The sequence below is a fragment of the Corvus kubaryi genome, unplaced genomic scaffold (genome assembly GCF_017639235.1).
Source record: "Corvus kubaryi isolate FWS band 111438036 unplaced genomic scaffold, C.kubaryi_AGA036_p1.0 37201, whole genome shotgun sequence".
Taxonomy (NCBI): domain Eukaryota; kingdom Metazoa; phylum Chordata; class Aves; order Passeriformes; family Corvidae; genus Corvus; species Corvus kubaryi.
In genome coordinates, this window is record NW_024581058.1 from 1,093,191 (window position 1) to 1,163,792 (window position 70,602).

At 45.9% G+C, this 70,602-nt stretch overlaps 3 protein-coding genes and 1 long non-coding RNA gene across 4 annotated transcripts; all 4 read left to right on the plus strand.

Moving 5' to 3' along the window:
- Positions 1-3,420: 3,420 nt before the first annotated feature.
- FGF3 (fibroblast growth factor 3) lies at positions 3,421-9,835 on the plus strand. The gene is given in 4 exon segments (XM_042022431.1): positions 3,421-4,047; positions 4,049-4,214; positions 6,125-6,228; positions 9,298-9,835. Coding segments are annotated over 4 exon segments (696 nt in total). The 5' UTR covers positions 3,421-3,954; the 3' UTR covers positions 9,631-9,835.
- Positions 9,836-12,328: 2,493 nt separating this feature from the next.
- Positions 12,329-15,119, plus strand: LOC121661851. Its single transcript, XR_006015107.1, has 2 exons — positions 12,329-14,409; positions 14,622-15,119. It is a non-coding gene; the product is annotated as an uncharacterized LOC121661851 (long non-coding RNA).
- Positions 15,120-35,739: 20,620 nt separating this feature from the next.
- FGF4 (fibroblast growth factor 4) lies at positions 35,740-41,539 on the plus strand. The gene is made up of 3 exons (XM_042022345.1): positions 35,740-36,404; positions 37,232-37,335; positions 39,029-41,539. The coding sequence occupies exons 1-3, from the start codon at positions 36,101-36,103 to the stop codon at positions 39,203-39,205; spliced, it is 585 nt and encodes a 194-aa protein (XP_041878279.1). The 5' UTR covers positions 35,740-36,100; the 3' UTR covers positions 39,206-41,539.
- A 23,730-nt stretch (positions 41,540-65,269) lies between these two features.
- Positions 65,270-70,384, plus strand: FGF19 (fibroblast growth factor 19). The gene is made up of 3 exons (XM_042022433.1): positions 65,270-65,501; positions 65,593-65,696; positions 68,586-70,384. Exons 1-3 carry the CDS (start codon positions 65,282-65,284, stop codon positions 68,916-68,918), a joined length of 657 nt encoding a protein of 218 aa, XP_041878367.1. The 5' UTR covers positions 65,270-65,281; the 3' UTR covers positions 68,919-70,384.
- Positions 70,385-70,602: the final 218 nt, after the last annotated feature.

Sequence of the window (70,602 nt, forward strand, 5' to 3'; positions counted from 1 at the left end):
TTTCCTCCCCGGAGCTTTCCTCCTCCACTGCCTCCATCCTGCTCCCTGGGAGCTACCAGTGTACCATACAATAAACAGCATTGCCTGCCCCTATAGAACAGGGTAACGCGATGCTGTGTGGTCTGGAAAGTCATTTAAACAAGATTATATCGTTCGCGGGGTGCAGAATAACCCCGCCAGGACAGCACAAAGAAAACAAAATATAGCCGAGTAAAACCGATTGGATTTTAGGGGCTCTTCCCGGTATCAGCAGGTGTGAGGGCACTGCAGCAGGGAGGAAAGCTCCGCTCGGGAGATGCCATTAGCACATCGCAAACAAACACCTCATCAGCACCGCGCCTGTTTGCTTTGGGACCTTCCCACGCTCCACAGCCGAGATGGAATGGATTTTTAATTGGAGAAGGAGAGCGATTTTTTTTTTCTTTTTTTCTTTTTTTTTTTTTTTCCTCCTGCTGGGGGCTCCACCCACCTCCTCGGTATTTATTGCTCTACAAATTGTAACTTCCTTCTCCTTCGAGTAACGGGCCGGTCGTAAATCAGCGCCGGGTGCGGAGTAACAGCACATCCTGATTCACAGCCCCATCGCTGCAAGACGGGTGTTTTGTAAAGTTTATTACAGGTTAAAGCTGGCGGGTGTTTCTTAGAGAGGCGCTTTCAAGGTTTTGCCTTTTTTTTTTTTTTCTTAATTAATGTTTATGCTTAGGTAATATTTAAATAAAAATTGTATCTCCATAAAGGTCTTAGACGACCATATCCGAATATATATATGTGGATGTATATGTGTATATATATATATATATATACATATATATATATCTTCTCGCAGGGTAATTAGCTCAGAATACGAGTGCTTCACGTGCTTACAAGGATAAAAACCTCTGTCTCAAACACTCGCTTTTACCCAGTGACTTCGCAAGAGATCCCTACCGCGTTCCACTTAAAATCACACATTTCGAGCGAATTAGTAGATCATTATCGGCCGTAATTCTAATTTAGTTACGTACGGTCTAGAGCCTCTTCTCCCCCTCTCCCCTCCCCACGTGAAGTGACAGACTCGAACCGCTCTCTGATGATTACTTTGGGGCTACAAGGAGCTCTGGGGCATAATTAAAAATATTTCCAGAAAGCCTCGGTAGACCACATCTGACGTCCCAGCCCCTGTAAGAATCAGACCACATCAAAGGGACCCTTTTTGTTTTCAAAAATGGTCACCAGACAAACTTAAAATATACAAGAGTGGGCTTATGTTTTATTGTAGAGATGTCTGAGTAGAGCGAAACGACTTCAGGGCTGCTCGCTATTCAGCGCCGCACGGAGCGAGACGAGGTAGTTACGGCCCTTTGATATTTCCGTGGAGGTCGGATTCATTTCGTTTGAAAGGGGGACCATTAATGATAGACCTGCAAGTGTTCCCCTCCCTAATAAGTAGAATCCACATCGCTTGGGAAGCCTGGCTGCGGCAGATGCCCAGGGCGGAAAGATTTGTGGCTGATGGCGCTAATTATGAGAATGCGATCAAGATGGAAACAATTTGAGCAAAAGTCATTAGAGTGTTACTCTCCCACCCACTGGTCTTTGGGGTTTATTACTGCGGGGGGGGAGGCTCGGGAGGAGGATCTTTCGGGATTGGTGTGGGGCTTTTTTCAGAGCGCTAATGAAAATGCCCTGCGAATGCCGAACCGGAAAATGTCAGCTGCACATGCACAGGGCGATGCACCAGGCTCCGGACAGAGCCGGGTCTTGCTCTAAAGAGATCGCTGTAATTACTGTCGGTAATTGTGTTTTATCCTCCCTTCAAGCGGTGCCGGTGAAAGCATCTTTCAGGAGACTCGTGGCACGTTAAGAGTTATTTTTCTGCTGCCGCCGTTGTCTCGTAGCTCGTCAGAGGTTACGAGTCCCCAGGAGACGATTTACGGAGCATCCCCGAGAGTAAGGTTTTCCAAAGAGGTTCTTCTTTTAGGAGGAACTGAAGGATTTGTCCCGCAAGCAACACCCCCCTCCCCTCACCCCACACACTCCAAAATTGGGGTCCGGCATGTTTAAGATGTTCATATTTTTACTTGCATAGAGTGCTTTAGCTGTTTTAATTTCCAATCAGTGCGCTGGAACCACTTGACTCCCTGACAGTGGCATTGTAGGAGAACAGCAATAAAGAATTAATTGTACAAACATTTATCATCCCCAGATCAAACTCTCCGTGTGAGGCTGGGGCTTAACTTGCGGAGAAGAAAAGGGGGAGGAAGGGTGGTAATGGCGGAGAGGGTGCTTGTGGGGTTTTTTATGTGTTTCCTTTTATTCCAGACGACTGTATAACGAAAAGCCTTTTAGCCTTGAAGAACTACTAAATATTAAGCACAGCTTAAAACGGGGAGTAGCTTTCGAGACAGTTTCGTCCTCCTGCCATTCCTTTTAGGAAAAGGTCGTACCCCTTCCCTTATTTTCCCGCTAGTAAAAGCTTCCCTTTTTAAAGAAGTCTTTAACGTGTAAGAAAATCCTCCTGCTCTACCTAGGAAGGTCTTTAAAAAAATTTATAGACCTCTTCATGTTCACCAGTTCCGGAAAAAAAAAATTATATTGATCAAGGTCAAACGCTCGAATTGTGACGTGACTCACTTCAAAGGTGTATTTGTGTGCCCTTCAAGCACATTAATACTAATTATCACTCAAACACTTCCCCAAAACTCCTACTGCCTGTTTCAGATGCAAATCTAATTAACGAGCTGCCTTTGAGGAGCACACAGGGACAGCGTAATTCACGGAGCTGTTGAACCTTTTGCCTTCTTTTATATTTATTTATAGGTAGCTCCATCCCCTTTTGAAAGCGTAGGCAGTGGTGTGAAGCGACAGGGTAGCGAGGGCAGATCCGCGCCAGCTAATAAGACTTTCCAGGCACCGGAGTTAAGGAAAAGGATTAGCTACGACTTCTTGCAAATGCACTCAGGGATGTATATCATAACACTTGCCGGGCCTTACTTTGTCTAAGTCAATTTGGGAATGATTAAATCGTGAAAGCTCTATCTAAATAACGCCTATTAGCTCTAAGCGCGAGCTGATTGATTTAGGAATAACTGTTTGCTCGCCTCGCCGGGGGCAGAGCGGGGGCTACGCACACGCTGAGCAAATCCCCAGTGCTAGCCACGGGGGTGTTTCTTCCCCCCCCCATCGCCTCCCGGGGAGCCGGGACCTTCACCCCCTCCCTCGCTCCTCTGCCTTTAACTCGCGCACTTCCCAAAGCCACCTCCCGAAGATGTTCGCTGGCAGCATCACCGCCGCCCCCCCCCCCCCCCCCCGGAGCCCGGGGGCTGCGGGGGGGGGGGGGCGGCGCGGGGGAGGGTCCGCGGCTGCTCCGCGCTGCCGGCCCCCGTGCGGGGGTGTGCGGGGTGCGCGGCGGCGGGAGGGAGAGAGAGAGAGAGAGAGAGAGAGATGCTGTGTAATTTTATCCACGCTGCACTCTGGGAGTTCACACGAGACTGATACCTTTTGCCTCCTCTGCTCTGTATCAATTGGTCGCAGATCAGGCTATTGTTGCAGGAAGCTGCTTTTATTTCTATGCTCCGTCGGTCAACTATTTTCCCCACAGTCTCCTTCCGAAATTCAGCGGCTCCCTCCCTCCTTCCCTCCCTCCCTCCTTCCTTGCCTCTCTGTCTCTCACACATGCCGTCTGTCTATCTGGAAACCCAAGGAGGAGGCTGATCACGGCAGCTCCGTGTAACACAAACAGCTGGGACTCTTCGGTGGCCTTTGCCGATGTCTATTGATTTAAGTAAATCTGAGACAGATAAAAGGGCCAGATCGAGGCTGATAAAATCTTGCCAATGCTGCACGGCTCGAAGCAGTGTGCGCTCGGCATCTCCGGAGTGCTGCTAGCAAGACGGCTTTAATGGGACCCCTGGTGCCACTCGCTGCGAGCCTCGCTCTCCCCAGCAGACTAAGCGCTGCGGCCATCATGCCACAATGGTTATAATTTGCATCTTGTTCCTGACTCTGTTGCAGGAGCCCTGGTCGCCAGGGCGGGCCGCGGCCGTGCCCGAGGCCGCCGGAGCCGCCCCGAGCGCCCCCCCGGCCGCGCCGGGATGCGGGGGGACGCGGCGGCGTCTACGAGCACCTCGGGGGAGCTCCCCGGCGCAGGAAGCTCTACTGTGCCACCAAGTACCACCTCCAGATCCACCCCAGCGGCAGGATCAACGGCACCCTGGAGAAGAACAGCGCCTTCAGTGAGTACCGGGCTCGCCTCGCCCCACACCGCGGCCCCGGGCCGGGCTGTGCGGGGACGGGGGTCCCTCGCCCGCACCAATCGCGCTCTGCTCCGGCGGGCAGCGAGTGCTGGACGGGGCGGACGGGGCGGTGGCGAAGCCGCTCCCGCCTCCGCTGCTGCCCCGGAGCCGGGGCCACCGCACGGCTGCTGAGGCTCCTCGGCAGGGACCGGGGGCGTCCCGCGGGGTCGGGGCATTGGCCCCCTGCCGTCGCCTCGGCGTCCCGAGAGCCGCCCCGCTGGCTCCGCCGGACGCGCAGCTCCCCTGCCCCGGGGGCTGGCAGCACCCCCGGCCCTCGAACCGGGCGGGGAACTCCCGAGCCGGCCCTGCAGGGTGCGGGGAGCGAGCCGACCGCCGGCGGAGGGTCGCGATCCCCCCGGGGCAGAAGGAGACCCCCAAGTTTCCCCCGACGGGGCCCGCGACCCTGCCCCGCGCAGCCCGCCCGAGCTGTCACTTGGCCGCGCCAGCCCTGCCCCAGCCCGGCCCGCTGGGCAGCCGGCGGCCAGCACCTCCCCGGGGCCCATCCCGGAGCCCTTGGGGGCTGCCCGCATCTCCCCCGTCCCGTCCCGTCCCAGCTTGGCTCCCGCGGGACGCTCGAGCCTCCACCGGCTAAATCACATCTGTCCCCTTTGACATGTGCCGGGGAGCGGCGGTAATTAAGATGAAAGCGGATATGTCGGGAGTGAGGGCGTTTGTGCGAGGGCGGAGGAGGCAGCAGAGCGGGGCTCAGCACCGGGGAGCCCCCGGCGCCCCCGCACCCAGCCCGGGCGCAGCCCGGCCTCCGCCCCGGCCCCGCCACCCCAGGATGCGTAAATCCCGCCTGGTGATGGCACACAGAGATAGGGAGACCTCAGGGATCTGTCTGAAGTCCATAAAGGAAAACCACTATTTCCTAGAGAAACCCCCCCTCGCCGTCCCAGCCCGGAGGAGGCATCCTTCAGCAGCGAACCGGTGCCTGATTCAAACCAGCTGTGCCAAAACCAGCCCAGCTCTCCCAGGCCAGCAATCCAGCTCTGCACAGGGAACAGCGCCCCGGCTCTGCCTTCAGGCTTTCCAAAAGGCAGCAGGGGGTTCGGGTGCCAGGGTCTCCTCTTGCTTCCAAGCACTCATAGAAAGTACAGAGCCATTAGGCCGTGGCTGGAGAGCTGAGAGCGGGGTTTGAGCGAGCCTGATGGAGAGCCATGCACGTACAGCAGCATCTTCCGAGCCATTGGTGCCTCCATCAGAGTCCTGGCACCTTTGGCTGGACATAAACTTTTGGGCAGCAGCCTTGCCTGGGACACTTCTCGTGCTGCAGGACCCCATCTTGGACGGCCCGAAAATCTCCTCCCTGTTAATTTGTCTCAGACAGTCATACAGTCCTGTCTGGAGGGCTGCACTGACCTCCTAGATGACAAGCCCCTTTCATGATTATGTACGTGGCTCTAAAACGCAGCGGCCTCGCTCTGTTTCACCCTCTGGAGACCTCAGCACGGGCTTTGTCCTGAAATGGGCGGCTTTGTGACTGGCTTCAATAAGTCAAGAGCTCTTGTGTTCCTAAGCATTAAAGAGGATTTAAACTTTTTTATACACATATAGGATTAAGTGAACCTCTAGTTCAGTGTCAGATCTTTTTCGTTTTTGAAAGAGTTCAATCTCAATCAGACATCTTGGGCTTTATTGTCCACCTTGTCTCGAACAATTCCTGCATCATCCTTGCTTTGTATTGTTAATAATAATAATAATAATAATAATAATTTCACATGATTGCTCTGATTTTTCTGTGAGCTAGTGGTAACTGTGAGATCACACTCCTCAGGTAAGCAGCCATGCAAATGTATCTCCAAAAAATGACACCTGAGCAATAACACATCTCCTAATTCTGTTTCTAGGCATTCTGGAAATAACTGCTGTGGACGTTGGAATCGTTGCCATCAAGGGCCTGTTCTCTGGCAGATACCTGGCCATGAACAAGAGGGGCAGGCTTTATGCATCAGTAAGTTTGGCTGAAGTCTGGCATGTGCCTGTCATTTCCTGTGGGGTGAACAGGTCTAGTGGGGAGCACTGGTTTCTTCCAAATCCACATTTCCAGAGAAGAGTGATGTTACAAGAGGTTTTTGCCTGGAATTTTTACAGGCAACCAATCGGTATGTTCTTAAAAGTGGGGAAAAGCCGTGTTCTTACTTTCGTACTACCTGGACAGCCACAGGTACGTGGAATGGCAGAATCGCCCATATTTTACGTGGATCTTGGATGCTGGCAGGCACATGTCAGATAAAGAATGTCCAGAAGTAAGTGAGCATTGATGCTACAGGAAAGCAACCTCCTGTTGGGAGTTCCTTTGCACAGAGCTTTTGGGCGGGCAGTGAAACAATTTACAGCTACTAAAAGGCAGGGCTATAGCAAAGAGAGCAAGAAGGAGAAGGTGCAGGAAGACAAAGGTGAAAATAAACACCTTATTTTACTCCTTTGACCTAATTTTTTGCCCTGATCTGCGAGATAAAATCTGGGGTGTACTGATGTAGGTGGGAGCCTTGCCTTTTCAGCCCAGACAGTATTTCCCCTGAGTGAATAAAATGCTTCAGCTTAGACTTCTTCACACTCAGGGACACACCAGGGCACGTTTGTCAGCGTGTACCATACACATTATCTCCCTACTTGAATTTCTCCCATTGTCCTTGATTACATCCCGGCAATCTTGCGATCTCTTACTGCACGGCAGCCAAAGTGGGCAGTTCCCCCGTGAATCCTGGGGCATGGAAGCAGGTTTGGAGAGGAGAAATCTGGCTGAGGTGAAATTTGCTCCCTCCTAGAAGTCATTAGATGTACCTCTGCTGATTTGAGCAGCCGGGCATACCCTTGAGCAATGTGATCTTCTCCCATGAGAACCCAGCCTAGGTGACACAATCAGCTCCGTGCCTCCCCAGCTTGACACATTTAACTCCACTTTTCAGGAGTGTTCTGGCAGTGTTTATGACCCAATTTCTCACGTGATGCTCCCTGATTAAGGAGCTTGTGTGTAAAGATGAGGGTTCTTTGCTGCTGCAGAGAACCAAACCAAAAACGATTTTGGCAAAGCGAAATACAGAGGAAGACTAGTGAAGGCATGGTAGCTCTGCTTGCCAAAATTAAGTCTGTCCACTTCTGTGCTTCTGGTTAATATTCTGATTGAAATGGGTATCTTTCTCAGTGGATCTCCTCCATCAGCTCAGAGCCAGCATCTGACCCAAAGAAATTATTTGGAAGGATGATTTTTTCAATTTCTTTCTTATTTTTCTCTCTTTCTTCTTCAAAATAGGTTTGGAGTTTATTCCTTCAGATTACTTAAAGTGAAATAAAATAAGACTAAACAAATTCGGAGCAAAAAGCTCCTCTCCTAAAGTGGAGGAAAGCCAGGAGCAGGATAGCTCTGAGACTCCTTTTCTCCTGGACTTCCCGTTCTGGTGTGAGGAGCATCAGGTCATCCTGAAGTTTGTTCATCTGTCTCGTGCCAAAGAATATCAGCCATGAAAGGTTTCTGTATAACTTGAAAAGATAATTTGTCCTCTCCAGCTGCAGCTTGAGAGAGGCTGTTTTACACCTGTGTTTCAGAGCTGGAGGGACAAGCCAGGGAAAGCTATTCCACTCCAGCTTTTTTCACAGGAGTGCAGAGGGGTGAGGGCTCAGCTCAGGAGGAACTTCCTGGCTTTGCTTGACTGGAGAAAACTGTCCAACAACTTCACTGATATCACTGGCCCAAGACCCTGTGCAAAGCCCCTGTTGCAAAAATCTGACTAATTCAGGGAGCATTTTATGAAATCGTACCGGAACAACTCCGTTATCCCTCGGTTCACCAATTTCCCCATGTCAACAAAATGGGTTTGTTGAGCCTGCAGGATTCCTTTGTGCCCTTAGCAGATCGTGATAATCCTCTAGATTTATCCTGTGTGATAAACCTCCCCCCCCAGCCAGAAGGGAGGCAGGCAGCAGGACGAATCCACCTACATCTGGTGGCTGCGTGGGCTCCAGCACCGCAGCATCTGAAAACCTTGTCCTTGCAAGGAAGGGCACTTCCGTTTCACAGCTGGGAAGCCGGGACATGTGGAGTCTTTTAAAATCTTGTTATACACCCATCAGCCTTTCTGGGGAGTGAACAGCATTAAAGATATGCTGTTAGTGGGGTCTGAGGGCTTTTCTGGCCCCAGCCTGGCTACCTGTGCCCTTTCCACCTCCTCCAGAGAACGAAAAATATAAAACCATGGTGGTAGTTCCCTTCTGCCTCTGGGCTTCACACGTGTTAGATCCTGAAATCTTAATCCCACAGGCAGAGCAAGGATGGGTTTGGGGCTGAGGAAAGGTGGACAGTGTGGGAGGTCCTTTGTGCTGGTTCTCCTGCTCCCAGGGAGCGGGGGACAGTTCCTTGTGCCAGGCTTTTGCAGAGCTGTCTCTCAGTCAAGGAGCAGGTGAAAAGGGGCAAATTTGGACAGATCATGTGAGATGTGAGCACCTGGGATGGGTGCACGTTCTGCCTTACGGTTTGTGATGAAGGAGCAGCCGGGCATTTTGGAGGAACACACTGGTAGGCAGAGCGTGCTTTCGCTTTGTTGTGCTGACAAAGAAGCTCCGTAAAGGTGCAGGTTACTGCTCAAATATCCATCATGGACTGGATGTAATAGACTACAAGTGTATCTAATACAGAATTGAAGAGACACATTTTACATTACGCTGTAGGATTCTGCCTTTTCTATAGATGGCAGAGGTTGATAGGCAGCAATTAAATCACCTGTCCAGTTCACAGGTGTGTTAAATTCATAAGCACCAAAAAAAATTACTGCTGAACAATCAACAGAGCTATTCACTCCTATTTACGCATCATTTTTTTGTTTTCAGTTTGGTTTTGGGGCCTCTTCCTGGGGTCTCTGATGCACAGAGTGTGCTCACACTGCTGCCAGGGAGCACCTTGTTCAGGCTCAGCGCTTCCCTCCTGCCTTTTGTAGCCCCAGCCCAAGGTTTTCTTCCCAAGTGTGCTGCTGTCCTTGTCCTAAAACTGCGTCTTGTTTCAGATTTTGTTGCGTTTCCTTTGCAGGAGAACTACAACTCTGAGTGTGAGTTCGTGGAGAGGATCCACGAGCTGGGTTACAACACCTACGCCTCCCGTCTGTACCGGACTGTCCCCAGCAGGGCCGGCACCAAGCGCAAAGCCAGCGCTGAGAGACTCTGGTACGTCTCAATCAATGGCAAGGGACGACCCAGGAGGGGCTTTAAGACCCGCAGGACACAGAAATCCTCTCTCTTTCTGCCCAGAGTGCTGGATAACAAAGACCATGAAATGGTCCGGCTGTTCCACACGAACGTGAAATACCGGGAGAGTCTCCTGAAGGCCCCGAGCAAGAACCAGCGCAGAAGGAGAGGACACTGACGGGGTGGGGGGAGCTCGTGTTGGGGATGGGAGGGACTGAGAGCCTTCAAGATGCTACTAAAAAAACTAACAGCTGTGATTGTACGAGAGGCATTAACACGGACAGGTTTTATACGCTGTGTACTAGAACCCAAAACCACATCGCTTGCTTTTAGCTGTTGTAGGACTGTTCCCTGTGGGGAAAGAGATGAGAGATAAGCTGAGGCACACTCAAAGGTAAATTAGCTGGGTGTAATAATTTTGTCAATGACTTTCACGTTTTCTTTTCTTAAAAAAAAAAAAAAAAAAAAAAAAGTATATTTTTTATTTCAAGTATTTTCATTCTAACTTGCCATAGGCTATTATCTCAGTGATGCTGCCCTCCCAGAGCACATGGATATTTTACACTTACCAGATTTATGTCCACAGAGAAGGTATAGCACTTTCATGGCTCTTCTGGCCATAAGAGGCTACATTCTTATTTTTACATAATGCAGGAGTTAGAAAACCGGTGTTTTGGTTTGTTTGTTTGTTTTTTAATTTACATATATTTATTTTTATTTTAAGACCAGCTGTTATCAATCGTACTTTTTCCAAGACTGTCCAAGAGAAGTAAGATTGTCAACTACTTCAAACACTTTAGTAGACCTACACATCACAAGATTATCCTTGATTTTGTGAAACTAAATCTCCGAGATGCCTGACGTTGTCATTTAAATAAATGAATGTTGGTAGAGTGGCATTGGCATTGGTCAGGCTTTGGCAGCATAAATCTGTTTACCAGCTGATGAATTCTCTCTTAGAATAGGGCTCAAAGGTGAGGTGAAAGAGAGTAGGCTCAGGCTGGATATTGGGAATGAATTGTTCCCTGTAAGGGTGAGGAGGCCCTGGCACAGGCTGCCCAGAGAAGCTGGGGCTGCCCCATCCCTGGGAGCATTCAAGGCCAGGCTGGATGGGGCTTGGAGCAACCCAGGGTAGTGGAAGGTGTCCCTGCCCACGGCAGGGGGTGGAATAGGATGAGCTTTAAGGTCCCTTCCAACCCAAACCATACCTGGTTTCTATTATTTTTCTGCTGTGATTCTGGAAGTTAACTTCTGCAAAGCTGAGGAGATTCCACACCACAGATTCAATTTTGAGCAAGGAGTTAAGCTTTAAACATTTCTCTTGGCATCCAGGAGATGACAGAGTAGTACAGAAACTGAGATGTTCTTGACAAGCACAAATAATGGTCATTTCAGTGAGGTTTGGCCTTGTGCTCTTCATTTCCCAGAATTAGGCCCTGATAGCGGAGAGCTGGAGCGAAGAAAGACTGCACTGAAAGAAATGCTCCATCTGAATTTAACAAAAGATCTGTAAGTTAAATCTGACATTACGTAGAAACAGACAAGTGTGAATCCCATTCCTGGTCATATTGAGGAGAAAAAAGGCCTTCTTGTGGGCTGCTGTTGAATGTGCTCATTTAAATGTGCTCATTTAAAACTAGATAGTGAAAAACCTTCCATTTGCTAGGAGGTGAAATCCATGAGGGGGAGGAGTAAGATGAGTCCACAGTATGAGGTGACCGAGCCTAGGTTTAGCACTGCTTATATCCCTATAAAGGTAAAACCAGAAAGGTGTTCTTTGTGCTCCATTCCTTCCACCCTTGCATCTTTTCTGCAATATTCTAACAAAGGAGGAAACTATGTTTGAATAAGAAAGTCAAAGTTCCTTGATCTCTGTTCCCCTTTATATTGAAATAATGTGAAAAGACCCTTGAAGGACATACATTAAATAATGGTGCACACAGAATAGACCTAGGTTTAAAGAAGAGTGCGGGAAACCACGACCCATGTTCCCAAATTTTCCTGCTTTTACAAAATAACCGAAAATAGTGCTGGGATCTTCACAGAGTTAATCAGGCAGTCTCATGTCAGGAGCCACTGTGCAAGGAGGAAACATGGAGAAGGAAAAAGAAACAGAAGAATTCAGATTTTCTGTTTGCTCGCTCTCCTGTGAGCCACACAAGGCCCAAAATGCTGCAGGATCCAGGGTGCCTTCTGAAAGTTGCTTGTATCAGGGCAGAAGATTAAGTTTTGCCTCCTGGGCATCAGGGGTGCTTTGGAGACACCTTGCTGGCTCTGCCAGCTCCCCTATCTCAATTCCCAGCTTCCCACCAGAGGCAGGAGCTGACTGGGCAGGAAAGGGGGATGCAGGGAGCCCTCCCAGCTCTCCAGCTCCAGGAACAAAATGCAAGGCAAGGAAAGATCACATACAGCTGAAGGTTAAAAGAGATGGTTTCCCTCATGTTTAATTTCTAAATAAATAAATGAAGAATATTTATTTTCGCCGCTTTCAGATCGACTTCGCCTCAAATTGTAACAAAACCAAGATCCATTCTCACTTTCTCTCCCCTAAAATTGCTGTTGTAAAGTTAATGGCTACTGGCTGCTTCAGGTATTTTTGATACAGTCCTGCTGGTCTACAGAAAACAAACTCCTGTTTCCCGTGACACAAAGATGCATCTTCACCCCTGCTCCAAGTCCATTTCCTACCAAACGTTTACTCTTCACTCCCAGCTTTGCTCAAGGGCAAGTGTTTGTGCTGGCTGTATCCCTTGCCTTGCTCTACCCCTGCTCTTAGCAAATTTTCCTCTCATTCTTTTCTCCCGCCTCTCTTTTCCAGATGGCCCAACTCCCTGCCCTAAAGGACCAGCAGGTAATTGCTGTGGGTGATACAGGAATATCACTAATTACAAAACACCTGCTTACTCCTGCCTTGGTTTTGAGCTGTGTTTCACTCCTGTAGGAATATTGTTTTAACCACTTTCCCATAGGAAACAGCAATGAAGTTAAGCTTAACTAATGAACTAATATCCTTATTTCAGTGTTAGTTTTCATCCCAACAAGGTCTAAAATACTAACACTGAAAAAGAAAGGAGAGGGGAGACAAAAGAAAAAAATAATTAACTGATTGGATACAATGGCATTTTAACTACTGTAGGTAAGTGATGATTTTCACATCAACCTAAAACAATTTCATCCACATTCTTAGAATTTTTCTTTGCTCAGCCTCATTGCAGCAACTCAAAGGAGATGGCTTTGGGATTTGTCTTTTTTTTTTTTTTTTCCTATCTTTTAAGAAACATTAATGTTCTTGTTGAAATGCTTTTCATTACAGACATTCATTGCTTAATATTCTTTGAGCAACCTTGAATTCCACAGTTCCCAGACACTGCCAGGCCAAAATCCTATTCAGGATAATGATCCCAGTTGTGTTCTATATCCTGTTTTATTTCTTTGGACCAGAACCAGAGGGGATACCTTACAAGAGGAAGGAGATTTGAGCTGTTTTCTCCTCAGGATTAAAACATCAAGATGTGTCTCCTCTTTCAAAAGGTTCTTGAGTGAATCTATACCTTTCCATTGTACAGGCTGTTACTGGGATTTTTTTCTTTTGTGTTTTTTTGAGGAAGATGGAAACTTTACCCCTTTGGGGGCTGCAGAGTTTCTGCAGACTTCACATACTCCAGAGCACAAAGCTATTGCTGTTCTCACCCTGGAGCCAGGAGAGGATGCTCACCAAAATTAACTGCCTTCTCCTGGGCTACCTCCTCTAGATGACCCTGCTTGAGGGCAGGGCTTGGGTGGGATGCCCTCCACAGCTCCCATCTCTCAGCCTGTCTGTGATTCAGTGATTAGCTGTACTTAATTCAAGCTGATTATTAGTTGCCTTTCAATGTTCAGATTCCTGCTGTGCATTTTGGAGTGCAGTTCCCTCTCCCAACCCCTCCGACGTCTCTCCATTCACAAACCACGCATGCTGTTCAGCTTGGGATCAGTAATTCTCCAGCCCACCCTAACAGTCTGGTGCACTAACCATCTGTTTTCTCCCTTAAAATCACTTACTGCACATTCAGTAGAGCTGCCCAGCTGCCAGGTATGAACAAGAATTGAGCAGCTGGGGTATGTACTTCCAAAAATTATCTTTTCAGCTTGCTCTTCTGCACCATCTCTTTCCCACACTCCACAAGGTACCTTTTCTTCATCTCCTTCACCCCCTCCCCACAGTAAAAGTCTTTCCATTGATGCCAATTCTAGCACCTTGTAGAACCATTTCCTCACAGTTTTGTACTTTTGAAAAACAATGTTCTGTAGAAATTGTACAAATAGTGCAAATATTTTGTTCCTTTCCCAGTCGTTGATACATTACTTGAACTGGGCTTGAATGTCATTGTCTTTTCATGAGGCAGGGGACAGTGAATTCAGGGGTTTTGGCAAAGTTTTCATTTACTTGCTTCCAGACAGAAGACACACAGCCTGGTCTGGGACTTCTTGATTTATGTCTGAAGCAGATCTTTCAGTTCCTTTAATCCTTGCTTTATCCCATCATAGCTCTGTTCAACAGCCTCATGTAAAATATCCCAGCCTCTGGTGATTGCGTTGGGACTTCTGTGGCTGCCTCTTGGTAAAAAGCAAGAGTTGTGCTTGAAACATGAATAGCTCCCCCATGTCGAATAACTAAGTCACAAAGCAGGAATTGTTTCCAAATTGACTCACACCTTTTTTCTCTCCACTTTGTAAGCATGGATGCTCTCTTTGAGCATCATTAATTTGCCATCCTGAGATTATATTCTGGTAGTTCTGTCATATTTCTGGCTCCCCGTTTCACCACTTTCTAGGGGTCTGATACTTGTTTCTACAAGGCCTTCTTCTGCTTCCTGTTTGCCTCAGCAAGAACAGCAGTGAGCTCCATTTGTATTTGGAAACTGCTTCACACTTACTCCCTCAGCATTCAGAAGAGGGCCTGCTGACGTTTCTCAAGGTAATCTTATTTAATTACAAAGAATGTACAAAATCTGTTTTTTTCAGTCACCACAAGCATGAAAACCATGCTGGAGGGGATGTTTTGTTCTTACTCTTTAACAGCACTAACCAGCCCCCAAACCCTCCCTGTTTCGAGTCCTTTTGTGAGCTCTTGGATTTCCTGCTTTACTTCCTGACATTTCCACTTTCTTCTCTGCTTTTCTCCCACAGATGCACAACCCTCTGGAAAACAATGGGCAAAGAAATCCCTTTGGCCACACGTGCCTTCCCTTTGGATGGCTGCATGGGCCTGGTGCTGGAATGGGGCTGGTGTTAGTTCAACTATTCAGTCGACAAGGCTTAAGTGTTTCTTATAATTGTCTGAATCGAGGATGTGGTTACACCCCCAGCTTTCAGAAGGTTTTCTCCCATCCAGAGCAGTCCAGGGTGAAAAAAAATCTCTACAACCAAGCTGTTACAACACTCTGATATTCACCATCAAATCTTTGATTCACAGCCTCATCTGTAGATATGAATTCAGAAGGACAGAGAAGTAAATATATTAAAGTTGTAGCCAGGCAGGGCAATATATGAGATATCAAAAAAATCTCTTTGAGTTGCATTGAAAACCTTCCCCCTGAGCACCCTGCCACCACTGAGCACTGATGTCCAAAATCTCCCTCAGACCTAAATGATAATCTCAGAAAATAAAGCTGTTAACAACAACAATGAAAGCTGTGAATCTTAGTGCTTATTTGCATCTGATATAAAGCACAAGATTCTTCACACTTATATGCCCATGTATCTCATAAAAATTTGGAATTTTCCTCCAAAAAAAATGTATAACATTAAAAATCAGGATTCCTTTTTCTGGCCTCAAAAGCTGAGGGAGAGCACTAAAAAAAAGAGAGCTTTGCAATGTACCTCTCCAAAAATGAATACAGACAAATTAAGCCAAACCTTTCTAAGTTTAGTCATAGAGGAATCACTGATTGCCATATTGATACAGCAAAGACATTTGCACCATTGGGCCCCAAACAAATGAGATTCCACTTATTTCTATGCCCCTGGAATTGAAAATGGTTCCATTTTAATTTCAATATTAATTACCAGTGACATGCTGAAGGCCTTGTAAAGAGAGGCATTCAGCTGGGACAGCTGTTTGTGCATTGTTGATGTGCAGAATTGTTGTCTAAGAACCAAAGGATACCAGCTTATTTCTCTGCCAAAAAGATTTTGACAGGAACTGTTGAGATCTGTCTAACCAAAACAATAATCTGTGCACAGAGGGACCTTATTGACAGCTCTTCTCCTTCTCCTTCTCCTTCTCCTTCTTGGAATGCAAAACGTTTTTATTGGTAATGAGTACAGCATCTTTCTGCTGGCTGCAAAAGAAGTACCTTTTAGCAGGAAAATACACCAACAAAGGAGCCTCTCCAGCCCAAACTATTCCATGATTCTCTGTGGAGAGGTAAGGCAGAGGGGAAAGATGCCAACCTGTCAAAAGCAGGGGACTGCAAAGGGTATCTCCTGATGAACGAGATCCTGGCAGATATTCCTGCATCTTCTGGAGCTTAACAAGTGGATGTGAAATGTCTTCAATCACCCCTTGGTTGCTTCTGGTCTCCTCTGCTGTACAGGTCTCCAGGGACTGAAGGATTATTGTTTCTGCTCTGCTCTGTTAATGACATTTCAAAAAATGATCATGGATAGGAACCCATAGCTGCTGCCAGAGGCGTTTTTCCAAGCTGAGTTCCTTGATTTGCCCACAGGAAAAGCTTAGCTGCAAGTGTGGAGATGAGAAACCTCCTTCATGGTTGTTTCTCGTGTTCTTCACTTGCTGGTAAACAGCCTAAGAAGGCACCTGGGATGGGAAATGGAAGTTCTCACTCACATCCGTGATGTGGAGACAGCCCTTAAAGACAAACTGACCCAGGGAAGGAAACATTGCCAGCTGCAAATGTCACTTTTTTATTGTGGCCATTGAAACGACAGCAAAAAGAAGTGACCAGCTTCTAAAATATGAACGAATAGGAGCCCAAAATACTTCATGAATAAAAGCAGACACATAAGTATCTAGGTATAAAAATTGCACTTGAGTTTGACTTATTTTCCTCCAATTTTAGGCCAAAATAATTTTTTTTTGTAAGCAGAAGGCCCCTTGCTTTTTGGGTGTGCTCAGAAAAGAGCACTGCCCATAAGGATGTTGTTGGAAAAGTTTATTTCAGCAGCATGAATTAGCAAAGCAGAGAGAAAAAGAGTGTTAAAATATGTATGAAACCCTAGGGAAATTTTGGAAACTTGTTCTCCTCTGAGAACTAATATAACAAAAGTGAATATCTTGGATAAGGTAGCAGTCCTTTAGTCCACATATCTGCCTCCTCTTCTATTAAAGATTTGCTCTCTTCCTGCTTTCCATAGGGAGAAAATTTATTGAACTGATTGATCTTTATTTCTTTTCGAAGCTATCTTAAACAGTCCTTTGAAGTTTGCAAGTTCAAATGTCTCCTGTTCCCTTTTGGAAGGTTTGAAGGATCTGGGAAGGTGAACAAGCAGATCTATAATTAAAGAGCAGTCGATGGTAACTGTCCTCCTTTGTGAGCATTCTCGGGCCACCTCCAAATATAGAGGCTTGAAGAGAACTGTCCCGTTTTAGTCCTGCAATAGTTTAGATGCCACCATTGCATAGCAGGAGGGAAGCCTTTCTGAAATCCAGGGAGCATCCCCTTTTTGGCCACAAAACATCAGGTTTTTTGTTCAAGGTCTTCACTTTACAGGTTAAAGAAAATATATCTTTTTTCCCCACAGTGTCAATCTTAAATGCTGTGGTGCCTTTATTGCTGAAATGTGTGGATGTGAAGAACAGTGAGGAGAACTGTGAGGAGAATTTAGAGACATCCTGGTGCTAATACAAATGTAAGAAGCACAGGACAGTGGGGGTAGCTGCAGAGCTCCTGGAGGACCCAGCCCCTGTAGGGTGTGCAGTTCTACTGGCTTGGAAATATCTCTGGCACCAGCTGTTTAATTTACAAAAGTTTGTCTTGAAAGAAAGAGAGAAAACTAGATCTGATAGCATCAAAATATCACAAGATTTCACACTATGAGTGGGATGCCTTTTGCATTCGGAAATATCCTTTTTCTTTCGTTTGGAAACATACTTCTGTTGGAAGTACTTCATGTAAGTTTGATTATTCTAAACAAAACTACATCATATGTGACAACCAGCCAATAGTTCTCCTTAAACCAATCCTTATCTTTGCAAATTACCCCTTGCATGAATTTTGGAGGCAGAAATGGGCTCATTCACCAAGTGTGACCAGAATTCAGTGCCTTTAGATGCTTCATTAAGAAAGAATTGACAGCAGGTCACGGCTCCACCTTCCTTTAGTGTTTCTACGAGGAAAAGCCACCCAAACGTTGTTTTATGGAGCCAGGAGCGAGCTCCTGTGAAAGAAGTCTCCTGAGAGAGTGTCCCTAGAGGATAGGTGACCCACACTGCTGGGCACAGCATAGCTGTGGTGTGATCCTGCGTGCCTGGTTTACGCTGCAGACATCGCAGGCTCACAGGCATGTGCTGCTCAGACCGTGAAACCAACCGACAATTATTCTTAAATCCTTAGACATTTTTTCGTGGCAACATGGGTCTAAAACTACAGCAGCAGAAACTGAGTTTATTTGTGTCCCACAGTCTGTCTGCTCCGAGTATCTGTTACCCGTATTCAGTATTGCATATGGAAAGAAAGCCCTCAGGATCAGATTAACCCTTTCTCTCCCTGGTTCTGAATGAAGAAGGAAGCAGTATTTCAAGTGTTTTACTGGAAATGTGTTCAAAAATAGCCATGAAAAACCAAGATTCTCTATTATCTTTCAGAGGGGGACCAGGATGGCAAAACAAAGCTCTTCAGAACTGAGTCAGAGAGGTCTAACAAGACCTTAGAGAGGTTAGACAAGAGATAAATCTTGGAGACAATCTAGGTCGTGTTCCATGTAAAGAACATGATGGTTAAGCAAAGGAAGAATTAATTCTTTTTTAGAAATTAGTGAAGTATTCGGTAAAAAAGCTATGGAGAGGCTGAAAGACACTTTGTGCCTCTCTTCCATGCAACACTGGTAAAACAGAATTGGAAAGGAGACGTGGACAGAGAAAAAAAGCAAGGAGAGATAAGAAAAATACTCTCACACCTTGAGCTGCTCTTGTGGTGCTGTTTCCTCCATGAGACTGATGGAGGAAAAAGAAGAAAAGAAGCAGGGACAGGTGGGGAAAAAACAGAGAGTCAGTTTAGAAAACTGCCTTGGAAAACCCTGCCAGGTGAAGGCCAGTGGGTTTTTATTCTGCACACACTTCCAGGACTAAAGCATTTTATCAAAATTCATCTTTTCACACCAATGGCATCATCCACTTGTCGGTGTGACACTTTGATTTCACTTATTTCGGAAACAGACTCGTACTTCCTATTCGCCCAGACCGTGGTGGCAAACAGGGATGTATTTAATGGATGGGAACCCGTGTTTTCAGCTTTGGGGGCACACGTGCTCTTGTCCTTGGAGACACCATGGGAGGGGAAGTTTATGTTATCCCAGATGGGATGAGGCTCTTGGAGCCCCTCACGGCAGCCTGGGCAGGAGCCCCAGGGCAGTCCTGCAGGTGCTGGAGGGAGCAGGAGCTGGCACAGATCTGCACAGGCTCCACGTGTGCTGGTGAGGAACCAAAATAAACCAAAATAAACCCAAATAAACCAAATGCTAAGCCAAGAAAAAAGGCTGCTCCCATCCCCGCTGGGTACCGTGAGTGTGCAGGAGCCGGGGCAGTAGAACCAGGATTACATTTCAGAAATTTGCTCAGCTCTACAACCCAACAGTTGTATTTCAATCTCAGTGGTAGTGCAAGGCAGCATTTTCAAATAATTCTGCATTTCAGAGGGGAGGTTTTCTTGCTCCTGCAAAGATACAAACCTGGCAACAGTTCCAGGACTACTGGGGCTCTGTGAGATTCTTTCTCCTTTTTGCTTCCAACTGCAAGCAAAGGTAGGTCTCTCCCTTCCTGAGTGATTTTTTGTGCAAATCTTTGCATAGCTTCAGTACAATTGAGAGAGGGGAAATGGTTTTGAGCCAAGTGAATTAATTGCAAATTGATTTAATGGGTTCAGCCACTGAATCTGAGTAACCAAGGTTTTGAATAACTGAGATGCTTTTCAGTGTAAGCAATAAATGCCAGGGATAGAACTGTATTATAGGCAACAGAGACTATGACTGAGCTTTGGATAATCAAGATTCTACTTTGTATCATGTATACTTTGGCAGCAGCTGATTCCTGTAGGAATAAGAAAGTAAGAACATGTGCAAACTGCAGCATGACACTACCCCTGTGACCTCGTCAACAACTTCAAGGTCATCATCAGAAAATCCTTCAGCTTTTTTTTTTTTTTTTTTTTTTTTTTTTTTTTTGCCTGGTTACACGTGGGTTGTTAAGATTTATTACAATCGTTGGGAGAGAACACCTGCTAAATGTCAAAAGATTCCTGGGAATCTTCAAGTGTTTTGCTAAGGCAAAACTGCACCTTTCACACAGCTTTTGCGAGTCCAGCCTGACGGAATACAGCCCCGCCTCCACCGATTCGGGGAATTTTGTGATTCTGATTCTGTGATTATTTGGTCATGCCCTAAAGCAGAAGCATAACCACGAGTGGTATTCAAATGTATTTGCTCTCCAGGCAAATTTACCACTGTCTAAAATGATCCATTTTTGTTTCCTGGGATTCCTGACACGTAACATACTCTGAGTAAGGACCAGATCCTTGACTGAAATCAGCTGGCATTGCTGCAACGGCTTTTGGTCAAGCTGAGCACTTAATCAGGTGCCTAAGCACTGTCTAAATGTATTGGGAAAAACTAAATTTGACTTGTGCAATTTATCCTAAACAAACATGGAGAAAGATCCTTAAGTTCAGGTTTCTAGAGGTTTTTACTGAAAGTCACCACGTGTCTCCTTTGGCCGCACAGCAGTGTTCCTCCCCTACATCACCATTTTATTTTCGGCTCAGCAATTCTCCTTTTTGTGTTGTTTTTTTTTCTTTCCCTGAGCGATGAAACTCTGTCTGCTTTTCAAGACTAATGCACGGCCCCTGAGTGAAGGCAAGGCTGTGATTCAAATCAAGGGTTCTGTTGACATTATAATCCTTAGGAGCACAGCTGGAGCATTTCATGAACGGTAGCAAAGACCCTCCATTGATTTACTGCCTTGGTATTCCATCAGGAGCCCATGTTCTGTGTTGTTGGCTGCAACACACAAAAAATAACTCGGCGAACTTCTAATTAAGGCATTTCGCTTCTTGCCCATCTCGTAAGAAAGGAGCTGTGCTATATGTGAGATGCTGCTGCTGGTTTTATGGATTCTCCCCTATTTTTGTAGCAGGAGGGCTTCAGGCCCTAAGAAGGTCCTGTGGGCTATACACAGGATAAACACCAAAGTTGCTCCCCGACCTTTCCAAGCAGCGTGAGAGCGCAGGAATTTTCATGCATCTCCCCCCAAGCTCTCTCCGAGCTCCTTTTCGTCCCAGTTTTACAAAAGCCTTTCCCAGCCTCACCATTCCTCAAGCAGAAAAATACCCATTGCAGCAAAACAGGGACCCACAGCTCTGCTTCTGGGCACGGAATAAACCCTTGCCTTCCTGCAGGGCTGGTCCCCAGGCACAGCATGCACGAGAGCAATTTGGGAGCCGTGCTCTTTCCCGTCTCGCCCCTCGTTCCCAGGCGGAGCGCGGCCGTGCTGCCAGCCCCCACTGACCTGAAGATGAGAGTTCCCTAGATTGTTTCCAGCTTGCACTGCTAGCCCCGCTGAATGAATAGCCCCGGCAGTATTTTTGGGGTGGTGACTCACCACAAAGTCATGAATGGCCCCTTAAGAGACCATCAAAAGCCCCCTGCTAAAAGGTTTTTGTTGTCCTACGCTCCAACACGGTTTTCTCAGTTCATTGTCCAAGCAGAGAGCTGGGACTTAAAAGGCAGCAGAGGAGACATGCAACTCCTGATCTGACACCATTCCTGGTTATCCCAGCCTACAGCAACAGCCAGAACAGTCTTCTCAGTCACTGCAGGGGGTGCGAAGGTGCCAGCCAGGACCTCCACTTGCTCACCTGCCTGCTAACTCCAGTGGTACTTCAGGCAGATAAGTGTCATGGAAATTGCAGGGTTTAGGGATAAAGGTGTCTTGGCAGATCTGGTATCGAGTGTGTCAGTCATACTTTTTTTTTTTTTGCCTTCAGGAAGTGCTTCATAAGCTTTGTTGATCCTCTCAAAAATGACATCAAGTTGTCAGGGGTTGTTATCACAGTTCCTTGTACCTCCAAGCGCAATGAGATTCAACAACTTGGGCAGGACCAAAGGAAAACTGGTGTTGATGCATGGTCTGGATTCAAAAAAGGGCTTGGAACAGCTGTAAGTCCTGGAGTTGTGAGCATTATATTTGGACAGAAAGACAGCTGTGAAAAGGAAAAATGGCATATGTCCATTTTTCTGTCTGAAAGCGTGGCAGGAGATGCAGAGCTTTAATAGAAGGTGTTGCCTGTTTACCTTCTTTCATCTGTGACATTTGTGTTCTTCAGGCACCTTCACTGGGCTTCAAGCCTTGGTAGCATCTGGGTTTCAAACTTTCTGCCTCTTACTGAGCCAGAGGTGCAGCTGGTCAGAGCTTGGCTAAAGCCACCTGGTCAAGACCTGCCCAGGTGTCTGTTGGCACATCCAAGAGCTCAGTGACACAAATCCTGCTGAATAATTCTTTGCAGGGCCCACCGCTGTTTTATCTGACCCATATTTTTGGGACTGAGTACTCCAGCAGGTGGATCGTGGCAAAAGGAAAATGTTCTGAAGTTGCCCTCCCCTGAGCAAGGCTGGGCCCCACCTCAGCAGCAATCCCTCCCTGGAGGTGATCCCCCAACCACATCTTCTCAAAAGTGGGCCAGTAGAGACAATAAATAAGCCAAAGGAAAGCTCAAGACAAAACTTTTGAGCCCGGAAATCTTGCAGGGCGAACCAGAGCAGATCTCTCCTGGACCACTTTCGGCGTTGCAGGATGATGGAACAGGTTTGAACCCTGTGAGATGGGCAATTCTCCTGGCAGAGTTTCCCAGTCTGACTTCCCAGGATGGCCCTGCATCATGTGAGAGGCTGCAGAAGTGTCTGGCAACACCAGGCAGGACCGTAAGAACAAAATTCTGTGTGTTTGTGGACTTGTTGCAATGATTTTATCCCTGTCAGCTTGCTGTGAGCAACTGGGTGGAGAGAGGGACTCAGGACAGAAAGGCTGGGTTGCTGCTTCATGATCGAGCTGAAAACCTCTCTCAAGAACTGCTCAGTGTATTCCTTCTGAAACTATGTAGCTGTGGTTTCTCTCACAGGCATGAAGAGGAAGAACTCTCACCATAGCTCACTTTCAGAACAACAGAAAATTTTCTAGCCCATGTATGGCCAAAGACTAAGTGCAATGAAGCCATGAAGTGTTCCAATTATTGCTTCTTTAAAGGAATACCTTCACATTGTTCTTGTCCAACAAACAAAATATTCCATCATACTCATTTCTCTTGGAGCCCTGATTCCAATTTAGTGAAAAAGTGGTGAAAAAAAAAAAAAAAAAACAAACAAGATCTGGTATCAGTGAAATAATGTCATGTAAAATAAAGAGAGTGTGAGGTTTATGACTGCTTATTTGGTGGGGCTGGGGTTATCCAATGGGAGAAATACTACCAAAATCCAGTGAGATATGGTTCCCAGACAGGAATCCCAGGAGATTCTGTTACCACGCAGGAATCCCACGAGACAGTATTATCAAGAAGGAATCTGTAGTATTCACTTCACCACAAGGCAGTAATATTAGATTTTTAGAATTAAATCCTGTGGTATCTTGTTTTATAAGAGTTGGCATAGGAGGGACAGAGAAAAATGCAGTGGAAGAAAGATGCCTCCCTGGAACCTGAGCTGGGAGCCGTAATCGTTACACTGATTTCCAGCTGAAATAAAATATTAAAACATCACAAATTTTTCCTCATGGTCCCGAGATATTTTTACTCCACATGATATCAATCATTTACAAGTGAAATACATTTTAATTTTTTCTTTGCTTTTACAAAATACACATTCAAGCATTAAAATGCCAAGGCGTGAACACTGACTTGTGACTATTTTTCATCGGCATTAATATCTTCTGTATTTATTTATCTGTAATGGGTTTGCTTTTGCCATCACCAGTACTGATGTGTTAAAAATGTGTGAAAAGGCTGTTTTACATCAGCACCAAGCAAGCCTGTGAGCTGTTCTGAGCAGTGCCTCACACCGCAGGATTTTGTGATGCCTCACCCTGTGTCTGCAGTGTTCAAACAACACAGAAATGTTAGAGAATTGTTTTCCTCTGTAGGTTTTTTGGGTTTTTTTTGTAGTAACTGTGGCACAAGAAGGGACTGAACACTTGTTTCAGGAAGAACTGATTTAATTTCAGCCTCTCTCAGGAGTTTGGCCACGACATCTGTGAGCTGTGAGAGCCTTCTGGCAGTGATGGAGAGGGTCTCAGAAAGTTGCTACCAAGATGCCCGAGGGAAGAGACCAAGCCTTTCTGCTCTCACTACACAGGTAAGTCTGAATGCTCATCATCTTTTAAATAAATGTACCATTTTGTCTGCCTGTATCACCTTTGTCAATATTTAATCAGATAAAATCTAGTCAAAGACAAAAGTCCCCTCAACGTAAAGAGTTTAGCGTGAAGAGAGAGATTGGTTTTGTGATTAGCCTGAATAAAGGCTGAGTATGTGTTAAATTAGAATCTAACACCAAATTCGAGCTGTGCTTTTAATTCACCTGTATTTCTAAACAGGTCCTTTCAGAGGGAGATCTCTGAAGCTGTGTTTTGGCAGGTGAGGGACACACGCAGCGGGTCACAAACTCACATGGCTCCGCACGAGCAGTCAGAAAGCTGGCAGGATGGTTCGTCAGTCAGAAGTTGATTCTACTGACAGGGGACACAGAGAAAGGCAGGATTTTAGGTGAGAAGTGAGAGTGGAAACCTATTGGAAAGAGCATTGCTAAAACATGCCGGGAAATTTTAAACAAGAAAAGCCAGCCAGCATGGGTGCCATGGAGTGAGGCCGAAAGCCATGAAGTGACACACGGCCCTGCACCCTCCTGGCTGTGCTGACGACAAAGGTGTCACCCCTGGGACAGTGCCAGGTATTGCCGGGGCTCTTTGAAGCTGCGGAAGGGCTCGTCCCTGGAGTTCAGCTGTGCTTACAACACGCCAAGGAAAAAGAGAAGGAGGTGGCAGGAAGGGATATAAGACTCAAGAGGCATTAGCCTGTTTGCTGTGTTTGAGGATACATCTGCTTGAGTGCCTGTGGACAAGAAAGCAGGCGCAGCTGAATGGCAGGCTTAAGGATGAGTCGGTTCAGCTTCAGAAGAGGGTGTACAAACACTGATCAGATCTCATCCCTAAAAGACATCATCAAACAATGCTGGGAGCATGGAAGAGCTCTGAATGTGCTAAGTGGACCATCAGAAAACACAACACCTATAGTGGGGATGTTGGTGGCACAGAGGTACGAGGAAGATTACACAGGAGATTACTGGTGATGACAGATGGAGAAGTTACTGAACCCACACTTGGAGAGATGCAAATCACAACCCCTGGTGCTTTTGTGATAAGGATTTCAACCCCGTAGGTAATGGTTTGGGACCATTAGTTCACATACCGTGGCTTTACCCGTGGATGCTAATGGATTGCAGCCCTGGGGACAGGAGGATTGTGTCACCCCATGGTCCTGGGGCAGCTGAACCTCCCTCCGCGGTCTCTGTGAGCAGCTGAGGGCACCGCACACACGTCTGCTGCACTTTTGGCTCAGTGTATGGCATGTACCTCTGCCCAGAAGCCTGTGGAAATTTTAAGGGGGGGCATAGCCTGTGAGTGAACCTACAATGAAATTCACTCTCTGTGTGCACTGACCAATTTCACATGTTGCCACAAGACAGAAAAGCCAAACGACTGAGTCGTCTTGGAAGGATTAACAAAATTAGTACATTCAGCATCAAGCTGAGAGCCAGGACAACAGTTCATGGATCTCTTGAGACAACCTGTCAGGGAAATCTCACCTGTATTTGTGTAACATTTCACAAAGTTTGTCTCGTCCTGCTTAGCTAAATACCTTTTGCTTGATATAATGTGCTTCTATTTGCTTGTACTGCAAAGAAGCAATTCTCATCTTCCTTATTTCCCACCAATAACTCTCTCTAGTGTCAATCTCACCAGCAGCACCTCCTGCACTTCCCTGCAACATATATTTTCAAAAACTTGACTTGAGAGCCCCTAGTTTTGGTAGGAGTGGTGTTTTTGCAGAGACACTTGGTGGACTCGGGCAGAGTTTCAGAGCAGCCTCCACGGCAAGTCGCAGGATTGAGACTTGGGGCAGAAATCTGGTCCTGAATTTGGTTTGGGATTTATTGCTCAGCAACTTGGAGCACAGCTGGCTCTCTAGCCAAAACACACCGGCAAACAGAGCAAAACTGTCATGGTAACAGTGACACAGAGCGTGCTGCAATGGCACCCTGGTCTTCGGAGAGAATTCCTAAGTGGTACCACAGTAAAAATTATGGCTAATAATAACCTTAATAGTGACTATTGCTGCTACTAATAATAGCAGTAATTATATTTATGCTGTAACAACAGCGAGATATATTTGCTCGGGGTTTGGTGATTCCAAATTGCTCTTTAAATGTGTCTGGCAGATTTCTTTGTGAGCTTTCTGCTGAGGTGTTGCAGCTCCTTCAGCAGTGTAAGATAGCCCTTGAGCAAAGGTGTTCTGCATTTTCTCCTCTGCAGGTGATGGAAATGTGATTCCCTTATCCCTGATTGTCACAGAAGCTTTAGAAATATGTAACTTACAATATTATGCAAATTATAGTTATATTTAACTTACAGTAATATGCAACTTGGTCATAAATGAGTTTGGTGCTGGTGGTGCAGGAGTAGCACCACAGCAGGGCATTCCCAAAAGGGAAGAAAAGAGTTCCCAAAGCCACTTTGCCAACACGATCAAATCATGATCCCTTTCATTTGGGAGCTGACCCTGCAGCCTGTGCCCATGTTGAGTTGGAAGCACCAGGAGAATTGAGAATGGGTTGCAAACCATCCCTCAGGCTTGGTGAAAAACAGTGGGAATTTGCTGCTGCTGAATAATAATCTACAACAGTGTGTGAGGTGTGTTCCCATGGGTCTGAACTATGATTGCACGCGCACCAAAGCTGGTACAGGAGGGAGTTTGGGGGCAGTTTTTTGGATATACACTCCTTAATTTGCCTGCTGCAGTTTAGATAAACTACTGTGGTGACAGAGAGGGGTGGAGGGAAACTTTCTGAGCTCTGCCAAAATATATTGTATAACAACACTTGCCAGCACAGCTCTTCTCCCCTCTCTCCTCCCCCTTCCCAATTTTTCAGCAGTGGCCCCAGCCAGTGTGAGAAAGAGCAGGGAAGCTTCAGAGGGAAAGGAAAAGGTGAGCCCTGACTGGGGGTGTAGCACATCCCCGTGCTGTTGTTAAGGATGACACTTCTTGCCTCTTCAGCACCCACTGCGAAAACAGGCACCGCCAGCAAAAGTAACATTTTATTAAATCATTCTGGCAGCGCTTCAGGGGGGATTTCCAGGCAAACAGACAGGGTAGCTCTGAGGGCTCCCTGCCTCCTGCTCCCTCCAACACCTTCCAGTCCCCAGCCAGCGGGATCTTTCCTGGGGCCACAGTCCATCGCTCCCCAAAAAAGGGTTCTGAGCCAGGATTTCCATCCACCCTCTAAGCCCACACCAACAAACATCCACCTTCACCTGACAGAATCTTGAGGATTGGTCTGATCTCTCCAAGGCTGGCCCTGGTTTGACACAGAGCTCTAATTCCAGAGGTCCTGGCATGATATCTTGACCAGCTTCAGCTGCTCTCCTTCTGCAAGTCAGCCAGCAGCTGATTTGTTCCATCCTGTTTGTGGTTTGATTGGGACTGAAGTCTTAGAATGATTTTCTTTTTCCCAGAAAAATAATCAGAATGAGAATGACAGTGATGATATGTATGGTGTTGTGGGTAATAGAAGTGGCATTTTACAGTAACAACTCTTGTACCATTATTATGTTACTTTGTCTTCCAATCCAAGAAATGCTCATAAAGACTCAAATGCTTTTTCCTTTTCCTGAAATCCTGCATTTGAACTTCAAGTGACAAGTAGCTTCCTACTGTGTTGGTCCAGCAGCTCTCAGGAATATAAATTTGCCAATTAATTAGTGGAAATTAGGGGAGGGGGGTGGAAAGAAGGCAGATTAATTTTGAAAGGATTTTTTTTTTCAATGGTAGAATCCTTTTTCACCCAATACTGGTATCCAAATTTAGTTTTCAACCACTGAAATAAATGGATACTCTGAAAACTCCAGATAGTTTTGTAACAGCTCATTCCAGCATTGTGAAATCTCAGGAGGGGAACCAAAAATATTTGTTTCCCTGTTCCAGAGCAATGCTAGATGGCCATGAAGGCACTGAAACCAGCCCCTGTGATTTTTGCCTGGCTCTTAAAATACAGAACAAGTTGCATGCAGTGTGTCCCTGGCAGGTCACTGGGAGCATTGCTGGGCTCCTTTTGTGGAGGAGGGTGTGCTCTGGGGGTTATTATAAGACTCCAAGACTTTGGGGTTCGCAGGGCTTTTTCTGGCCGTGTCTCTGACTGAGTGGAATATTTTGTGACTGGATATAGCACGTGGCAAATAGCACAGCAGTGACTGCACAGCACTGTCTGAATTCCCTGGGCAGGGAGTTTTCCCTTCCTTATGTGTCATTCCCATCCCGCTGCCCTGATTCCAGCAGCTCTCGTGTGCATCCTCCGTTCCCGCTAATACCGATAACAAAGCACGTGGAGTTTTGTATCAAAATAATCATCCTCCATGGGTGTGCTCTGACACAAAACCAGTGTCTCTGGAGGGGATCAGACTTTGTGTAGCCAAAGCTTATTTTGTTTAGTCCCACTATCCCAGGAAGTTCCATGGAAATGAGCTCAGTGGCACCTCTCACGCAATAATTTACCTGTTACTTCGGGTGTGTGGTAGCAAAGGGAAAATGTTGGGGAAAAGCTGCTGGGATGGGCTCTGCTGGGATGTGGCAGCTAAGAGGTTTTAGATGGCCACATTATTGCACTCTGCATTTGCAGGATGCACACATTCAGGAGGGACACTTGGCTGAGTTCCAGTCAATAGAGGGAATCATGGGTTGGTCCTGGAAATTAACAAAAATACCAAAGCCTTCATTCTGTTGTTGACTGCCTCATTTAAGACTGGTTTTTTTTCCTCAAGACAGTCTTCAAATTGGTCATTTCTAATTTGCATTTAACCCATTCTGCTTTTTAAAAAGCAGTCCCAAGCCAGGTAAGTGCCTGAGCTAATTCCCTGGGCATCTCTTCCTGCAGAGCTCATTGGCAGGATGGAAACTGTACATTCTCCTGGTCCAAATACGAACATGTTCTGAAATGCAAGAAAAATAATAATCTTCATTGCTGAGAGCTAAGGGGGCTGCACAGCTTCATGGAGCAAATTGACTCAGAGCCCAGTCCTACTCCCTCTTTCACCTGCAGGAACAAAAGCAAACCCCGTGGGATGTGTGCTCTCAGAGCAGCACGAGGAATCATCCAAAAGAGGATGAGCAGCCTTTATTGTTTTCTGTTGCTTGTCATTTCTTAAGGTGTATGGATTCATTCCTGTAATGCTGATGGCTCTGTAGCTCTCGAAGCTTTATCAGTGAAGTGAGAAAGAAGGGAGTAAAAGTAGTTAATGTTAAAATGGTTGACTGGAACAAAGTTGATCTTGGGCCTTGAATAGCAAGGGGAATGAAATGGTTTAATCAAAAACCAAGCCGTGCCATCTCTGCCAGTTTCTTGGTGTGTCAAGGGGATTTTTCAGAGCACAGATTATTCATCCAAATCTTACTAACTTGTATCTCATGTGATACGAGCTTGGAGTGAGGACTGGCTCCCACTGTGACCTGCAAGGCCTGTAATTCACCAGCGCAAAGAGAGCAAGTAATGAAACCTGTGACAAATCCCTGGGACGGGTCTGCTGACAGATGACTGACGTGTCTGCTGACAGGTAACTTGTTTCACACACTGCTGCAGGACGCTGCTCAGCTATAGAGCTGCCTTCTTGGCTCTGCTTTCCAAACAAAGGGGAAGCAAATACATTTTACCTGACGTGTTACTGCTGTCACTACCCTCAAACAAGACAGAAACTTGGTGAGTAACCTCCATGCTGGTTGATCTTCAAGCTCTAGAGCTGTTACCTGTGCATAGTTCATGACTTGCAGTTTGCTTTTCAAACACTCACCCATCAAAACCCTACAGATGTGTCTGGCTGGCTCCATCAGGAGTAATGTCATGCTGACCTGGTTTTATACCTGTTTTCAGGGCTTTCTGTGTGCCAGAGTAAAAGATAAAGCTGTTGCCACTGCTAATACCACCAGTGGTATCAGGAAAGCAGAGGATTTGTTTCACAGTTGTGACACTAAAGGTCAACTGGAAAAGCTGGTCTCTGCATGCTCGGAGGGGTTATGGGTTGTACAGCTGTGTCCATATATGTTCTGACAGGTTCTAAGTGGTGCTTTGCTAGGGAGTTTTAAAATTCAGCAATACACGTCATTTGCTTACAGCAGCCAGTTTTCTTCATTTTAGCCACGGGTAAAAAGTGATTCATGCAAGAGAGGCCACATGTTGAACAGATTGGTGTAAACCAATTATGCTACGTTCAAAGTCAGCTAAAACATTCTCACACAAAAAGTCAACTTAAGCTACTATTTCCCACAATAATAATAATAAAAATAAGCTTAACAAACACTTACTCTGATTCTCAAAACTCATTTTCTATTATGTTTCCTTTCACCGGTTTTGCTTGGCAGAGTGCCAAGTAATGCATCAGCAGAAGTATGTGTGTCATAATCTGACAAAAGGAAAAAAATGTATATTTTTAGTTTTAAAGTGTTTATAATTTCAATAGGTAAAAAGAATACAGGACAAGGAAGGAGAAAATAGTGCATGAAGAAACGTCAGCAGTGAGCATGAAAGTATCAGCCTGTGAGCTGCAGCCTAAGAGTGAGCCTGGCTGGGAATAAACTTTTCCAAAGAAGACCAACATCAGGAACTGGAGCCTCCTGAGCACATTTCCCCATCTGTGCTCTTAGCAGACTTCCCTCCCAAACTTTGGTTCAAACTACATGAGGATGAGGGGTAGGGGGCTGTGACAAAACCCCAGAACACGTCTGGCCCACAGAATGATCTGCCTTGACTGATGGCTTCCCCCTGTCCCATCCCACTGAGTCCATCCTGCTCTTCAATCACACAAGCTGCAGTGGTGCTCCTGAGGACTCCTCACATCTCCACATTCTCCACTCATCCCGCCACCCAGTTAAGGGCTGGGTGATGTCTGGAAATGTGACTTCCACTGTTGTCCTGAGGATGGATGAGGGAGTAGAACAGCTACAGGAAAAGAGAGAGGGCAGTGGACAACAGGAAGCACATGCAGCCAGAAGAGCTGATACCAGAGCAAAAGCCACCGAGCAAAGAAAACTGCTGGAAATACAGAGCAGCGGTGACGGTAGGGTTGGGAATTTTTGCCCTGGACAACAGGCAGTGCAAGAAAAGCACGGAGCAAAGCTGCAGCCTGAGAAACAGGTTGAGAAGCAGAAGGTGTAATAGGTTGTGTGGAGGTGTTGTTTCACCTGAGAGCTGTTCATATGCCAGGAGGACAAGATAATGGCTTGCCAGGTTGCTTGGTGAGTGGCCTTGAGTCTCCGAGAGGGCCGCTGCCACCGACCAGCCAACTCCCACCTCTGAAGGGATGTTGCGGGAACATGACCCCATACAGAGGAAACAGACCGCGCCCAGCAGCCGAGAAAAGGCTGCCATGGCACTGGATGGAGTACCCAGCAAGTCAGAGGTCTGGCCCTCGATCTCCCAGCTCTCCTGGGCACCCCTTCCTGCAGCTCCGGCTGTATATGAGCAGCACGGACACAAGCTGCAAGTGGGAATTGCAACATCCGCGCTGCTGAAGCCCTGCAGGAGCCACACGGACGAGCGCAGCCGTGTCCCCTCTGATGTCTGCCTTGCACGGGGATGTGGCACTGCTCGAGCTGCCCAGCAGCAGAGGGAGTAGCTGCTGAAGGCATCCTCACCCATCCCAAGCCGAGCGATGCTCAGTCCCCTCACTGAATCAGTCCAAACACACCGCAGCGAGGTCATCGCCGCCTTTGTTGCCTGCCCAGCCCCGCGGCTGCCCGCTGCTCTACTCCACTGCCCTTCTCCGATACGGAACGCGGCGGCATCACCGGAGATAATGAGGTTTTGATCGCGGCAAGGCGGTCCCAGCAGCAAACAGCCCAGGCACACAGAGATCAAATAGACCAGCTGCAAACAGAGAGAGGAAAAAAGCCCGGAGTGCCTCTGGCTGCCGGCTCGGGTGTGGGTATGTGTGTTATGCAGGAGGCAGAGGCGGCACGGCCGAGGTCTCCCAGCGACCCCGGCATTCCAGGCAGCCTCCTCTCCCGGGACCGCTGCCCCTGCTCACACACGGAGGCAGCCAGACGTGAACGGGAGAAAGCTTTCCCAGGCTCTGCCCTTCTGCAGAGCGCTGGGTGCCTGTCCTCCCAAACGCCTGTAATTAAAAAGGACGTAGGCAAAGGGGGAGCTGGGGTGCTTTTTCACATAGCATGCAAACAGGGTGAAAGGGATTTTTTCCTCACAATATCCTTCTCCATGCCCCTTCCAGTACAGCCCCCCCATCCTTCCAGACCAAAGGGTCTCAGTGAAATGTTTGCCTTCAGGAGAAAAGCTCATGAGCAATAACTTTCAGGGTCATTTACATCTATTTACTGGAGTTAATAAATATGTAAATTGATTTTTAAATTGTGGACCTAGATTCCTTCAGAAAGGCAGACAGAGCCAGGCTTGGATGGCTGCTAAGGCAGGGCAATTGCAAAATAATGCTCTAAAGGTATTCCAGATTCCTTCTTCTTTTCGTTTTTTTCCTTCAGAACCCTTGATATGGGGCTTGAACCTGGATGTGGACCTGAATTCTGTGGATCCTTTCTTCTTTTTTACACTTTAAGCCCAGAGGGATTTGGGAAGGAGAGCTGTCTGAACTGTGACATCCTCATATGCTTTTTAGGGAAGAGAGCAAATGCAGAGATGAATTTTACCTGGTTTAATATCTAAATCATTGCTGGGAAAGAGCATGTGACACCAGGAGTGGGGACACATAGCAGCGGAACGTGGAAAATCCAGAATTAATTATGGGATGATGTGGAGACACCCAACTCCCCTTCACTGCCTGAAAGCTGATGGCACATTGGAGGGTCAGTTCCTGTCTCTGGCCTGGACTGCCTGACACTGATTTTTGGCTTCCATAGGGAATACCCTGCTTTAATGGTTTCCTGTGCCAATACTTTCTGACTGACAGTGTGTTACAGCATGAGCACCCCGAAGGTGAGTGTCTTGCGCCTGTCATTTACATGGTGCAAACTGAAAATGCTGTGGTTCTGCTTTGCCTCCCTCCCTGCAGGTTTTTTCCTGGGTACAAACAAGAGAAAGAAGAGGGAGGGAGGGAAAGGAGAACCACACCAGCAGCAGGACCAGGGTTTCATAGGTAGTCTGCAGACAAGCTCACACACACATGAATGCAGACAATTTGAAAGCAAACCCAAACCTCATTGTTTCATTCTTAGCTGGAAACTCGTTGCTTTTGCTCTCAGAAAAGTTCTCTAGAAGCCTTTATGGAAAGAGTGACGTCTAATCCTGTGGCAGGTTTACGAATGAAGCTGCAGAAGGATCCTTTAATAATCTGTGGTGTGGTGGCAATGTCACCCGATGTTCTGCATTCTCTGTGTAACCATTCAGGACCTGGCCTTGCACACACATGGACTAGGAGCCTAACAGGGTGTTCTAGGACCCATTTCCATACATTCCAAAGGGATGAAGGTGTCCTTCCTTGCTGAGCCTCCAGGGCACATCCCTAACTTGGAGTTTGAACGTGCTTAGAGTTCACACTGCTCTGGGCCAGGCAGAGCTGCTGTCCATGGCAGCAAGGCCAAGCAGACCTGGCCCTGGCCCACCAGCCATGGGCACTGGGCCACCCCTCTGCTGCAGGAGGGAAGCTGCTGGGTAGGTGTGTCAGCAGAAGTGCCACTCCTTTTCCTCATCCCTCAGAAGGTAAATAAACTTAATCCCAAATTCACCCGCTGCTGTTTGCCAAGAGCAAATAATTCAGGGTTTGAAGTGAGCTGGGATCACACTGCCCTGAGGGCCCTGGGGAAAGACAAGGTGTCCAGCCCAGCCCTGTGGAGGAGGGCAGTTTCCAAGCCTGGGAGCAGCTGATCTTTGCCTGATGCACAGCCTTTGCATCCAGAACTGAGCCACTCAGCTCATCAGGTGTGAGAGGGGTCTGGACGGACCTGATGCACATAAAAATGCGGTAAATATCTGTGCATTTGACATCAGTGGGATTTCACAGTATCACAGAATTGTTAGGATTGGAACGCACCTTAAAGATCATCTCATTCCAACCCACTGCTACAGGCAGGGACACTTTCCACCAGACCAGGCTACTCAAAGCCCTGTCCAACATGGAACATTTCTAGGGATGGGGCATTTCCACCTCCACAGCGAAAAGTCTGCATTGTGCTGTCTTTGAACACACACAGATGAGTGAACTTGTTTGAGGCTGGGACGAAACCACACCGAGGAGACTGCAACTGCCCCAAAGCAGTGGCATGTGCACCTCACAAGAAGAAATAAAAGCACATCATCTAAGTTTGCTCAGGTTTAGCGAAGGTCAGAGATTTTCGCACCTAGGTGAGCTGTCATCTGCCTTGGGGCAATTCCCTTTTCTCTCGCATCCTTTGCTGGAACAGCAGGAGAGCTTTACTGGCGTGAAAGACTAAACTGGCTTGAGGCTGTAAAGGACTTGAGTCACAAACCACTTCTCCCCCCCTCCCCCGAAACACACTTTCATATTAATTCAGGACCTTCCAAAATTGTCCTAATGTCTCCTCACCTGTTTGTTCTGAAAACCTGTTGAGGGCCGAGGCTGAAGCTATGGGAGGTGATGAAACATAAGGGATTTGCTCTAAGCAAAGTCCTTGTAAACTGATGGGGTCAAAACTTCTCCTCCTTTTAAACACTGACCTTCATTTCCACGAACCTAAACCAAATGAAGTAATTACCTAAGAACAAAGGCATCGCTAAAACACAGCGGCAGCAGCATCTGAGTAAAGATTAAAAAATAACCATTCCAATAAAAAGTGCAGCAATACTTGCACGAGTGGGCAGCTTCCAAGCTCTGGGATAAACTTGTGTCACCACAGCTCCTGTCAGTGCAGTGACCAAGAGGGAGCTCCACATGTCTGGTGCTCCAGATTTCTTAAGGGGATATTTAGAACCAGAAACTTTATTGCCACTTTTTAACACTTGCTGCCTCTTTAAATGTTTTCCTCTTTATTAAAACCTTAGTCCTTTCCTTTGTTTTTGTTTTTTTGGGGTTTTTGGTTTGTTTGGTGGTTGTTTTTTGGATTTTTTTTTTTTGAGGGTATTTTTTGCAAGTTCTTTCATTTTTCATTTCTTAAACCTCTCATTTAACAACTGTTTTGGCTTTTAATGAAGGGAATTTTTTTTTCTGCATCCAGCAAACTGTAAACTATGTCACTTGGATACAGCAAAAAGCTGAAATTCCACAGATTTACATAGTCATACATTGTGTTGGGGGGAAAGTGTGCTGGGTGTTCTTTGATTTTCGTATCTTGCGTTAGCATTTGTAGGCATTTGAGAAAAGGAAAAATATAAAGAAAGGAGACATAAAGGGAAAATAAGAAAGAGAGGGAAAGAGAGGGAAAAAGAAAGAGAAAGAGAGAGAAAGAGGGAAAGAAAGAGAGAAAGAGGGAAAGAGGGAAAGAAAGAGAGAAAGAGAGAAAGAGAGAGAAAGAAAGAGAGAAAGAAAGAAAGAGAGAAAGAAAGAAAGAGAGAAAGAAAGAAAGAAAGAAAGAAAGAGAGAAAGAGAGAAAGAGGGAGAGAAAGAAAGAGAAAAGTTGCTGTGATTAACGTAAAATATGACCTTTTCTTTTTAAAAGTTTGTTCTGTCCTTCTTGTTTAGCACCAGTGCTGCTCACCCTGTCCCTTCAAGACGCTTCAGAGCTGTTAAGCATCTAGGGGTGATAATTTGACTTTCAGCTAAACCGGAGGGCTGCAGCAGACAGCAGTAGGTGGTGATGTAATAGGTACCAACGCACATGGATATATAAATATCGTGGCTAGGGCTAAAGCGCTATGGCTGAGCAGCTATAGAAGAAGATCAGCACTTCAGACAAGACTCCTGGAGTTGAGATCAAGTTCAGAAGCTCTTGCTCCCGGGATTTCCTCTCCATGCAGCCAGCCCAGGGAAACCGCAGATCCACGGGGGACTGAGCACTAAGCTTCCTCCCTCTCTCCCTCTCCGCTTCGCTTTTTGGTTTTCTTTTTTTTTTTTCCTTTTTTTTTTTTTCCCCTCTCTTTGGCTTTTTGTTGGTTTTCTTTTTTTCCTCCCCTTCTTTGACCTCAGTATAAAGTGGGAGCTGGGGGGCGAGCGTATTTTCGGAGCGACCGGCGGCCGGCCCGTGGCTACCCGCCCCTAAGCCGGGATGCCTCTCCCCGCGGCGCTGCTGCCGGCGCTGCTCCTGGGGCTGCTGTGGCCAGGGGCGGTGCGTGGCCGGTCGCCCCCGGGTCGCCTCCCCGCCGGACCCCGCCAGCGCCGCTGGGACGCGGCTCTTTTCGCCCGCTCCGTCGCTCGCCTCCCGGCTGAGCGCCGCGATGCCGCCCGCGACGGCGACTACCTCCTGGGCATCAAACGCCTGCGGCGCCTCTACTGCAATGTGGGCATCGGCTTCCACATCCAGGTCCTGCCCGACGGCCGCATCGATGGGATTCACAGCGAGAATCGATACAGTAAGCAGGCGACAACCCGCGCGGCGGGGCAGGTGAGACGCTCAGCGCCCGCGGGACCGCCGGAGGGCAGTTCTGCGGGAGCGGAGCGACTCACCTGCCCCGAGAGTGGCATGTCCCGAAAGGAGGGTGGATGCATGGCAGACCTCGAGCTTCCCTAAAAAGTCCGGCCGCCCGCAGCACCGCGGGGCTGCGCCCCTTGGCTCCTCCGAGAGCGGCGGGCGCCCGGGGTAGCGGGGCGGCGACGGAGCCCATCGGGCGCTCCGGAGCAGCTCGTCGGGAGTGCCGGAGGGGCTCGTCGGCGCTGTTCAGCGCCGTGTTGTCCCCCTGCCGCCGTCAGGCATCAGGTGTCGGGGTTGCCTCAACATCTGGAGGAGCCGCAGTGCCGTGGGCCGCCCACTCTGAGTAGGGGCTGGGGTGAGCCCAGCTCTCCCCCAAACTTGAAAAGCATCTGCTGGGGACTTAACCCCGTGGCCCCATGACTCTGATATCCAACTGAAACAATAAGATCCGGGAGCAGGGATATAAGCTGCATGATGACAAATGTTTCATTTGCCCTAAGCACACTCTGGCTTATTTTAACCTTGTCTACACAAGAGGATGCCTGGGGGCAAAATAAAAATAGATACTTAGCTAAAAGAAGAGAAGTCCCAGCATGGGGCATAGGGCAGCACGTGGAGCACGAGCCTGGGGTTCTGCGGCCACCCACAGCAATACTGGGATGTGGGGATGCACACTGGGGACGGGAGCCTGTGGGTGAGCACAGCACTGTCACCACACAGTCCAGGGCACACCCTTTTGTCCCCCTGATTCCTGTGCCTCCTCTGTAGGTCTGCTGGAAATTTCTCCCGTGGAAAGAGGCGTGGTGAGCATATTTGGTGTCAGAAGTGGACTCTTCGTGGCCATGAATAGCAAAGGCAAACTCTATGGATCTGTAAGTAGCCACTGAGTGAGTGCCTGGGGAGGGGACCATGGTCAGCTGGGGTGAGATGTGTGCACGGTGCTAAACGCTGCCCAAGCTCCATCCTTGCCCCTCCTGGGTCGGGCAGCACAGAGCAGCCCTTGCTGCCTTGCCAGCAGAAGCTGTGCTGCCCAGTTACACTGCTTACTGAGTTTTGAAGTGAAACCCTCTCTTTTGCATTACATTTCCTTGGTTCTCGCATAAAAACCGCGGTCACCCAGCCATGGCTGCACATCTCGCCTGCCTCATAGAGCACAGAGCAGTCATCTGTTTGGCAAGACCTCAAGCTATGCTTAGTCCATGTATTTCTTATATCTAAGTACAAGCAGCCTTAGGCAGGTGTGGCAGCCACTCACTCCATCTCTCAGAGGGCACTTGAACTTGTGATCAGCCAGGCCCCCACAAGTGACCCTTTGTGGTGTGATGGATCAGTGACCCATCGATCACTCTTTGTTAATGCTCTTGGACAGAGAGTCAGTTCCCATGGCAGTTCAGCATCCTTGGGGTCTGAACTTCTGTTTATGAGAAGGAAGATCTATTAGGAGACAATACAGACCTTCTTTTACCTGGGATCTTCAGAAAAGATGGAGACATCTTGTAAAATATACTTGAGGTGGACAATAACAGGGTCTATCTTTGCCCATGTTGAGTTGTCCTCCTGCTTTTGAGTTCAGCTCTGTGTAAGTGACTGCGACCAGCATAGTTTTAAACTCATGTTCCGGGCTCACCTTCCTCATCCATGAATTTTCTATGTCATGTTCCCCAAGTGCCCTCTGAAGAAAGTTGGGCTGAGGAAGAGCCAAACAATGTCAGAGTTAACTGGGGCATTTTCACATGAAGGCATGAAGAATCCAGAATTATTTTCTGGGGCATTGGTCCTGTTACAGAGGATTTTGACGTATATAAAAGCCAGGCAGAAGCAGTCGCCAAAATGCATCCTTTCTTAGGGATGCTGCTGCCTTGGTGTCCTGGGTAAAATAATCCCTGGTGCAGTGTTCAGCTTGGCAGGCTGAGACCTCTCTTACAAACCCCGGGGTTTTTGCCCAGCAATAAGAGATGAGTTCCTTTGTTCCTTTCCAGATAAGGCACTTGCAAGACCTGTCCCTCTTTGTACGTACTTGCAAATGAAACCACAGCCCTGAAAGGTTGCCTGCTGTCAGATCTGTTGTCCTGATCCATTAACCCAAGTTATCCAAACCCTTCCTTTGATTTTAAATCTAAAGGAGCAGAAAATACTGTCCATGATGAGTGGCTTTAAAATGTCTCTTTCTCCTCAAGCAACATGAGAAAGTGCCAGTATTCCAACTTTTCTGAAGCCTCTCAGGCAATTTATTTCTGGCAGGACAAGCAGGAGCAATTTGATGAGCAGGACCACAGAACTGGGCTTGGGCCTTGCCCACCTCAGCTCTCTGAATGTGGCCCCGTCCCTCCCATGGTGTCCTTCCCACCTTTGGGTGTACGTGCCTGGCCTGGGCACAGCATCCCTAATGCTCCTCCGGCTCCTGAGCCCTGTTTGAAGCTTCAGAGGCCACTTCAAAAGATTGCTAAGTGGGGGGGACTCACCTGCACCTTTGCCCACAACACACCTTCTACACCTGGTAGCAAGACTCTTCCCACACCTGATGTTTAAAATTCCTTCCCTCTCATTCTTTCCTTTTCATTTCAGGCCCATTTCAATGACGAGTGCAAATTCAAAGAGATTCTCCTGCCAAACAACTACAATGCTTATGAATCCAGGATTTATCCCGGGATGTACATAGCCCTGAGCAAAAATGGAAGAACAAAGAAAGGCAATAAAGTATCTCCCACAATGACAGTGACACATTTTCTTCCTAGAATCTGAGACATCTCCCTTCAGACCTACCTCAGCACAGGGGAAGACGCAGAACACCTTTGGGGAAAAGAAACATGGTGCACTTTTACTGGAGAGTTTTATGCAAGAGTAGGTGCAAGATATTTAAGTTAATTATTTAAATCTGTATATATTGTCACAAAATTTATTTATAGTTACTTCTTTTGGTTTTTTTTTAAAATTCTGAAAACAAAGCAAACCTCCAACCCAAGGTCTTTCATTTCACGGTGCAACAGTAGAAGTCTTCTGCTTCGTGGTTTATTTAATTCAGTTCTGAGTTATCACAGGTGTGCTGCTACTCCGTGTCCTAAGCCAGGTGATATCCAATTCCTCTCTTCCAACCTTTTGCACTGTTTGTGTGTTGTTCGGTGTTTGTTGTTGTACAAGTGGTTGGTTGGTTGGTTTTTGTGGCGGCTTTGCCCTCCCCTGCTCGTTTTCCATGCCGCCGGTGACTCCCAGCGCAGCTCCGGGCCCGGGAGCAGGAGGTGCCTGGGTGGGATGCCAGCGTGGAGCCACACACAATGCCTGATCCCCTTTGCTATTTCGCTGCAAAGGGATCGGTTTACCCGGCTCGGGGAGCGCGGTGCTGCACAGCTACCCCGCAAATCTGTTTTTAGATCTGCCAGCGCTGAACTTTGAACCTCCCTGCAGCCCATCTCCTCAGAGAGGCCGAACCACCTCTGTCGGCTCAGCAGGGCTGGGGCTGGCGTTTTCTCTTTAGACAAACTGTGGCCCTTCATTTTATTTGGCACAATTGCTTGGCATGAGGCTAAAAAAGAACGTGTGTGTCCCTCCCCCAGCAAACGCACTGTGGAACACGCTGCCATGAGCCAGCTCCACTTCGCTCAAATCAAATTCCCTTTCAGATTTGGAGACTACATTCATTTTTCAAAGTGTGGGGAGCTCTATAACACTCCTGAGTTTTCTACAAGGCAAAAGCGCTTGCTGGTTTGTAGCAAACACAAGCTCCACAGAAAGAATTTAGATTGATGATGAGGAATTGAGGTTGGTTTGTACTATTTATTATTTTTGCTGCAGTATTTGGAAGGAGAAATATGCTGCTTTTTTTTCTGTCTCATTCCCTGATGAAGTTGATTAATTTCTACCTCACTTACTCTCAAAGCCAGTCTCGTAACAAATTCTGCATGGGAGGAAGGTACCCACTTTCCTGCTTGGGCTTAGAGTTCTGGAGGGGGCCTGGGGGAACAATCATAATCCCAAATCTCTCTTTTTCTCCATATGTAGCCAGAAGTATTCAGGATAGAGTTGGTTGCATCCTATTTGAGCCTTGTCACGTTTGAGCTATCTTTACCCAGTGGTTTACTTTTAGTAAGGGTAATCATGGTGAAAATATTTGCAGGCAGCTGTCAGGCTGCAGTACTATATCGTCATCAAGTAACCCTATATTTCTCCTTATATATTTTGCAAGTGTAACTCATGTCTCTAACGTGATGAAGGAAAAGATAGGTTTGATTATGGGGGAATCACTAAAGAGATTCATGCATCTTTTTTTTTTTTTTTGGTCCCTTTCATTTTTTTCCTTTCTTTCTTTTCTTTTTATGTTTTATTTAAAAGATACTTCATCTTTGGGGCATCAATATGTTAAGTGGGAACCAGGACTAACCACAATGTTTAGAGGACATTTACAGATCATCTTCCAATCTAAACTAATTATTTCTGGCTACACACAATTCTTCGAGTTCAGCTTTTTATCTTTTCCTCTTTACATTCCTGCACAAAAGCCTTTGTTCCTTTGTAATGGTATAGACCTGCCTGTATCCTCTACTTACACACGACCTTGAAGACAAACTCTACTCACCAAAGTTCAGCAAGATCAGAGCAGACCAAGACCAGACCTTAAGGCAGCTGCCCTCATAGCAAAAATAATTAAGGAAAAGGAAATATCATGCCTAAGGATTCTTAAGTTGTTTTTTTTTTTCTGTAAAACTGGGAATTTTCTGTACTTTCTATGTTTTCTGTACGTGAGTAATCATTGTGTATTTATCATCACTACCTCTGACAACAGATGATTTTGTTCCAGATTTCAGATAGCAAAATCAGACCACAAAGGTTCTCTCTGGGAATGGTTCTTCTTTGCCACTCTTCACTTCATTAAATCCACAACCAACGGCCTCACACGAGATATGTTCAGAGGTAGTTGTTGTAACTTTTAAATATTGTGATGCAACCTTGATAACAACGTTACATGGTATGAGCTGTCACCATTTACCAGAATCTGTCTGTAGTTTTATACAGGTGCTGTTCAAGACTGTGGTGTATGTGCTGTGCACACTTAAATGCATAATAAATGATGAACGTTTACAATGCCTGACACCCTGGTACTGATTTTTAACTCTTTATAATGCAATGCATCCTGCATGGGGAAAAAAAAAAAAAGCTATTTCACTTTCCCAAAGCCTTTGCACCTTTGCCAGCTACTCCAGGACTGACAGCCTGGATTTCTTACTCAGCTAAAGTTCCCCCTGCCAAAGCTGGACGTTGTCCAGGAAAGCCCAGCTCCAAGCTCAGTAACAGATACACACTCTTGCATCTGCCACACGCTGCTGCTCTCACTTGCGTTGTTTCCCTGGTTATTAACAGCAGCAGCACCCAAAATTAATGGTCAGAGGCACAAATCAGCTGCAAGGTTTATGTTGCTCGTTGTTAATGTTACAAACAAGCCTGATCACCTGGTTTGGGCTCCAGTGAGGGCTGGCTGCTCTCCCTGTGAAGTGTGACAACACCGATGCAAGAAATCCGTTTGGTTTGGGATAGGATCTTTTTACAATTCGTGTTCATACTCAGTCCACATGAATAGAAATCTGAAGGGCTGTGTGACATCATATGGCAAGATTAGGAAACATTTCTTCACTGCAAGAGTGATCAAAGCTCCCAAGGAAGCAGTGGAGTCACTGTCCCTGACAGTGTCCAAAAAATGAGTAGATGTGGCACTTTGTGATATGATTTAGGGGACATGGTGGTGTCTGGTCAAAGGTTGGACCTGATGATCTTGGAGGTCTTTTTCAACCCTAATGACCCTGTGATTCTTTCTTAAACAACTTTTATTTATACACACTCACATGGGTGCACTTGCACACACACACACACATTATGTCCCATTTCCGTGCTTTCAGTTTTACCCTTTTCCTAGGATTAGGAAAGGTTTCATAATGGGAAGGACAACATTCAGGTTTGATTTTCCACACCCTGACAACAAGGGGAGTTTGTCCAGCTCAGTAAGGGCCACACAAAACAGAAATCCAGACTCCACCATACAGACTTCTCCACTTCATTTTCCCCTGAGTGATGCTCTTTTTCTGTTCCTAGAAAGGGGAGGGCGATGGATGAGCTGGGAATGCCCAGTGCCCTCTCTCTGAACAAGGGTGATTTCTCTCTAAAGCTGTGCAGGCTCTATAAATACGTGGCACAGGTGGAGTTTTTATAACTGCACAAGTATAGCTGCAGCGTATTTAACGCTGCTATGAATAGAGCCAGAATAAATAGGCAGGCAGACATAATAATTTCTCATCATTAACTTTTTTGTTTACCATGTTCTAAAAAGAACAATCACAAATTTATCACTGCCAAAATTATAGCAAAATGTTGTTGCCGGGGATAAAAAATTTCTTCAGCCTTGGGGATGAATTTTATCAATTACAATTTTAAGATTGGAGGTAAATCCTAAGGCTTGGCTGTTAGGAAGGTGAGATTCAGAGTAGTAGCTTTGAAGGTTCATAGGGCCTGGAGTACTGGTGCTGCACATGTGTCCTACCCACAGAAAAATATAAGGGCCACCACATCTGGAGCAGCTTGAGACGTCACAGAGGGCTCTGGAGAAATTTTCCTCCTCTGGCATCACCCATTTTTTGCTTCACTGCTAAGCCAGCTTTCATAGAATCACGGAATCATGGAATCATGGAATCATAGAACCATAGAATCACAGAACCATGGAATGGTTTGGTTTGGAAGGGGTCTTAAAAGCCACCTTGTTCCACCCCCCTGCCATGGGCAGGGACACGTTCCACTAGACCAGGCTGCTCAAAGCTGCATCCAACCTGGCCTTGAACACTTCCAGGGATGAGCTTTCCTCACATTACCTATTGAGGCAGTAAAATAAATGCATTAAAGGTAAAAATCAACTTCAACCCTCCAAAAGAAGGCACTGGTACATCATGGGTTGCAACATTTCTGAGACCACTGAGAGCATTGCCATGGCCAATGTTCCTGCCATCTACCGAATGTTTATCTGCACAGAACCACCAAAAACCTTTCCTGAGGATGGGTTCTGTAAACCAGGCAGATTTCCCTCCACCCAGGGATGATCCAGCCTGTGGGATAACCAGAAGGGGAGCGTGCCAGCCTGGCCCTACACCGTGCCCTTGCTTGCCCCATCCCTCGTTTGCAGCCTTACCTGTTTTCCCCAGCCCCGCTTAGCATTTTGTGACTCACCCGTGACATCTCCCAAGTTGTCTGTATCTAATCTGCGCTAACAAAAATCAGCATGACAAAACACTGCCTTGTATATAAATAGCCGCAGGTTTTTCAGAGCAGGTCACCAAGTTTATGGTGCCAGAGTCGCTTGTTCACACTTCACCACTTGGTTTCCACCGCAGCCTGTGAACTGACCGTGCAAGTGGCCAATTAAAGGCACTCTGCTAAGGGCTGAGGAGGCTTTTGATAACGACTAGCGAGCACCGCAGCGAGAAAGTTAAAAGGAATTCCCTGAAACGCTGCAGCTCCCTTTATATGACACAAAGCTCTGTTGCTTGCCAGGAACAGATGAGAACAGATTTTTAATGCGGAAAAGCCAGTCTGAAGCTAAAAAAAAGCAAAAAAAAAAACAAACAAAAACAAACAAAAAAAAAAAAAAAAAACCCAAACAAAAAACCAACCCCACCAAAACAAAACCACCCCAGTTCTTCTTGTACTAAATAATCTAAAAATGGGTGGCACAGTGCAAAATTGTAATGCCAAGCTGCTATCAGGAAATACAGCATGCAAAAGAGGGACACAGCACAATTTCTGTTCCCTGCACATGAGTCATGATTTCCAGACTTCAGACAAGAAATATTTCCCTGAACCATTTGGTTTAAAAGTTTGATTACTTAAAAATACCATCCAAGAAATGTCTGCTGCCAGTCACTTCAGGCAAACAATCACTTAATGTAAAACAACGCCGCTAGCTTACATCAGAGTCTTCATCATAAGTTTCAAGGCCATGTTGGATGGGACTTGGAGCAACCTGGGGTAATGGAAGGTGTCCCTGCCCATGGCAGGGGGTGGGATCAGATGGGCTTTAAGGTCCCTTCCAACCCAAAGCTTTCTGTGATTTTGTCCTTCTAAACACCATCCAGTCCAGCGCCCTCTCATTGGCAGGGACACCTTCCACTATCCCAGTTTGCTCCAAGCCACATCCAACCCGGCCTTGGACACTCCCAGGGATGGGGCAGCCACAGCTTCTCTGGGCACTCTGTGCCAGGGCCTCCTCACCCTCACAGGGAAGAATTTCTTCCCAATATCCCATCTAACTGTGCCCTCTTTCAATTTAAAGCCATACCCCTTGTCCAACCACATTGTACCCTTGCCCAAAGTCCCTCTCCACCTCTTCCAGACCCCCTTTAGGTACCTGAAGGGGTTCTAAGGTCTCCCTGGAGCCATCTCTTCTCCAAGGTGAGCAACAGCAAAATCCAGCCTGTCCTTCCTGAATGCCCAATCAGACTCCATGAAGTGTGATGGAGATGGTGAGCACCCAAAACTCAATGGCGGCTGTGTGGTGGGTATAAACAATTGATAATGACAAGCACTAGGAAAAAATCATGCCAGGAAGGTTTGAACCTGGGCAGTTTACATTAATTCAACTTTTGGACACTAATATCCCTATTCCTTTAGCTCCTTGTTTCCAAGCTGTCATAAATAGTCTTCCAAATACATTCATTAATATAGTAAAATTTTAAAATTTGTGAGACGTGAAGATTCGGGGCTTGCTAGAGCATGAGGTCAGTCAGCTTAGGGCTGAACAAAACAAAATGAGGAATGGGTGCTCATTTATTGAACAGCCCCTGTACTGGGCACTGAAAGAGGCAGGACTCCTGACAAAAAAAAGGTAGTGCATGACCAGATTTTAGTTTCAAAGCAGGTTTAATCGAGTTTTTCCTAAATTCTGAGTGCTGGATTGACCTCGGGTAACTTCTAGTGTCATTCTGTGTGTGTACATGCAATTACCTTTTATTTCTAATTATACTATTTTACTGTGGGTAGATACAGGAGTGCTCATCCTCTATGGCTCCCCAGGCTGTGTCACTATCGTTCATTCACACTGCTCCATATAGGTTAAAGAAAGTGATTTAGTGATGTTTGTACCAATTAACATATTCCAGATTCAAACTGGTTGCTAATCAGGTTACCTCTGAAGTACAAATCAGATCTTTATCAGCTTAAAGGTATTTGGCAAGTGTCAAAGCCACTTGGTAAAACTCGGTAGTTTCTGGGGAGCTACTATTTACATACTTTTTCATTATCTCTGCAGCCACATCTGTTTGCTTCCAGTGCCTTCAAGGAAGGTGTTTGTAGTGCTGGCTGGGGCCAATACAGCTGTTGGATGTCACCGAGGGGAAGGGTGCCTGTGAGAGGAAAGAGATGAGAAGCACCACCTGCGGGACGAGCATCCCTGAGAGACGGGAGAGGCCCCAACCTTGTGGGGGATCTCCTTAGAGAAGATGAGAAGGAATGTCCAGCCATGCACCTCTGACTGATGGCTGCTTGGCAAGCTTGAGGGCTCACCCATGAGGAGCATTTTGGAGCTTTTGGTGGACAAACACTTTATGAACTGTTTCTCTTGGCCACATGGTAACTGGATCCCCGCTCTGATCCCTGTCCAGGGTGGGGATTGACCCAGGCTGGTTCGTGGCTGAGCAGCGCAGTGGGATGGATGCCCATCTCAGAGCTCCTTCATCAGCAAGCCAAGGTTGCTCCAGTGCCTCCCCATGCCCACCATCACCACTAAAACCCAGCATTATAATGGCCCTTTCCCACTGCAAGCTCCTCCTGGCCCCGTGGCAGGGCAGCCCCAGCAGCCAGGAAAGACTCTGCTCCTCTACCAAGAGTGAGTACCACTGTTCTGCTGGGCCTGGAAACCCCTCTCCTCTTCTTCCTGCAGGGAGGGAGGGAGACCACTGTGCTCCAAACCTTTCCCCTTTCTGGGAAAGGGCGTGTAACAGCTCCTCAGTGCTCGCCTTCCATCCCAAATCCCTCTCCGAGGCAGCCCGCCACTGCTGGGAGCAGGAGCTCAGCCACGAGGAGTTACACATTAACCCAGGCAGTTAGCTCCCTATCTCCCCTGTGTGCTCCTGCTCTGGAGCCAGAGCGCCTTTCTGTCGGTGCCTTTCCGTCAATGAGCCCTGAGATAAGGGCTGATCTCCCCGGGCACGGGCACTGCAGCCCAGGGTTACTCCTGTGCCATGACCCCGAGTCTCCTGCGGTGCTTGCTCCAGGAACCTGGGCAGGAACTTGCCAACAGCCATAACTTTAGCGGCAATTTATTACAGCTTTTCCACAGCCCCGAGGGAAGATTACCTCGGTTGCTTTTCGCCTGGGTTTTGACCTTCCTCTGCCAGGGCAGGGTGGCTGGCACTGCTTTTCCCCAGAGGCCCTGCCTATGCCTGGCTTCCTCCTCACATTATGCCCAGAACCATCCCCCATCCAAGCCAACACTCTTCCTTCTTCCACATCCTGTTTTGACACATTTACATAGTCCTCTTTTGACTTTCTACCACCTTTCCTGAGGTTTTTCAGTTGTGTTCTCTCCGATCGCCCTCCATTTCTCTCCCACATTTTCTACTCCTTGAACGCTTTTGTTAGATTTTATTCTGGAGAACTTATGCACCATGCTGAGGCCAAAGACACTCAAGGTCAAAGACACCTAAGCTTTACCCAAGCATGGGCCTGGACTTGCCTGCTGGCACGGGTCAGGCGAGCAGTGATGCAAACTCTGCCAACGTGGGAGCGACTCATACCTGCATCCAACCCCGTGAGTCAGACTTGCTCCTGCAGATGTTAATGTACATGGACTGCCTGCTATGTTCTTGTCAGGGTGGGTTTATTCTCACAGAAACACAGAACCACGGGATGGTCTGGGTCAGAAGGAACCTTTAGAGGTCATCTACTCCGATGCGCAGGGACATCTTCAACAAGATCACGTTCCTCAAGGCCCTGTTGAACCTGACCTTGAGATTTTCCAGGAATGGGGCATCCACAGCCTCTCTGGGCAACCTGGGCCAGTGTTTCACCACCTTCATTTCAAAAAAGCTCCTCCTCGTACTTAGTCTGAATCTACCCTTTTAAATTTTAAACTCTTTCTAAGTGCTCTGGTCAGTATCTGGCCCTAGTTTTCATCTTCTGCGTTAAATTCTCCTTTTCAGTTTAGCACAGAGCTTCTGACTTGAATGACTGTATTTCATTTTGACCCATGTATCTCCTTTCCCTCAGTCCTTTGCAGTTTTTCTCCCCACGTCTCAGGGCTGCAGAGGTGACCAAAGACGTTTTCAGCCAGTCACAGCCAAGCTCAGCCTGTGAGGAGTTCCACACATGCCTCTGAAGAGCAAGGTGTACCAGTCACAAACCCTGATGGAAGGAGAATTAGAACACCGAGCATCTGCTTACGAGCCAGAAAAGCATAAAAACCAGGTTGTTTGTGCTCCCTGATAAGCTATCAGATGTGATTCACTGGGTTGTATCTGTTCTAGCAATCCCAGCATGGGCATTTCAGCACAGGGTTTTTTAGCACACTTAGGGTGGCCAAGGAAAAGCACTTCAGTGTTTATGGAGCTGTGTAAGTTATAAATATAGCTGTGATTGTCCCATGCCCTGATGGAATAATCACAGCAAAGTGTGCTTTCATCAGAAAGATATCTATATAGATGGCCATCTCATGTGGCTTTGTGTTCAATGGGGATTGATAGTGATTGTGTTCGAAAGAATTTGATTGCTGCTGAAGTCAGATGTATAAATGGAAGCCCAAGAAATCACAGAGTAAGCTAAACTGAAAGTCTTTGACCTTGAGGGTCAGATATTTAGCATCTTCTGCAAATCCCTAGAAATACTGGTCACATCCAAGACAGTGATTTGTTTTAAATTAATTCCTGCTATTTATTTGGTTCATTTAAATATACACATAAACAGAGATACACAATTTAAATTACATAATGGGTATTGTAGCCATAAAATACCATTGGCAAATAACTCATGGAGTTGGTATTTTGGATTAATGGTTAGTAAATAGCAAAGAATGTGACTTCGTGGAATAAGATGATCTCACGTGATTATTCCTCAGGGTGTACTAGATTAGAGCTTATTCAGTAAATGTTATCATTTTAGAATATATCTTAGTCCAAAATATAGATTAAAGGAGTAAATACAGGCACAAAGGTTAATGTGATGAAAGTCTATCAAAATATTCCCTGAGGTTAAAAATCCAGACATTTCATTTCAGTCTTGGGCTTTTACACTTTTTATTATCAAATAAATACCGTAATGACAATGTTCACATTAGAAATAGGACTGCAATTGCCACCCTTCTAAACAAAGTCCTCCTGTGCAACCTGGGTGACTCTAATAAAATAATTACACGTATCATTAGGATTTAATTTGGACCCTGTAAGCCTCAGCTTACTCTTAGTCACAGGTATGCAGCAAAATGAAGAACAGGAAAGAAGTATTCAAAGTGGTTTGTGAATAAAGGCTGAAAAACCACTGAACACCTGTTCAGGTGGAGCTGGTGTAGAAAGGGTCTCCAGGTATTCTGTGCTTGCCAGTCAGGTGAGAGTGAAGTAGTGACCTCACAGAATGAGGGAAGGCATGTGCTTGGAAGCAGGTGCTACATTATTAGTTTAAAGCTCAGTTTTTAAATAAGTCATGCTCCTCTGGTTAATTTTGACAGCAAATAAATAAGGCTACCAGTGCAGTCACCGAATGGCCAAACTCAATTAGAGTTTAACAGTCATGGAAATACTCTGCTGTAATCACCTTCTGACTCTAACAGAAAGGTGAGCAGATGCAGAAATAGGGACCAGATATACATTCAATCAAAAGCTGTGGGTGTCAGAGCTGCAGATTGAAAATTACCCCATTCCCTTCTCCTCGTGACACAAATCTGAGTTTCTTTCCATTCAATTTCTGGAAGATGACACAGTACAAATTTGCATTTATTCATTGTTTGCACTCTCCAGCAGTTAATTAAGAAAAATATGTAAGCAAACATGCACCTGCCTAACCAATTTGTTCTGATTCTAATAGTAGGAGCATCAAACATGCTGTCCCCTTTGCAGGTTTGCCAGGGACAGTGGGCACTCACCTGCACAGGGTGCTGTGTTAACAGAATTACCTTGGCATGTGACCATCGATAAAAATATTTCTTTGTGTTGGTGGTGGGAGTGCACTGAAGGATATATTCCTTGAAAAAAGGGAAGAGTGAATGAACTGGCAAGCATAAATCCACGTTCAAGGCAGATCCAGCACAGGTTCTTCATACAGGATCACAAAAGCACAAGAGCCACAGCTCTGTGAATATGTCTGTAGATGTAAACATACATACACCCACTTAAAAATACCTCTGCTACCTATCAACACCTATCCCCTTTTTACCTTTCATGGGGATCTGTGAAATTTCACTGAAGTTCACAGTTCACAATTTTGTTCAAAATGGTGACACCAGGAGCAAATCCACCCAATAATTCTGTTAAAGAAAATGTTAAAACCAGTCAGTGCTAATTCATTTTATATTTGACACAAGCACTTAAAAAATTGAGCTACTCTAGAAGCCTGTTTAGTGACACACAGCCTCAGGAGATTTCTGTGGCTTTCCCATAAAATGTCTGCAAATAAAATCCACTTGGAACTTAGTGGAAATAATCAGAAAGTCTAATATAGTTTTGGGTTTCTTTTAAGAAACAGAAGGCCACAACAATGTTGGTAATAAGATGATGTGCAACAAAGAATAGCCTGTGGTAAAAAACACTCCTTTTTTTCCTGCTAAGGAGATTACAAGGTTATAATTTGTAAAATAAGCATATTCCTGTTAATTAAATTAAGGACTTGGGCTGCATAAGCAAATATCAATCACAGGAGAGAAAGAGGGAGAGGGATGCTGAGTTTCACACATAATTTGTTTCTGGCTACTTAGCAGGGCTATGACAGACATTCGCTAAGTAGAAAGCAAACATTTACTATTTAGCTCTCCTTTCCAGCTAACACCTACACGCCTCTATAAGCAAAAGCTGCCTCCTTCGGCAGAGAGGATGGTTTGCTGTGAAAACTTTTCCCTGTGATGGCTTTAAAAGAGCATTTGCTGCTAATTTAAAGATGTATCAGCACTGATTGATTAACAAACATACTCTTAGGCTTTAATACTTTTTTAAGTTGCAGAACGCTTTATATTGCAGCCCTGATTCAGGTTTACTGAAGTGAGGAGGGATTCTTCTACTGCCTTCAGTGAAGTCAAGCCCTAAATCAGATGCTGGTAAGGAAATACACCCATCCCATCTGTGTCCCCCTGTTCATCCCATTTCAGACACAAAAAACCTGTGCTAGCCTCTCATGGGTAGAGGGTGAGCATCTGCACAGAGATGGGAAAAGTCTTCCCCACACCGCCTGTCCCCTAAAAATGCCAAGGTAAAAGACAGTCCCTCATCTCCAAGGAGGGATGGTTGTGCTCTCTCTGGCTGCCTCAAAGGTGCAGCCCCTGCCCAAGGCCAGACCCATGGCAAAACAAGCCCTACACCCCCAAAGGAGGGGGGAAACTCCTTTTGGGATTCATGGCTCCACACCCCACTCACATCCAGTGCCTCAAACTTGCAGCCTCAGCTGACTGCACTCAACAAGGCCCCTTGTCTCGGGGAGGCATTAATGCCACTTTGCTAAAGGTCAGCTCCAAGTGGCACAGCCCAAACAAAGAGGAGGAATGCTGTGTCATGGCATGGGCTGCGAGCTGGCAGGGCACGCTGAAAACAACAAAGCCACTTCAGCTGGAGTCCTGCAGGAATGTCGTTCCTCGGATGGAGAAGGGGGAGGGAGGACGGTCACACTTGGATGGGAACTGGCAGTTTGAAAACCTGTCTGAAGATATGGCGCTTTTCTGCTCTTTATGTTTCAAAAATCAGAAGACAAAATGTGAGATTCTTTCATTTATGTGTTTATTTTAAAAACAAAAAAGTTGCAGTGGGTGAGCAATGTCATAAAAAATGTACTAAAAGTCTTATTTAGATGGAGGGTCTAGACCACGCTGAGTACCACAGAGAGATGAGCAGATGAAGTGCTGTTACACATTTTGCCATATTAATAATGTTTTAATTGTCTAAGTGTCCATCCTTTGCATTTTCTTTCTGTCCTGGGGCAAATCCAACGGGGTAATTAACCACAGTGCTCTTGACCAAAGGGTATCAGAGTTTGGATGAGCTCAGATATGGACTCACTGAACTGATGACGGGGATGTGACACTTACTACTTGCACCAGGCTTAGTATCAGAGGAAGGAAAGAGAGCAAATGTGATGCCTGTTTTCAAAAGGGCTCAAGAGAAGACTATTAAAAAAAAAAAAGAAATCAGTAAATAATCAGCACTGGGCACCTTGTTTGAAACCCTAATGGAAAAAAAAAAATTATTGCAACATTTGTTTCAAAAAGTGCCTCTAAAAAAATATTGCCCAAGGTTGAAGAATGCCTCTGTGTTCCTTTTTATCTCGTTCTGTAGTTATCTGTAGCCAACTACAACCAAATTGACAGGGTCCTGCACTAAACTCATCTTCAATCTGACTCATTCCAGCCAAACTTAGGTCCTTGCAAATCTCCTAGACACACTCTTCCAGTTATAGCAAAACATCTGAAGGATGTTGAACACCAGGGTTCTGGGTTTACCCAATCTCTAAATCAAATGGCTCAACATAAGACCCAACTGGAAAGCAGGGAAATGGAGAATTTGGAAAATTATGTCCTATGGAGTGAGCTCGAATGTTTAACACAGCCCCCTTAAAGCCCCAAACCCAGGGAGCTGGCAGCAGGCAGCTGTGAGCAACACAGCATTTACCTGGGAAGACGTGGCCACTCTCTAAATCAAACAGTGTCTCAAACACAATGGTATTTTTTCCCCCACGTATTTCACAAAGCAGTGATGGTCATTCCCATTTCTGGGGGAGAACGTGCATTCTGCTTTTGAGCTGTGACACGAAGAGGTTTGCTCTTCAGTTTTTGAATGATAATGATGTTCTGTCACTCTTTCTACACACTGATGTTGAGTCTAGAAGTAAAAGGTAATTAAGTACAGGTGTAGAGAGACTGAAATTAGTAAGATTTGTGTCCAAACTGACCCCCAGCACATCTCCTTTGATTTCCAGGAAACCCTCAGCTCTTTCATGGTGGGCTGGGGGCACTTGGTACCACAGCCAAGCCTTCCTGTGCTCCTCAGTGAGGCTGGAATGGGCTTCCAAGAACAAACACTGGACCCTGGCCATCCCTACAGCAACACAGCAAAATCTGTGGGGTCAGATTGCTTATTCTTTGAAGGTGAGTAAAGAGAAAATGAATGAAGCCACCACCAAAGCAAGGTAACAACGTACAATTTGAGGCGAGCTAAGGAAGGAGGGCGGCCTTTGTGAGTGATGTGCATCCTGCTGGCCTTTTGTAGAGGCAGCTGTGAGGCAGAGCTGAGAGGCCTGTTTGTAGCAAGGTGTCCAGGCCTCCAGATGTGCAGGTGCAAAGCCTGCAGACATCAAAAGGACTGGTGTTCAAATCTATTACCTGAACACCACCCTTTCGCATTTCAAAGGGAAACCAGCTGAACTTTCCCTGTAATCACCATCTTGCAACATCCCTTTAATGAACCAGATTGTACAGGACCCTCATGTCAGCCCAAAAAAGAGGGTGCTGATGTTTCATCTTCTTCTGCTAGGATCCCTCACAGCCCTGCTCTTCCTGTGGGGAATTCACCAAGGTTATCCAGCAGCATCAAGAGGGGAAAGGCAGAGCCAGCAAAGCCACCGCAGGGTATGGTGGGAAAAGCTGTGGTCATGAATTGGAAATGTTGGAAGAAGGCTGGTGTTGCAATCTCAGGATAAGGGGAAGCACAAGCTGATAAACTCCTTGCATTTGGTATTTTGTAATTTGGTTATGTTGTTTTCTGGAGCTTAGGAATTCACCTCTTAGGGTAGTTGGATGCGCCATGACAGCAACAAATGGGACTTAGTAAATTGCCCACAGAGGTTTGATTACTTGGACTAATTAATTAACCTGTGATTGCTTGTTCAAACAGTAGTCAGTGGATGCTTTCTAATACAAGCCTATGTCGGGGTCTTCTACCTGCCTCAAAGAGAAAAACTGCTGAAATTTCTGTGTTTAGGACGTGCACATACATGGTATTTCCTCCCCTTCTGGACAAGTGGATCCCTGATTCACACCCTGGCATTTCTGCCTTGGCTGAGTAACCTGCACAGTTTAAAATGGCTCTGTGCTCTGCTTCTAAAGAGTTCCCGATCAACCACCCACAGGCTGCACAGAAAATGATTTCCTCCACAGCGTGCACAGAAAATGATTTGGCAATTACATTTGTTATGGTCAGTAATTCAGTGGGTAAAAAGACATCAATGGGTGCCTCTATGTCACTTTATCTCTTCCTTTCTTACATTACATTAGCAGAGAATTAAGAAGGGACAGAGGGTTTCTGTAGACAGGAGATTTAAGGCCCACAGGAGCCTTAACAAAACCCACATGAGGTCTAACAAAACTATTAAGAACATATCTTGTCCTGTGATTCTGTGGTTGAGAAATTCATTTCAGAATTAGCTCCTACTTGCTGTATTGCATTCCAGAAAGGAGGCTTAGTCTTTAAACTCTGTTTCTCTCTTCTATAGTCCCAGAAGCAACTCTAAACTGTAAGCCAGCTGTAAACAGGGTATCTGTCTATATTATTTCTGAGATATGTGGCCTGCCTCATCTCCCTGTTACAACTTTGAGCAATTTTCAATTTTCTAGCTGGGAAAACTGCAGTTTTCCCCATAGGGAATTCAGGGGGTTTGCCACAGATTTCATCTCATTTGATCCACATTTTGGTCTTGATTTTACCTAGCAGCCTGCTTTGCATTGTTGCATCTTTAGCTTTCCCACAAGTAAATAAGGAGTCAGTGATAATCCCCCCCCCATTGTTGCTTAGACCTGTGCTTCAGAATCATAGCAACAAAGAGCTAGACTTGGAATTACTGCACCTGCTGTCTGTCACAGGGGAAAAAAGTATTTATTTGAGAAACCAGAAGATGGTGTGGATATCCTGAATTATCCCATAATTGTTCCTGCGTGCTAAGCACCCAGCATCCACACTGGACATGGTTGAAAGAGTTGCTTCAGGTAAGGCCTAACCTGATCCCATGGACTTAGTGGCCACTGGGGGCTAACACCATGCCAGGGGACCCCACTGAGCACAAATCCAGGCCTGGTTTATTCCAAGGAGAATTCAGTCCCCACACTCTGATGCCACTTAACTCCTAACAGCAAACAGAAGCTCAGCAAGGAGGGAAGCCTTTTCCCTCAAACCATTTATTTTGACTCAAGCTTAAAGGTCTGCCAAAACAGACCTTCTTTTTTCTGCTGCACAGAAACAAAAGCCTCATTGCACTGGGCTGCAGAGTCACACCCCCCAGTCACTCACATGAGCTGCTAACTGGAATAAGTCAATCCACCCTTACCTGTGAGGATCAGTCCTGAGAAACAAAAGGTTATTTATTTTCCATATTTGGTCCTTGTGTTTTATTTTTTAACCATCACTTTAATGAATAATAAAATCAGTTTACTTTTTCACCTCCATTCATTTACATGGTTAGGGTCTGGAGAGGTGGCTACAGACCATTCATAGCTCAGCACTAATATCAACGTTACATAAATGCAATCTGATTAAATACCTACGTTCTAGGCACTCCGTGAAAGCTGTGGAAAGAGGAAACATTTAACTCTGGACAAGCAGCCACTGGCTGGCTCACGAGCCCGCAGTAGCCTATTTAAAGAACATTGCAAACCCTTTGGACAATGTGCATTTTATTAGGAAAAGGAAGCTCTGAAGAATACACACAGCAGGAAAAAGTAAACGCATTAACTGACTTTAATGCGGATAAAAATGGTGGCGCGGGGAGAAACTCTGCTCCAGAAAGGTCATTCCTTTGCCTCTGCATTCCTTCCCCACATTTACATGCTGCTCGCTGAATTAATCAAAGGTCTTCATTATTCGCTCTTGGCACGCATGAAACAATCACTTTCAGATATAATGACCTAATTACTCAAACAAGACAAATGAAAAAAGAAAAAAAACAGGCAGTTATTTACTTCAGATGTTAGCGCTTAGCAGCACTTCAGAAAAGCCATTTAGTGCATTCGCAGCGCGGAGTTAAACCTCGAGAACCAGGACCACCCGAAAGGGTGGGGTTTGATGACTGCAAGCACTGCTGATGATTCCATGCCATGATGACTCAGGCTGTCCCAACTTAAACTCCTCTCCCTATGGAGCAGGTAACCATGAGCTGCAGAACAAGGACATTTTCACCACGGTTCTCCCCCAGCTTCCTCGCGGTCAGGCCCAGCTCATCCTGCTTGCCCAGGGCCAGCCCGGGGCTTTCAGTGACTCTGGGACCTCTACACAGCATCTACACAAGCAAACTTTACCTTTAGAGGTAATTTCTGCTCCCTCGGTATGTTTTTCTACTTCCTGAGCAGCACAGAAATCAGATGCAACAAGAGAAAAATTTGGACTGAATATTGGTAAATGAAGGCATGACCAGGGCCATTTATTACTCAGATTTGCTGTGCCTGAAAAGAGACCTGGTCCAAAGTGGACCACTACGGTTCTTTATTTTGTCTCGGTAGTAATGATGTAATCACTACCAGTAAATGTCCCAGTCAGGCAACCACTCACTTGGCACTCACATTATTGCAGAAAATAAATAGATACTGGCTTTATGACGATGCTTATCAGTGCTGTGTCATTTACATAACCATATAAATTGTCTCAATTAAAAAGAGTTTATTCTGAGGACAAAAATCGGAGTATGACCTTTTGAGCCTCTCTGCACTTTCCTCTACAGACATGTACTTTATTTGCCATCCCAGTACCTCTGCAAGTGTGGGATATTCATCCAGTGCCAGGAAATGTTCCCAGACACTATGCTTGAGCCTGTTCTATTCAATATCCACCGTTATAGAGAGATCCAGCTCATTTCCTAATTGCTAGATATTTCACACGGGCTGGCAAATGGAAGATTTAAGTCCCAGCGGGATCATATGTGTCTGACCCACAAATAATTGTTTGACACCAGAAGGTTTATTATCTGCTAGCAGGAATGAGAAGCATATTTCTTAATAGGTTCCCCACCCTGGGCAGCGCAAGCCTTCCTTTGAAGAGCGTCTCTATGGTAATTGATGTTAATGAGCAGCAAGCGAAGGAGAAACACTGGGTCACCAGGTAGGAAGCCCCCCAAGAGATAATCTAATTACTCTCCAAAACAAATTACTTTCAACCAAAACAAATTGCTTTCAATCACTCTGCAACAGATAAGATCAGTGGAGGGGGCTCAAAGCTGATGACAGCTGGAGACTGAGGCTTCACGAGTTTATGGATTGATCGCTTTTCTCTTTGGTCCGTTTCGTTGAATGACAATGGAGTGACAGAAAACTGGAGCCAAGAACTGAGCTCCCTTTCATTTCATTCGGATGAATGCGGAGGACCTGCCAACTCCGTGCTCGTTCCTGGGCGGCTCATTGATCCGAAATTGGAAAAACTGGAGCCATGTGTGTCCACAGCTGTAAGGGGAGCAGGACTCTCTAGGAATAAATGTGCAGCCGGGGGGGGGCTACAAAATCCACGCCTTGTGCATCTTGTTATGTGAGGAAGGGAAAACACGACATTGCTGCTTTTTATTTTGCATGCTCATAAAGATGTGAGGCAAAACGCAGCCTTCATTCTCATGAAGCCTTAGCAGGACTAAACTACAAATATTAATTTAAATCACAGCTCTAAAGGAAATGTCAGTCACAGAGTTGGAGTGAGGGGTGAATGATTAATCAGTGGGGTTTTAGACCTGCTATTTGCTGTGCAGAGGGTTGCCACTGCTGCCTCTGCGTGTGAGAAAAAAACCATAAATGTGGGGATTATTTTCTTTTGAGAATGGGGTGCTGGTACTGCCACTGGGGCCATGAATTGAAAGGGTTTGCACAGGGCTCAGTCACAGTTCTGTTGCTCTCGATGTCATTAGTATTGGCTACTTCCTTCTACACTATTGTACAGCCAATGGAACATCTGCCTGGCTGAGTTCAAGCCGCACCGATGACAATCTGTGTCCTGTTAGTCCAGGGAATGGGAAAAAGGGCATCTCCCGCCTTGCAACAGCAGCTCTTCCTTGGAGTGAGGCCGCAGTGGCAGCGATCAGTAGCTGTTTTGTGACAGGCTTTATCTGCTGGAGGCCTCTGATAAAGCGCAATAGACAGGTCTCAGGAAGCCTTTGCTATTGATTGAAACCTCGGTGCCGCACACAGGGAGAGGGGAAGGTCTTGAAAGAGGCACCATCAACTCCACTTTTCCATCCTCAGCATATCTGTCTGCTCTACTCACTTCAGGAACTGAGGGGTCTCTGCCTCTGGTCGTGCAAGGATCTTCCTGGTGCTTCCAGACATGAAAGAACCGGAGGCAATGGGGCTCCCACTTTCAGCTTGAAATGTTTTAGGAGTTTTGTTTTCAGAAAAAGAAATACAAATTGAAGATGCGTTTGACATAAAAAACATTTGGCGTTTGAAAATGGTAAAATAGAATTGTTCTGACCATTATATGTCTGATCACAGCCGTAAATACACATAAAAAATATTGAGTTTAATTCTGCTTCCTATCTCAAGTCAATGCACACAACACACAATAGCTAAATAGTGGGGGATTCTACATTCCTTCCAATATTCGTGCTGTTTAGACAGATAAATACCTTGCTATAATGCAGATATTTCATTTTACTTTCCAGTGGTGCTTCAGATTTTATCTCTTGCTGAAACAAGTTATTTAATGAGGCTGAATTACTTTTGGAGTAAGACATCCATTACTCACTCGTTTCCTCACTAGTCAGATGTGTAAAACCTAAGTAAACTTGAATTACTTTCTAAAGACCGTCTAGGCTCTTTCCATGCTGATTTGTTCTGCTTCTCTTACTTTCAAATGGCCTTTTAATTGGCCATTAAACTAGGAAATTATGGCTGATTAGGATCAATCCAAATGCAATGGTTTGGATGGACTGGCTATTTGAATACCATTCTTTTAGATCCCGTGTTACTTCTGCTTTGTCAGCTAAAGGTCACTTTTAGCTGCTTTGGCAGGATGCTTCAGTAACCTCTGCCCTTCAATTCTTGACCCCAAATGTCCCACAGCCACGTTTGGTGGCAGCAAAGGGGACCAGTTGCAATAAGGAACATCAGAGAAAGTTATTTGGCTTCCCCAATTCATGGCAAATCATCTGGCAGCTACCCCCAGGCTGTGCTTTAGGCTTCATTTCAGATGAAAACTACTTCCCACCACCTCCAACAGGAAGAACAGCTTACTAATAATCTTCCTCTCTTGCCTCTAGAGCAAAGTCATTGTAAAAACCTCCTACATGGCTGTCACCAATGTTAAGGATGGAGTCTGGGGGTCTTCTGAGAAAGGAGACAAGATACCACCACACTTTTTAAAATCCAGGTGAAGCAACTCCATGTGCTAAACAGATTTTGGAGGAGTTGCATGGGAATTTGATTTTTTCTGAGATCTTTTTCCAGGGTTTTAGGCCCAGGGTACGAGCTGGAGTGAAAGGTTAGACTTCTGCTGACTCAGATGAATCATTTTGCTCTCCAGAAGCTGAGGATATGTCTGTGTGCAAAACACTCATGACGGCCTTAAATCATTAGGAAACTTTGTACTAAGTTTTCGAGTTTACATTTGTTCAGACTGTTTCATCGTTTCAGTCCTTCCTGCAGTATCATCATAATCAAAGGTGATGACAGCAGGTGAATAAGCACTCGTGGGCTGAATTCGATAATCATTTACATCTCTTAACAATTTATACAGTTCTGTTGGTGCCTTGCAATTCCTAGTAGTGATAAGCAGCAGTGTAGCATGAAATATCAGACAGCAAGAAAACTGTGTTAGCTGGCTTCCTTTACTCCCTTGCTACCTCTTTTACTTCCCAGCATGGTAAATGGTTGTAATGTGTTCAGCACACCCCCATTTTTATCTGATCTTGATCAAGTATTTGAAGCCCAAAAAAAAAAAAGATAAAAGAAAGCCACAACTATCTAAAGTGGAAGTTCCCCAGAGTAGTATAGTTCTTAATTTTCACATCCTTCAGTCTTAACAGGACTGAGCCATCCAGAACAAACCTGTGTAGGGACAATCTGTCCCTCCATCAGGGTGGACTGATTATTGGCATCACATAAGCCATAACAACTCTCCCAGAGTTTCTCAGTTGAGCCTAACTGATTCTAGCTAAAACACCACTTTGATGGTCATAAGCATAATAAAAACCTTTAGTGATTTAATTTATTACCATCTTCCTGACTAGAGGACTTTGTAGAATCCATTTTACAACAAATCAGGATTATTATCCTAGGTGTTTTTGAGAAAACATCTGCCTTTAAGCAAAGGTATAATCACATTTCTGAGGTGGTTTAACTTCAAGGGAAAGGGGGAATTCAGTGTCTCACCAAACAGACAGGCAGAGCTAAACCCCTTTCATACTTCTCCTTCTTCCTTCTGACTCCCAAAAAATCATCACCTGAGCACCCCTGGCCCAGTGTCTTCTTAACAATGCACCTCCAGTGAAAGTTAGACCTCTGTGGAACAAATTCATCCCAGACTTCAGTCAGTGAAATTGTTCTGGAGTCAGGTTTGTTTTCACGGGCCTGTATTGGTCTTGTTGCCCAAGTCTTTGCAAATCCTGGCTTCCTACTGTGCTCTTTAGGAGGGATTTTGTGGGAATTGTCACTCTATCAGGCTGAATAAGACCACCTGATTAATTCTGCCTGTCCAGATGTATTTGTACAGGACCGCAGCTCTAAGTATGCACTCCTGCAAGTTTGAAGCATTTCTGGTACATCTTCTTCTACTGGCCTGTTCTCTGTCTATTACATGAAAAATATTTCCAGTGAAGCTGGAACTTGTGATAAAGACAGCATTATTTAGTCACTGACAGGAAAAGAATACAGGTAAATGCTCCAAGGATACCAAGTTTGACTGAGAAGCTGATGATCTAGAGTTACCCTCTTCTAGAAAAGCTTTCCTCATGGTTTCCACAAACACAGTGTGTTAACAAAGTCCAGGGGCATTACTCCCTAGGTCAAGCTGGAAATCAAAATGTAATCTGTTGGCAAAGAAACCTGCAATTATTCCTTTCTGTTGCAGGACGAAGGTTTGCTCAAAACATAATAAAAAAACGGCTTTTGTTGTGTCAGTGCAAATAAGCTGCTGAAGAAGCACTGCACCAATTAAGATCCCATAAAATCTGTAAGGGTTCTTCTATGGCAGAATTATAAAGGGTTTCAGAGCACACAGAAAAGATGGGGTGGATGAAATACTTCTAAAACATGAAATAATGGCTTGCAGCAATAAAAAAAATGCATTGAGTCTATTTGAAGCTGATGGGAATTTTGTGAGCTTTAGAGCAGACCTAACCAGAAGATATCATTTGGCTGTGCAAGCTCCAAGTCGATCCCAGGCTCAGCATTGCTCTCCGGAATGCACTGACTGATAGCAATAGCTGAGGAAGCATTAGATAGCAGAATGGTGAGAGATATTTGAAATTGGTTGTCTGGCTGTGCTCATTGGAAAGAACCAGCAACAACACACACAAATTACAGTAGCAACAGTCTCCCCAGCTCGTTGACCTTCCTCAGCAGTGCGATTTTAGAAGCAGAACCCCTCTGGAAGTGGATCGTTTGGAAAATCTGTAAATATCTGATGCACTTGAATCCTACAGATTCACTGAGGACTGTGGTATCAGGGGAGAGACTCAGTGAGTGCCTGTCCCATCCTGTGACATCCTGTCAGTGGGCGTGCGCAGCGGGAGCTGTGGAATCTCAATTCTGCACTCATTCACAGCCCGGGGAGAAATATTGTCACCTCCGTGCCTCTTGGATTGCAGAAGCAGCTGGGAAGCAGAGCAGTCCCTGACATATGGTGGAGTAACCTCTCCTTCTTAGGCAGGTTTTTTAACTTGTGCTGTGCTGATAAGGCTCTTTATAGAACAAGCTCGTGCTCGAATAACTGCGTATCGCAGTGTCCTGTGTCTTCACTTCTGCCTTCCCTCATTCTCCTGACATACTCTTCTCCACCAGAGGCAAGAGAAAAGGCTGGACTGCTCTGCTGGCCCTTTGCCATGGGTAAAATAATTTTCTTTTCTCTGTCACTTCTGGGATGACTGGCAGGAACTACAGCAGAAACCAGAAACCAGCGGCATTAGCACTGACATCTCCAGCCCTGCCTGGAACCTTACTGCCCTCAGAGTATTTGCAGCCTCTGTAATTCTCCCACCTCTGACTTCAGAGAAAAGGGGGGAAGACTGACAGATCTCTTCTCAAAAGTAATATTGGATCACACTCGTGTAATCCCAAGTACAAAATCTGCAGGAGGTCCCAAAGACACCCCAAAGGAAGCAGAAAGTCTGAGATATTTTCCTCTTCCTGCAGTGACTTGCACAACCAAAGCTTTCACCATCATATTCCAAAGATATCCCGTAATTGAGAAAATGTCTCTTCGCCTAAACACATCCAGTTTATCACATTTTGACCCTCACTCAGGGTTGAGTGACTCACCTGTGTAATCTTTCCTTTGATCTCCACCACAAGGTAGCCTTCTATGACCAACTTCGACTCGTGGGTGGCTTCTTGCCCTATTTTCTAATCGTTTTTGTGGCCACCTTCCTCAGTTTCTTTGCAGCTGGTTTCAATGATGTCATTATCCAGTACAGCACAAGCCCTCTGTTACCTTTTTGGTGTGTTCCAGGATCTCTGGATGTTTGACTTTTAATTATAGCTAATTATATTCTTCCAAAACAAATCCACTTCAGTTTCATTATTACACAAAGCTGGACTTCTCGTTCTGCAGAAATTACGTTGGGACATTGAAAAGTGCAGTGGAAATAAATGATTCATTGCAACAGGTGAAAATGCTTTTGCAATTGTGTGCTGTTTGGTCAGGAGGTATTTTTGTTCTGTAAGACTTTCCTCCTGGGTTTTAGGTTGTTTCTTCTACCCTCATAAAAGCAGAAAATCCAACACTACCAGGTTTCCTTGTTGCAGGAAGCAGGTCCAGCACTGGAAGTGATGGTGTGATTTACCCTATAACACATTTGTTCAGCAAACATTTTTTTTTCCTGCAAATGCATTTGTAGGAACATGCAAAGACGTGTCTTTCTATTGAACTTTGGTAAAAGATGCCAATAAATGATAAAGTTCAGTGACACAGACAGGAACTGAAATGAAAATCATGTGTTGCAACTCTTGTATTTTGAATACAGTGACATTCATTAGCTCATTTATCTCTAGCTAAAAATAAGTCCTGAATCGGAGTTAATCATCTAGGCTTTTTTTTTCTTTACAGAGGCAATAAAGAAATGAACACTTCCAGGATATATTTAACCCATATCTCTTCAACAGCTGTTTTGTGATAGGATTGGTACTATTCAGTCCAGTTAAGTGTTTTCAGGCACTTACCTCTGTCAGGGACTACAGGGGAACATGGACAAATTATTTAGGTTGAAACCTTCCCCCAAAAAGAGAGGCCATTCAAAAAAATTAGTTAAGTGCTTAATTTTTATTTTAATTTGATTAGACACAAGCCCTTTAACATCAGCCCATGTAACGTCAGCAACAGCAGCAATGAAAATATTTTTTAAAGGCTCTCCATCAGCTGTTGGGAAATTCTCCTTTATAGCCAACTTTTTCACCGATTTGAAATATCATTTAGTGCAAGTGATGTGTCCTTTCTGCCTCAATTTTTGATCTGCACAGAGATGAATGAACAAGTTGCAAGCATCGATTCCTTACTGCTTGAAAGAAGTTTGAGCTTCTTGATGAAGAAAATAAAACTTATAATTATTATTATCCACACTAGAGTATAGCAGAAGTAGTGATCGTAAAATAGCTTCTATTCACTGAGATGCACCGAAAAATTGAGCTAAAAAAGCCTTTCAGATTAATTTCAGACCATAACCTCTGCGTGTGTGGTGGGTGCTCAGTACCTTGAAGAATGCCAGGATGAGTTACATGCACAACTGCTGTGGGGCCCAGGGTTGCGGGGCAGTAACTGCCTTTGTAGCAGCCATGTAATAACACTGCAGAGGAAAAAAAGAATTAGGCACTTGCATGCCTTAGTATTATTTACTGGGCTTATAATATTGTGAACTTCCATGGGGTAGGAAAGACCAGAATTGGTAGGAAAGCCCATGATTTGGAGGATGCAGCAGGAGACACCTGAATGGCAAGTGGTCCAAATTCTTATTGATTATTCAGCAGCTATGCTGAATAAAAGAAAAGAACTAGGTTCTTTTCTGGGTGCCTCAAGCTCATCACCAAAAAATGCCCAAAGCTAATCAAAAGCAGTAGCATTTTGAAACGATTGAGAAGACTCAATCCCTCACTCCTGGTGAGGTTGTTATGCAAGACCCTGATCATTCAAACTCACACTGATCTATGTCTTTAACTCCAGCTAAATACGCCTTAAGCTGCACATGATAATAAGTGCAAGACATCATCCTACAAGCCTCTGTATTTTTGCATGGCCTTGCCTATGCGCTCAACCTCACTTAGCTAAGATTGCTCATGAAGAGAAGTTATTTGTGTGAGTGTTTGCAGGAGGGAGATGCAAGTGTAGGCACAAAAGGATGAAAGCAAACAAGTAGCAAAATATAAAAACAGTATGTGGAAGCTGACAGAAGCTTTGTTGTTTCAGAGAAGATGATGGGGAGGTGGGCCTGTGTCTTGTTTAATTGTCATTTAATGTCCTGTGGGGGAAAGAAAACTATTTTTCCTCTATGAAATTACCAGTTTTCTCTTTTGAAATCTGCGGAAATTCCTTCCATGATCAGTTTGGATGTACAGCAGAAAAGTCGGCAGCAATCCCTTTAAACATCTCTGAGATGCAAATAGAGTGGAAAACCCCCAAATGTGTGTGTCTGCTTCTTTCCATCTCTCCTGGCGCACTCGCTGAGCGAGCTCCCTGGGAGGCGCCCACGTGGAAAAAATCCATGCGCAGACCAGAAGAAAATATCTATTTGAAGCTTAAATCAGGCGATGCAGTTTTACTGCACACAGGGGCTTTTCCCCCCCAGTCTCTTTGTAAGTGGGGACGAATAGGAGCTGGAGAGCCCCCCCGGCAGCGGCTCCCCCGAGGCGAGGTAGCCGCATCCCAAGGGCCAGGCTCCATCTAGTGACACAGCCGGGGATGGCCGGGCGGGATCCAGCCCGGAGCCGCGCCGGGACCCCCGGAGCCGCGGTACCTGGCCGGACTGGGCTCTGCAGGGCCGGACCGGGCTGTACCAGCGCCATGTGCCTCGTCGGCTGTCCGGAACCGGGAGCGGCCGTCCCGCTTCCCCGGCGCTCGGCCCCTGCCGGAGAGGCGAGCCCAGGTTCAGGCAGCAGCTCTTTGATTTCTGAAAGGGGAAATGAAATATAGGACGGGCAAGGGCGAAGGCAGGGGCTGAGCCGCGGCGGGGAGCGGGGCAGCCTCCTGCCTCTGGGTGGGCTGGGTACACACACGCCCACCCCCGGGCCCCGTCCCGGCGCCACATCGGGGCTGCGGGACGTGCAGTGCTCCGGGACCGCGGCCGGAGCGGAAAGCTCGGAGGTGCGGAGGAAGCGACTTCAGGGTGTCCCCTGCGAAATGATGTCACCCGCTCAATATTTTCGGGGGGAGTGACCGATCCGGCTATGAAATGGGCTCTATATCGGATGCGGCCGGATCGATGGGGCTGATAACGGCGAGCTATAAAAGGCCGGGGGGCGGCTGCGGCCGCGCTACAGCCCCGAGGCGCCGCGCCGGGATGGGGCCGCGCCCCGCCGCGCTGGCGCTGCTCGGTCTGGCGGCCGCCGCCGCCTCCGCGCTGCCGCTGCCCGACGCCGGCCCGCACCTCAACTACGGCTGGGGAGAGCCCATCCGGCTGCGGCACCTCTACACCGCCAGCAAGCACGGGCTCTTCAGCTGCTTCCTGCGCATCGGCGCCGACGGGCGGGTGGACGCGGCCGGCAGCCAGAGCCCGCAGAGTGAGTGGCGGCGGCGGGGAGCGGGCATGGGGCAGGGCCGGGGCCGCGGGGGTGACAGCGCTGTCCCCTCTCTCTCTCTCTCTGCCCGCAGGTCTGCTGGAGATCCGCGCCGTGGCCGTGCGCACCGTGGCCATCAAGGGCGTGCAGAGCTCCCGGTACCTGTGCATGGACGAGGCGGGGAGGCTGCACGGGCAGGTGAGCACCCGCGCTGCTTTCCCCGGGGGGAATTTCCACCCTGGAACAGCGGCCGAAGAGCCGGCGTGTTCTGCTAATAATGGGGTAACAAAGCTTTCAGGTGTCCGCCACCCTCCCTCCCTCTCCCTCCCCCGCCTGTTCCCCGTAGGACCTGCGGTTCTTGTCACCGTCGCTGGGGGGATTATTAGAAGGCAGAAAGGAAACGTCGTTTAGAAAGTAAATTATGTTGTGCGTGTCTCCTGCCAAAATATACCCAAAGTACAGCCCAGGGCAAAATTGCATTTAGGTTTAAAATTCTCATCAGAGGGAGACCGTGATTCTGCTGCAGAAATAGATTAAGCCCTGCCATAGAATGTGAATAATTTCTCACCGTTCAGGTCAGGTACTCTGGAAAAAAAATCCAACAAAACATTTAAAAAGGGATTGCTCCTTTGGAGAAGAGCTGCAGCCAGCTGGCTGCCAGGCATACAACTCCCAGGAACATGGGGTTGCCATCTCTTAGGAAGTTGCAAACAGAAAAAGGATTTTGAGGGGAAAGGATGCTTCTCCACTGTCCCACTTCTGCGCTGCTATAACAGGACACCTGCGGGACTCTGAGAGGTTGGGGAGTTAAGTGCCCCACTGGTGCCACTTGGTTAGGTCATGCTTTTTCACTAGGTACAGCAACTAGTCACTAGTTAAGGCATGTGGATACATTATTTACTCTAGAATTTGACAGGTACAGTTCAGATTCAGTCTGTACAGAAGCCTGAGCTTCACAGAGCAATGGCTTTTCATGATGCCACAGTAAAGATACAGCTTGATCCTTTTTTGATTACTCCAGCCAAATTTCTGCTGATTTCAGTGAGGAATGGACTTGGCCCATCCTCAAAACTCTCAGTATCTTTAATAAGAGCAACACTGATGTTCCTGAATGCAGATATAATATAGAATTAAGCCTTTCTTTCCGAATTTCCTTGCTTTTCTGGGCTCAAATCACTCAATACTGTGATGAGGTGCACAGGTTCAGATGATACGGTAGTTATTAGCTTAGTATTTTAATGTATATCCAAATCATATTCAGCTCCCATTGGAGCTACCAGCTGAACTTTAGCAATCACAGAATTTTAAAATGGCTTTCCTATAACAGCATTTTGAAGGCATACACGTTGACTGAAGCTGCATTTGTTGGTGTAGAGTATCCGATGCAGGCTGGGGGTTTCTTTTCTGAAAACACAGCAGCACGTAGCCGTGCTGTCACATCTCCATGTTGTGGACACCTGCTGTCACGTCTGTGCTCACAGCCCAGCCAGGCAGCTCTGCAGGTAAATCTTTACCTTATCAGCACCGCGCTCAGGAGTGGAAGAACAAAAGGGCAAACACAGTGTCTGGGGGCTGAACCTGTACTCCGGCAACATGGCCTGTTTTGACACTGGAAAAATGATGACTAGGGTTGGTTTCTGAATGCGCTGTGTGCTGTAGTCAGTAGTTTAAGGGAAATGCTGAATATACTGACATACTGTGATTCCTCCTGTGAAAAAAAACTAATCTGGAAATACTTAAAAAGTCTGATTGGTACTTGTTTAAAAAAACACACTAGAGACCATCCCAATGAAGTGAAGAGGGAAAGGTATAGCTGAGATGCAGGGTATCAATCGATTGACTGATATCAATCAATATCTGTTGTTTGTAGTGTGCACTTCTTGAGCAAGAACCTCTTTTATTTCATCATCCTTTTCAGTGAGGCTGAGCACTCATAAAGACAGCTAACAATCCAGCCTCAATTTTTTGTCATATACACATATTTTTCTGACATATAATGTGTGTGTGTAAGCATAAATACTGCACCATTTTATTTGGAGAAAACATCTTTTTTTAAAATTACTTTATTAATTTAAAACATGCCTTTAAAAGACAACCAAATGCATGCCCTTAATTTTACTCCATGTTACTGAGGCTGTTTGAGAAAGGCCCAAAAGTATTAAATATGCTCTCTGTTCAAACAGGCGGAACATTCCTGTGAGGACATTTCTGTCTCTGCAGACTGAGACATAATCAGCAATTCTCTTTTATTGACCACAGGTTCAATCACCTGCAGTGGCTGAGACTGAAATAGCACCAGACCTGTAAGAAATGCAATGCTGGTGTAACAATCTGGAGAGGTCTGACCTGCTGATATGAGTCTAATATACAAATATAATATATCATTTATAGATACATATATTTATAAGATTTTAAAGATATATAATATCTGTACAGGCCATTGCAAATGTAATCCTACAAATTCATACCTAAGAAAATACATTCTTCTGTACAAAATCCTAACTTGTGCTGGTATACGTTCGACAGTTCTCATGTTAACATGAAAATGACACTTTGTAAAAGGGTCTTTTGCAATTTCAGTAAATTTTGAGTGGAAAATAGTAGAAATTACCTTTTAGCATTGTTTTACTGATTGGCCACATTGCTTTTCTACAGAGCTGATCCTGAAGCCCTTGCACAGGCAAATCTCTAACAGAGCAGGAGTTCTATACTTGGTTTAGGACTCATGACTGCAATTAAGTACCGTCAGCAATTAAGGACAATTCCATCTAATTCAGCACTGGCATCTAAGATTCTTCTTCCCCAGTGCTCAGGACAGGATAAGTGTGGTGGCTGTGGAGAAGCACATCCCAGGCTTCAAAGCTTATTTAAAGTGATGGACCTGGAAAGAACTTCAGGGGTTCTGGAAGAGAATATATAATATAGAATATAGAATACAGAATATAGAATAGAATAGGAGATTGGGAGAAGGCAGGAGGACACCCCCACTGAGGGAGAAGGACTTGTCCCATTGAAGGTTTGCATTGTGGTTGACTACAACCAGCCTGGTGGGTATATTTGTAACTCTCGCTATTCCTTGCTGTTCAGCTCAGGTATTCCACTGAAGACTGTTCCTTTGAGGAGGAGATTCGCCCAGATGGCTACAATGTGTATAAATCAAAAAAACATGGGATATCAGTGTCTTTGAGCAGTGCCAAACAAAGACAGCAGTTCAAAGGGAAAGATTTTCTTCCCCTGTCTCACTTCTTGCCCATGATCAACACCGTGCCCATGGAGTCAGCGGACTTTGGTGAATACGGTGATTACAGCCAGGCCTTTGAGCCAGAGGTGTTCTCCTCGCCCCTGGAGACGGACAGCATGGATCCCTTTGGCATCACCTCCAAACTGTCCCCAGTGAAGAGCCCCAGCTTCCAGAAGTGACTGTGCTCAGCATGTGTTTTTACAGGAGTATTGCAGAGTACTGCAGGGTTTTTAGCTTTTCAGGTAGTGATATTTGGGAACTTTTTTGTGTATTTGAGTATGGAGCCAGCCTCACCCTTGTTGTACCTGTAAGAGATGAGTGCCAAGAGGCTGTTCTATAGTCTAAAGAATTGCCTATCCATAGTTTTGTTTGGAAAAGGAGGATTAAATATGAAAAATTTCGCAGCTTTATCAGAGTTGCTCCAGAGGTGGTGATAAAGTTTTTCTACATAATTTTTCTACACCAGCTTCCACATATATTCACTTCTTATATCTGCTCATACGAGCAAATGCAGAAAACCTTTTCCTCTTCAGAAACCTTAAACCCAAAACATTTGGACCAAAACTAGATGAAGGAAAACATCCCAGCAGATGTAACTAGAGTTAATGCTGCTTCTTAAAAGGCTGCTAACAACATTCTGGGGAAAACTTTCTATTGAAAGCATACTACTGAAAAAAACAAATCCTGCTTGTATATTGTGCTTTTTCTTCCCTTAGAAAATAAGGGAAGAAAGGGAAAAATTTCTCCCTTCCCTTATTGCTAAAGAGTACTTTGGGAAACTTGATCGTTGATTTCTTTTGTAGACTAAATTATGTTCTCTGTGGCATCAGAATCATGCAGCAGAGAATTCTCATCAGAATTAGTGAGAATTCAGTGTGTGGTTGGAAGAGTGCACAGGGCTAGAATTGATGTTCATCAGGTAGGGAATGAGCAGCTCAAATGAGTGTTTAAATGAAGATTCTGTTGTATATAAGCATGTATATGTCGTTAGCAAATGGAGAAAACCACTGAAAACGGATGTATAGGTCAAAGCAGTTGCAAAATAGGTTTTCGTGTTTAACCTTTAACCACCAGGAATTCTTCCAAGTCACTTCCAGGCTTGATTCAGCATCCATGGGAATCAGTGGAGAGATGGTTTAGTGAGTTAAAAGCTGCAGAACTGGGTCAGGATTCTCCTTGCAGGAAGGGATTGTGAGTGCCTCTGGACAAGGCACCTGATGTCTTCAGTTCTGTTCTCCCTTTGAAAAGAGTCAATGAAGGAATAACCAAGGTGAAGCCAAAGGAAAAAAAAAAAGGATAGTTCAGGGATTCTACTTGTTTCCAAAGGTTCATTTATAATAGAGATTCCTGTACAAAAAAAAAAAAACTCTACTGGAAATACCGGTGTTCTTCTGACCTAGCACTTCATTGCCAATGCAATATTTATAATTAATTTATTGAATACATACACCTGTTTATTTTGTTACTGTTATTTATGCTCAAAATTCTATTTATATACTCCTGAAGGTGGGTTTTTTTAGTTGTAACAAATCTTGTGGAGTTTCGTAATCACGGAATTTTAGCCAACGATAGTTTTTTAAATTTCTGTGCATTATCAGTAGTGTCATGTGTACATTTGCAATAAAAGAGAAAATCATCTTCAACACCAAAATCTGCTTGACTCTTTTGTCCCTCCCTAAGTGCCATGTCCACACATCTTTTAAATACCTCCAGAGATGGTGACTCAACCACTTCCCTGGGCAGCTTCCTGACAAAAAAAATCCTGTGGGTAGAAGGCTGCTCCCATTTAAAAATGGGAACCATTCTAGCCAGTGCTGCCAGGGAGAAAAGTGGTGAGTTCTGCCTGAAAAAGATGTCAGTTTC

Coding starts and splice junctions, on each gene's coding strand:
- FGF4 (XM_042022345.1), top strand. CDS start 36,101: ATGCCTCTCCCCGCGGCGCTGCTGCCGGCGCTGCTCCTGGGGCTGCTG. Junction 36,405..37,231: donor TCACAGCGAGAATCGATACA/GTAAGCAGGCGA, acceptor CCTCCTCTGTAG/GTCTGCTGGAAATTTCTCCC. Junction 37,336..39,028: donor AAGGCAAACTCTATGGATCT/GTAAGTAGCCAC, acceptor TTTTCATTTCAG/GCCCATTTCAATGACGAGTG.
- FGF19 (XM_042022433.1), top strand. CDS start 65,282: ATGGGGCCGCGCCCCGCCGCGCTGGCGCTGCTCGGTCTGGCGGCCGCC. Junction 65,502..65,592: donor CGGCAGCCAGAGCCCGCAGA/GTGAGTGGCGGC, acceptor CTCTGCCCGCAG/GTCTGCTGGAGATCCGCGCC. Junction 65,697..68,585: donor CGGGGAGGCTGCACGGGCAG/GTGAGCACCCGC, acceptor CTTGCTGTTCAG/CTCAGGTATTCCACTGAAGA.